At 39.9% G+C, this 72,089-nt stretch overlaps 1 protein-coding gene and 3 long non-coding RNA genes across 4 annotated transcripts in view; 2 read left to right on the top strand and 2 right to left on the bottom strand.

Moving 5' to 3' along the window:
- Positions 1-29,497: 29,497 nt before the first annotated feature.
- Positions 29,498-31,080, bottom strand: LOC309488538. The gene is made up of 4 exons (XR_014202156.1): positions 30,989-31,080; positions 30,689-30,886; positions 30,472-30,583; positions 29,498-29,827 (listed from the first exon to the last, which is right to left on the bottom strand). It is a non-coding gene; the product is annotated as an uncharacterized lncRNA (long non-coding RNA).
- Positions 31,081-31,407: 327 nt separating this feature from the next.
- Positions 31,408-46,228, top strand: LOC309488545. Its single transcript, XR_014202165.1, has 2 exons — positions 31,408-32,140; positions 45,368-46,228. It is a non-coding gene; the product is annotated as an uncharacterized lncRNA (long non-coding RNA).
- A 16,724-nt stretch (positions 46,229-62,952) lies between these two features.
- LOC309488537 lies at positions 62,953-64,906 on the top strand. The gene is made up of 3 exons (XR_014202155.1): positions 62,953-63,036; positions 64,348-64,832; positions 64,892-64,906. It is a non-coding gene; the product is annotated as an uncharacterized lncRNA (long non-coding RNA).
- A 4,479-nt stretch (positions 64,907-69,385) lies between these two features.
- LOC309488510 (uncharacterized protein) overlaps positions 69,386-72,089 on the bottom strand; it is a 7,156-nt gene continuing 4,452 nt past the window's right edge. Inside the window, exon 2 of the mRNA XM_082156787.1 lies at positions 69,386-69,948. Within this exon, the coding sequence (XP_082012913.1) occupies positions 69,892-69,948 (57 nt within the window). The 3' untranslated portion in view covers positions 69,386-69,891. The remainder of the gene's footprint in view (positions 69,949-72,089) is intronic.

Genomic DNA, 72,089 nt, shown 5'->3' with positions numbered 1-72,089 from the left:
TAGTTATCATCTCTGCCTCCCTTTTTCTCCCTTCAGTTGTTGTTTAGTTTAAACTGTTGAAGCCTGCATATTGAAGGATGTCTCGAAAGATGTTCTATCTGTTGAACAAGTGTTGAACAGCGTCTTAAACCCAGGATGATGAGCGCTGACTAAAAGTGAAAGGCCTCGGCACCAGTTTTTTTTAGAAACTCTACGTGTACTGACAAGTCAAGATGATAAAATGATCAAATTAGAAAACAAAATAGCTTTTTTTTCAGAATTGTGTTAGTTTTATTGTGTTTGGGTACAACTGTATATATTCAAAATGTCTTTATTCATATGAAGTGTCTTGGTCCTTTTTGAATTTTTAAATTATAGGGATTAAATCCTGCCCTTATTCTGCCCTACTTGACTCTTTTTAGACATCTGCTCATGGACAAACCTGTCGTCGTTGTCAATGCACTCCACACTCCACTACTCTGCAAAGAAAGTCCAGGTTCCCAGGCTGATTTGTCTGAACGCCGGTGTACTGCAGCTGACTTTCCTCAATGCTCGCTATTGCTGTCTAAAGAGCCGTAACTATATTTTATTACAACACAGTGTGAGTGTGTGTGCCCTCTGTTATCTGTGGTACCGGTCTTCATTTTAGTTGCTCTCTTCTAGCCTCTGATATACCCACTCTGTGGTCCCAGTGTCTGGCGCTGTCCTGAAGACTGTGTGGCTACCCTCAAACCTTCCTCAACGCTCGCTATTGTTGCCTGAAGGGCTGTAACTATATTTTATTGTATTACAGTGTGCGTGTGTCCTCCTTATCTGTGGTGCTGGTGGTCATTCTTGGTGCTCTTTTCTAGCCTCTGGCTTATCCATCTTGGGGTCCCTGAGCTCAGTGCTGCCGCAAAGACTGCATTGGTGACTGCATTGGTTACACCGGAATCTCCCTCAACGCTTCACTGTTTGCTGCCTAGAGTGCCGTAACTATCTCCTGTGGGTCTGACGACTGCCGTGACCCTCTGGACGTGTCCGCTTGACCGCTTTGGGGGAGGACAGTTGGAGCGAACTACCGAGAAGCCACGCAACCACTGAACCTTAACTTCTGGCTAAAGGATTTCTTGAATTTAGACCAGGGGTTTTCAAACTGGGGGCCGCCAGGGGGCGCCAGGGGGGCCGCAGCAAGTTGGAAAAAAATGTTGTGTTAATATGAGTATTGTTATAAAATAACATTTTAATAATATGTTGCATAGCCTATCTGAACATTATACTTTTAATGCTAATCTTTTAGAGATTAACTGATTGATCGGCTGGTGACCAGAATTGGCCGATTTTCACGTGATTTTCAGTCTGACATTCAAATGCACTCGGGCGCCGCATGATTAACATCGCGCAACATCAGCATCACAAGTGCACACAGAACGCACATGTAGGAAACCTTGTGAATTACGGCCGTTTCAGGCCGCGAGCGGCGTGTGAGTAGCGCAAATTTTTTTCGCCGTGCATGTTCAGTGAGTGCATTCACACCGCGAGCAGGAGCAGCGCGTGAGCGTCAAGCAGGAGCGTCGCGGCGTGCTGTGAGCAGTAGTGAAGCGGAGGGTTTCGGCGCCGAGTCTATTTTTGCTGCGCTGCTCACGCTCAATTAAAGTGAAAGCACACTTTTGATGGACAAAATAAATATGATTTCACACAAAAAGTACCAAAAATGCACATCATTTGCATGTATAATGTGATTTAACAAGAACTTCAGTAGGCTTCAAGAAAATGAAGACTCAAAAATATTTATAGAAAATGTACCCATTTAAACTTGTTTTTATTAATCAGTTTGGATAAAAGTGGTGTTTTATAAAAAATATATATATAGAAAATAAATATTTGTGTGTGCTGTAAAGTGGTTAGAAAAAAATAAATCAGAATCGGCTAAAATCTGTATTGGCAGGTCAAACTCAATGACAAATCAGAATTGGCCTTGAAAATTGTAATAGGTTCATCTCTATAATCTTTCTGATTGGCTGGTATCAAACACCATCACATAATCTGATGTTCACCTAGATGTTTTATTTATTTATTTCTAAATTTGCCATAGTATTGTCAATGGGTTCAATAACACATCCTGCAAAAGGGGGGCCTTGGCCAGAACCTAGTGGTATTTGGGGGGCCTTGTCATGGAAAAGTTTGGGAACCCCTGATTTAGACTTGAATTTAGTGAACTATTTTAATTTCCCCTACGTATCGGTATTTCCTATTTAGTGTTTGTCGGCCCTTAATAAAGTGTATTTTTGTATTCAACTTTGACTGTCTGTTGCGTTTCTGCGGCTGGGACCTGGGTCATTGATTATTCAAACGTTGGCCACTAGGTGACATAAGTAACTGCTTTCCCATTACCCTTCAATTTTCTGAAATTATAATTGTGAATTGAAAATACACCCAATGGAAACACGTCAATTTCACAAAAACTCCCATATATATATCGCAAAAAAAATTATATTTGAGCTCACATGACGTGGAAAAACTAAATCCTTCTATAAAGAAGGCATCGTATGTTTGGACAAAATATTAATATTCTTTATTAAACTCATAAAAGACAAAAGAATTACAGGAATACTGGATTATAAACAACAAAATAATGCCACAATTTATCAAGACCTTGAAGCAGATAGGAGGGAGAAACACACCTCATGCGTGGCTGCTCTCAAAGTATAAGGGGAATTCCTTGCCATTAATGCTTGGATAATACACCTAAGTCTCCTCTGGTTAAAAATAACGGCAAGTGCAGTGGCTTACGATATACTTAAACCTACTAACATCTGTTGCCATGATTTTTGGAATGATTTATTGCGAGAAGAAAAAATTTCGTTCTAGTCGCATAAAATCGGTTAATGGAAACGGCATCATTTCGCAATCGTTTTTTTATTGACATTTGGAAAATATCACAAAAGTTTTGCGCAAATCTGTGATGAAAACCCAGATATAGGGCCCTATCTTGCACCCAGCGCAATTGACTTTGTACACCGACGCATGTATCATTCCTATTTTGCACCCGCGCACAGCGGACTTTTCCCTCCACAGACGCACGTCGGTAAACTAGGAAAAACACTTGCGCTCCCCGGGGCGGTTCAGCGCAAAGAGGAGGCGTGTTCCGGCGCAAACGTTCCCTCATGCTATTTTGCAGGTTTAGAAAACAATTCCGCCACTGACCGAAAAAACCTAGTTTAAAGTCAGTGGCGCATTGCGCATGTTATTCATATGCTATTTTAAGGGCGCATGCTTGGCCATAATCAATGTAGCGTGTGCACAACGGGCATACACTTTGATTCTCTAATCTACACCGAAGCAGCTGTTTTCATTTTTGCAAATCATACATTATTACGATAGATAGATAGATAGATAGATAGATAGATAGATAGACAGACAATTTATTTATTATAAAAGCATACATCTTACACATTTACCCAAACTATCATACGCCTGTTTAACCGAAGTTCATTTGGGTGGGTTTCTCCATCCTCAATGTCACTTCTCTGTGTTTTACGGCCGTGACGAGAGCGTTGCTCTCCTCGGCTGTGAACCGCTGCTGGCGTGCGCCTGGCAAATCCGCCGTTACAATAGCAATCCGCCACGGAAAAAGCGCGTCTGCTCTTAAAGGAAATGTGAGATGTCGCTCTGATTGGTTTATTTCACGTTACGCCCAAACCACACCTATGAATAATGAAGCTACTTCAGACCAACCCATTTTAGATTTGCGTCGGGCACAAGAGTCATTTATCCCGCCGGTATAATAGCAACAACGCCCAAGACCCGCCCACAGAGTTACTTGCGTTTCACGCTTGATACTTGTGTTTCAGATCGTTAAAATAGGGCCCATGGTCTTTAATAAATCCAGAGGAAAAATGTAGGACAAAATCGACCTAACATAAATGACACCAGGGCCCGTATTTATCAAGCTTCTCAAAGTGCCATTTTAGTCTTAAGTGCTGAGAATTCATGAAATGTACTCCTACTTCCAAACTTAAGTATAAAGGCAAGTTATCAGATTTCTTGAAGCTAAGAATCACTCTTACTCTCCCAGTTATTTAGGACAGCTCGAGAGTTCTCTCAAGTGGTTAGGAGTTGCCAATATAGGGGCCGTTCAACCGGGAGGGCTCTCGCGACATCCAACGGGAACTTGGATGCTCACAGCATCGGACGGGTAAGCCTCGCCAGTGGTTGAACGGGGGGCGCCCGCTGTACTCGGTCGGGAGGGCTCGACCGACGCTTCGAAGGGGGCTGAGACACGGGAATAGACCCCTCGCGGCCCGACGAACGGGGAGCCCGCACGGCGACATGAGCGCGGCCGTCCGACGACAATTAAGACAGGCAGGCTCTTACTGCAATTCGAACGGGAGGGCTCAACCAGCGCTTCGGAAGGGGGACAGAGCCCGGCCCACGAACGGGGAGCCATCACTGCGTGCGAACGGGGGAGCCTGTAATTTTAAAAAATACACTGTATTTTAGATATACTTATTGTAGCGGGCGTAAATACGGCGAGCCAAAATGGTTTTGAAAAGTGGTTTGGAGAGTGACAATGAATGGAGCGCAGCAGGTGATGGAAATTAACGATTTAATTAGTTAGGGCTTGGTGAGCGTTTCTGATGTGGAAGCGGCTGGATCTAATGTAGGTTTTGAAAGCTTCAGATGACCAGCGACCGAGGGTTTGAATCTGTTGTTGGGAAAGACCTTTTTGTGCGGCTGTGGTTGCTGCTCCGATGCAAAAAGAATGGCTTGAAAATTTGTTTGCTGTGATGCCGGATTTGATGAGGACTGCTTTGAGATGTTTTTGGAACCAGAATCTCGTGGCTGGATGATTGGAGTCGTCTGCGAAGAGTGGATCGAGAGGGGATTTGAGCGTAGAACGTTTATACTGCAGGTAATTTAGCAGAGAATGGTACGGTTGAATGGGAGTTGGCAGATTGAAAATGTAAACAAAGTGACCTTTTTTTAGCTCGATCTGTTTTACTTTGTTTGATGAAAAAAGATATAGTTTCGTTATCTACGATCTGTAAATCTGAAATTGTAGGGTGAATACTTGAGTCGAAATTAGATGTGAGGGTCAATTCGGAGCAGCGGAAAAAACTGAAGAAAGCTAGGATGAACATTGCTTCTAGTGTGCGGGCGGTGTTGGTGGAGTGGTATCCGAGACGGAGTGAAGAAATACATTTGGTGAGTATGTCAATTGTAATGGGTTGTCTGGTATCCGGGCGAGTGGGATGAGTTATTTGAATTCCTTTAATGAGAAGGGACGTTTGAGAGTTAATTATGGCAGGGGCGGGCCTACCGTAAACTAATTTGTGAAAGAATTGAATGCCGCTTAAATAGCTTTTTATGGATCCGGCTTGGAGACCTTTAACTCTATTGAGGTGAGATATGAATGAAGTAACGGTTAGAAGAGGGAATTCGGGAAACGGCAGGTTGTGAGAGAGGTGAAATGATTTGAAAGATTTCCACGCGTTGTAATGTGTTTGGAGGGTTCTGGGTGAAACTGCTTGGAGGATGGAATCGATGGACGTGTCCAGAAGGGATTTTAGCGGATGGTTTATGGGAAGATTAGTTGAGAATAATGAGGTACTGGGGTTGGAATGGGGTCCGCTTCTGGTGCCAGCATCCTGAATTTCTGAAAAGAGAAACGGGAGAGAGAGTCAGCGATTTGGTTTTGAGCACCTGGGACATGTTTTGCATTTATTATGAACTGATTCGCAGGAGGAGATCCAGATGAGGCGTCTGAGGAGTGGCATTAACGCAGGTGAGCGAGAACGACCTTTGTTAATGCAGTGTACGGTTGCTTCGTTGTCGCAATGGACTTGAATGCTTTTGGATGACCACTCTTTCCCCCATAGGGAAGCTGCGACGACGATCGGGTAGAGCTCGAAAAGGGCAGAGGAGGCTGAAGACTGGGGAGTGTCTAGTAGCTGGGGGGGCCAGGGAGACGCAAACCAGCGTTCCTGGGTAATAACCCCCGAAGCCGATCGAGGGGGCTGCATCTGTGAACAGTTTGATATCGAGGGGGAGAGAGATGAAGTCGTCGTAAAAAAAAGTTAAGCCATTCCACTGGTTGAGGAAAGTTATCCATAATTTTAGCTCATTTTTGCACTCGCAAGATAGGATAATTCGGTCTTCCAGCGCGTGAACGGATGACGAGAGGGCGAGGAGATGCGCGATGAAAGGGCAGCCTTGCGAAATAATGCGCATTGCATAGTTTAGGTGGCCAAGCAGCGAGAGGAGTTCGCGTTCGGAACAATTTGGGCAGTCTGTAAGATTGGACGCGATTAAAATTATTCGAACGTTTTTTTCCTTAGGCCTTAGTTTCAGTAGTCATGTCAAAGCAATAACTAAATCAGCATACTATCATCTCAAAAATATTGCAAGAATTAGATGCTTTGTTTCCAGACAAGACTTAGAGAAACTTGTGCATGCTTTCATCACCAGCAGGTTTATTGTAATGGACTCCTCACTGGCCTTCCCAAAAAGACCATAAGACAGTTACAGCTCATACAGAACGCTGCCGCTAGGATTCTGAGCAGAACCAGGAAATATGAACATATCACACCAGTCCTCAGGTCTTTACACTGGCTCCCAGTTAGATTTAGGATTGATTTTAAAGTATTATTACTGGTATATAAATCATTCAATGGCCTAGGACCTCAATACATTGCAGATATGCTCACTGAATATAAACCCAACAGATCACTCAGATCATTAGGATCATATCAGCTAGAAATACCAAGGGTTCACTCTAAGCATGGCGAGTCCGCTTTTAGCTATTATGCCAGCCGCAGCTGGAACCAGCTTCCAGAGGAGATCAGATGTGCTCCTACAGTAGTCACATTCAAATCCAGACTCAAAACACTTCTGTTTAGCTATGCATTTACTGAATGAGCACTGTGCCGCTGTTCGTCCGACTTTTTGTACTGTACTGTATTGTATTTTGTTTTATTTTTCTAAACTGTTTTAATTATTCTCATTTCTTTTTATTATTTTAGTTTCTTCTATGTAAAGCACTTTGAAATGCCATTGTGTATGAAATGTGCTATATAAACAAACTTGCCTTGCCTTGCCTAGGCAGTGAAGCCTGGAAATTGACTGAGTCCAGATTGATGCCCAAGAACTCGATGGATGTAGTTGGCCCCGTTGTTTTCTCCTGGGCTAATGGAAACCCTAGCTCGGCGAAAACTTTTTGCACCGTGAGGAGCTGTGCCGCAGGGATGGCGTCGTGAGGTGAAATGATTAAGAAATCATCGAGCAGATGGAGAAGGTAAGGAATTGCGTAATTGTTGGAAAGGATCCAACATATGGCTTCTGATAGAGTGTGGAAGATTTTGGGGCTGCTTTTGCAACCGAATGTTAAACGCACAGCAAAATAAAACTTTTTCTGCCAGTTCACGCCGAATAAATGCCACGAATCTGGGTGGATTGGCATTACTTTAAAAGCGGAAGTGATGTCTACTTTTGCCAACCATGCGCCGCGACCAGCTATTTTGATCATAGCTATGGCTTGTTCGATATCATGATAATTAAAGGGATAGTTCACTTTGAAATTACATTTTGGTATGTTTTAGCTTACCTCAAGGGCATCCAAGATGTAGGTGTCTTTTTTTCTGCAGTAGTTTCAATTTTGATATTTTTAGGTCAAACCGTTCTTGTCTGTCAGTCATATAATGCAGGTCTATGGTCATCACCTCAAAGAGCATGCACAGAGTCCAAATTAAAACAATTCCCCGTCGTCCAAATTAAACAATTCCCCATCGTAAGTACACATTGATGGCCTAAGACACGAAACGAGCGGTTTGTGTGAGAAAACGAACAGTATTTATATCGTTTTTACCTCTTGTACACCGCCACGTCGAAGTGATCTGATCTGACGTGTACGCAGACTGGTGCATAGATATATACACTAGATGTCGCCTTAAAGACATTCGTTCCAATAAACTGCCGTAGACAAGGCGACATCTAGTGTGTATATATCTATGCACCAGTCTGCGTACACGTCAGATCAGATCACTTCGACGTGGCGGTGTACAAGAGGTAAAAACGATATAAATACTGTTCGTTTTCTCACACAAACCGCTTGTTTCGTGTCTTAGGCCATCAATGTGTACTTACGATGGGGGAATTCTTTAATTTGGACGACGGTGAATTGTTTTAATTTGGACTCTGTGCATGCTCTTTGAGGTGGTGACCATAGACCTGCATTATATGACTGACAGACAAGAACGGTTTGACCTAAAAATATCAAAATTGAAACTACTGCGGAAAAAAAGACACCTACATCTTGGATGCCCTTGAGGTAAGCTAAAACATACCAAAAATTAATTTCAAAGTGAACTATCCCTTTAAGAGAAAACGCTTCGAGGGGGATAAGACTGTTAATGCTTGGATATGGAGAGTTATGAGGGGCTGAGAGATCTATTATCATACGTTTTTTCCCTGAAAATGTTCTAGTAGCCACGCCCAGAGCCATAGAGAGAGAGAGTTGCAACACTCCCATAGACCTCCGTTGTAAATAATGGCGGCGCTTTTAACCGCCTACTTCCGGGATATGAAGATCGGAATAGTTCCAAACACTGTCATTTGGACACCATTCACTTACATTGCTGCGCGTCGAGTTGTTCCAGAGTTAAGTTGCCGAAATATCGACCTCTTTTGAATTGTCAACTGTCTATATTGTATCAGAGGCCCTTTGCGATGCTTATACTGGTCTTCATTTGTACATGCACAGCGTAATTATTTATATTTTATGTTGGTTGTTTCAACCAATTTTCAAGCACTGCCTGCTAGCTAACGTTAGTTAGCTAGCGCGACTTCGTCAGCTAAGAGTTCGGTAATGAATCGCTACCACCTTTATAGCAACTTTTATTTAATTAAATTTTTTGGGATATACTAACTTTTCATTATGTTATTATTGTCTTGAGTGAAGCGGCTTGTGAGAACAATGCTGGACCTTTAGGATTGTTATGGCCATCACCAGTCCTGTCTGTTTCATGGATCACCTGCCCCTGGTTTTTGTTTTTCTTGTTCACACACACAAGCACACATTTTCGTTGTCTGTCATTGTTTAATAAAAAATATTTTATTTGAAAACCTTCATTTGTATCAGCCATGCTTAAATTCGTTTTTAATCTGTTATAGTTTTGATAATGTGTATGGCCTTAATCTTAAAATAATATTCTTAGTCTTAACATGATCATGTTTCACGTTATGGTCCTGGGGGTGGCCACTTTCATCAGAAGAAGTGAGCTAGCTCCTAAGCGAATTCTGAACGGACCGCCACGGCAGACCTCTTTGCGTGATCACGAAGGTAGGCTAATGGCTGAATCAAAATTTATAAGCAAAATCACGGGAATCAATAGCCTAATACAGCCCAGTTGTGCTAAAATAAATATCATGAGACATCCATCATCAGATGAATGATATGGAAAAGTTAGAGCCGCTAAAGCCAGTGCTACTACCCATGCGAACATGAACACTAAGCTTTTCCCTCCAAAAATATAGCTTAAAACTTATCTCCAAATGCAAAACTGACATTAACAAAATGCAATAATGCAATAACAGCTGAAAAAGTACTTGGGTGTGTGTTTTATTTTATATTTACAGTTCAATAATGCAATCGCTGCTGTCTGTCCCATAGAAGAACATGACAGCCAGCGTACGTTTTGGAACTATTGGGGCTTACATGAACCACGTGACAGCCATAGCGGCGACATCAAAGAGTGTCGCAACTCTTTCTCTCTATGGCTCTGGTGTATGGGGCTAATGCGAAATTTGTCGAACGGGGGGGCCTCGAACGGGCCGATCATGAAACCTGATTCGATTTCTTTTTTAATTAGATCGTCTACTACTTCAGGCTCTGCTAGGGAGGACTGAAGATTATCGCAGATTATGTTTTGCGTGGGCTGACATTCTACGCCGGGTTTAAAACCTTGGTTGAGACCAGACAGCAGATCATTTGTAAAGTTGACATCGGAGTGATGGGATAATTCCTCAGCCTGACGGGAAACATTCACAGCAGTCGAGAGATAATTTTTCTCACTTTTATTTACAGCCTTTTGTACTGGACATACCACACGGGCGTGGGCACCGCCACAATAATTGCAGACGTGGAGATAGCGACAGCGTTGTCTCAGGCATTTCCCCTCATTGAAATTATTGCAAACTTGCCTGTTGGAAGCGACGTATGGTGCTCTGTTCGAAAAATCTTTACCGGAAGAGTGATCCTCTCTTGCAGGTCGCGGAACATAACCTGTGGATTTGATGGGGTTCTGCTCTGGGCCGGGAGGAATCGAGGGATTAATTTGAGGGCATGCTGTGGTGGCATGGTTTACGGATCTGCAAATTGCGCAAGAGATGTTTCGGCACCCGAGAAAACTCGGTTATGGAGATCAGAGTCCAACGCTCCCCAATAAGGACACTGATTCCATTGGGAAATACGGACGGCGCATTTAGCAGAAAACAACTTGTGGTAAGTGTAAAAATGACTACCCCCATAAGACAGCGCGAGCTCCGCTATGATAGAAAGGTAATCGTTCAGCTCGCGCCGTCTATGGGGAAAAGCAGAGCATATAATTTCGGTATAACGGTTGAAAGCAAAACAAAATTCAGCCAACGACAGTGTGCGTGATGAAACCTGCGTATTATTTTTTAAAGTAACGGATATGTCGCCGCAGTCCACCTGGCGATTTGATTCTGACAGGGGGAACAGTGACAGGAGAGAGCCCAAGTCCACATCCGCACCTGCAAGGATTTGAGCTCTGATGTTGTTCGTCACTGGCGGAGGTTCTGCGGCGACAGCGTTTGGAGGGGCTGGTTGAGGAGTAGCTGAATAGAGAGAGAAGGGAGATCGAGCAAGGAGAGGGTTGATAGGAGGGAGGGCCGGGGCTGTGGCCGTTTGCGGAGGCATCCTCACGCAAATGTCAGCCCCCGGTACAGGTGGAGGAGGAAAGAAATGAGCATTGTGAGGAAGGGGAAGGAATTGCGTCGGCGCTTGTCCGGCTAACGGAGGCATCCTCACGCTAGGGTGAACACCTGGCGCTTGAAAATAGGGAAAATTGAAAGAGGTAATGTTAGGAGGGAGAGGGAATGTTTGAGGAGCTGATATGTAGTTGGTGTTGCAGGGATCTGGAGCTTGCGGTGCCGTGGTGGGAGGGGCTGAGGAGAAGAGTTGACCTGGAGGAGATTGAAGCCCTTCCGCGACTGGCTCTGGGGCGCGGCCCAGGCTGGCGGAAGGTCTGCGGCAGCGTGGCGCGTGGGCGGGGCCCGGCACTGCGTGTGAGGAAGGTGAAGATGCTACGGGGCGAGCGATCGGGGCCCGGCGGGCCTTGCTCGTTCGAGCCGATGAAATCGGAGCTGAAACAGAAGGGTGAGTAGATTGTAAAGAGACATATAGATTAAATAATTCTGCTTTATTCAATCTGCGAGAAAATTGACATCGGAGTTAATTAGGACTTGTCTCAGCCCTTTAACAGTCCACTTCCCTATGGGAGGGATGTTTGGGTGGGCCGGAGAGTATGAAGACGCGGAGGAAGATGGTGGATTCCTCGCCGGCAGTGGTGAGGGGAGTCCTCGGCGTCTTGGCGTGCGTGGAGGGGATCGAGGGAGCTGGCGTCCCCGGTTTGAGGATGGAGGCTCGATGATGTTGGTGGCTGCTGGAGATGGAATGATCCTTGGATCTGCGGATTGCGATGGAGGCTTGTCCGTGACGAGAGAATCATCGTCGGAGGGGAAGAGCTCTAACTCAGACATGACGGCACAAGGGCGGAGTCAAATGCTGAGAAACTTTTCGTGAGACAGAAGGTAAGGAAAGGCTTTATTTATACTGGCTTCCTCTTGTGCTGATTGGTTGATTACCTGAACGTGCTCATCCCGAACTTTGTTACATGAAACTTTGTTACATGAAACTAGTGTTTCCTGTGTCAGTGTCGGCTGCAATAGTGACTGCAGCAGTGAACGCACCTATAGAGAGAAATGCACATTTTATACGGATTACATTTACATTTAGGAGACGCTTTTATCCAAAGCGACTTAAAAATGAGAACAATAGATGCAGTTAAACTAACAGTGGGACAACAATATGCAAGTGCTATGACTCTTTTCAGTTTAATCTAACACAGTACATGTAAAACATTTTATTATTATATGTTATATATATATATATATATATATATATATAGAATAGAAGAGAAAGTATTACTGGATCAAGTGCTGCTGAAAAAGATGCGTCTTCAGCCGTTTCTTGAAAACGGCTACGGACTCAGCAGCTCTGGTTAATTAGGCAGATCATTCCACCAGCAGGGAACAGTCAAGGTAAAGGTCAGAGAAAGAGATTTTGTGCCTCTGAGATGGCACCACAAGATGATGTTCGCTTGCAGAGCGCAAGTTTCTGGATGGCACATAAGTCTGAAGTAATGAGTTTAGGTAAAAGGGAGCAGAGCCAGCGATTGTTCTGAAGGCAGACGTCAGTGACTTGAATTTGATGCGAGTGGCATCTGGCAACCAGTGCAATTTTGTGAGGAGTGATGTGTGCCCTCTTCGGCTCGTTAAAGACCACTCTAGCGGATGCATTTTGGATCAGTTGCAGAGGTTTGACAGTGCAAGCTGGAAGACCAGCCAGGAGAGCATTACAATAGTCCATTCTGGATAGAACAAGCACTTGGACAAGGAGTTGTGTAGCATGCTCTGATAGGAAGGGCCTGATCCTCCTAATGTTGTACAAGGCAAATCTGCAGGACCGGGCAGTTCTAGCAATATGATCTGTAAAGTTCAATTGATCATCAATTACAACTCCAAGGTTCCTGGTTGACCTTGATGGAGTTATGGATGACGAGCCTAGCTTGAATGGTGAAGTTGTGGTGAAGTTGTAATGAAGTGTTGGGTTGGCCGGGACCACAAGCAGCTCTGTCTTCGCAAGGTTTAGTTGAAGGTGGTGGTCCTTCATCCAGCCAGAAATGTCTGTCAGGCAGGCTGAGATGCGAGCAGCTACCGTCAGATCATCAGGCTGGAATGAGAGGTAGAGTTGTGTGTCATCAGCATAGAAGTGATAGTAAAAGACATTTTTCTGAATCACAGATCCTAGTAATGTCATGTAGATGGAGAAGAGAAGTGGCCCAAGCACTGAGCCCTGGGGCACTCCAGTAGCTAGATGTTGGGTCTCAGACACCTCATCCCTCCACGACACCCTAAAGGACATACCTGAGAGGTAAGACTTGAACCACTGGAGTGCGGTTCCCGAGATGCTCTTCTTCTTTAGGATTGATAGGAGGATCTGGTGGTTAACTGTGTCAAAGGCATCAGACAGATCCAGCAGGATGAGAACTGAGGATTTGGAAGCTGCTCTTGCCAATCTCAGAGCTTCAATTACTGAGAGCAGGGCAGTCTCAGTTGAGTGTCCGCTTTTGGAACCAGACTGATTGTTGTCCAGGAGGTTGTTCTGTGTAAGAAAGGAAGAGATCTGGTTGAAAACAACTCGTTCAAGTGTTTTCGCGATGAATGGAAGAAGGGATACCAGTCTGTAATTTTCCAGATGTGCTGGATTTAGAGTGAGTTTCTTAAGCAGTGGGGTTACCCGAGCCTGCTTAAATGCTGTGGGAAAGGTACCAGTGTGAAGAGAGGTGTTGATGATGTGCGTGAGTGCGGGTACAACTGAGGAAGAAATGGCTTGAAGTAGATTAGTGGGAATAGGATCAAGCGGACAGGTAGTAGGGCGATTGGAAAGGAGGAGTTTAGAGACTTCTGCCTCTGAAAGCAGAAAGAAGTAGTTTCATCCTGAATGAATTTTGTTCAAATAAAGAGTCTTTTTACTTGCAATAACTTCCGCCTGTACTTTACGTAACAGTTTTCCTTCCCTGACACAATACTGCAGCTGCTGTAATCAACATCACTTGATTTGGTCCTTGCCACTTAGGCTCTAATGGCTTGTTTCTGAATGACTTTATCATGACCCATTGACCTGGGATGATTGTGTGTCCACCTTCTGGTGGAGTCTGCCAACAAGACTCAACTCTCTCTTTGGCACTCTGTACTGCCTTTGTGAGGTTTTCACAGTAAGCACTCAGGGCATCTTAGGCAATGTGTACATCATCATTTCTAAGATCAATCACACCTGGCATCTGCATCGGGTGTCCAGTAATAATCTCATGAGGGCTCAGTCCTACTGATCTGTTAGGTGACACTCTCATACTAAACAGTACTGCTGGCAGTGCTTCGACCCAAGGTACTCCTTCCTGATGCATTTGGCTTAGCCTGGTTTTGATTGTTCTGTTCGACCGTTCAACCTGTCGCAGTGAAGATTCCACTTAATCTTCAACATTCTAGACACTTCCTTGACTACCTGTCCTGTGAAGTGTGTACCTTGATCTGAGTCAATGCAATCTGGTAATCCCCATCTGGGAATGACATCAGTGACAAGCCATTTAGCAGTATGTGCAGCTGTAGCACGCCCTGTTGGATAAGCTTCTATCCATCTTGAGAACTTTTCTATTACTACCAAAACGTCAGTTTTTCCCTTACAATGAGGCAACGATATGTAATCAACTTGCAGGTGACGAAATGGTCCTGGTGGAGCTGGGGTATGTGTTGCTGCTGTAGTTGCTGCTGGCACATCATTATTTTTCTGACATGTAATGCATCTCTTGACTGTTTCGGTGGCTACCTTTCAGAATTTTGGATTCCACCATTGATTTGAGAACCTGTGATTCATCGTTGCTGGACCACTGTGACCCAAATTGTGTATTTGTTGAGCCAAATATGGCAGCAGTGATTCGGGAGCAACATACTTTCCCCCTTTGGTCCAGCAGCCGGATGAATCCACAGTGGCTCCTTTGTCTAACCATGTCCATGCTTCATATAGAGGAACGTCTTTGTACAGATCAATGATTGATTCAGGAGGCAGAATTGTCTCCTGTGCTGTACTACCTGAACACACTTGTACAGTTGCATAGGAACAAGCCTGTTTAGCCGCTACATCAGCAAGAGCAATACCTTTAGCTTCCGTAGTATTAGTTGTGAGATGTGCTTTCCCTTTGATCACCGCTAATTTCTTTGGAAGTTTCTTGGCAAACATTAGATCTTTCACTAATCCAGCATGCTTAATGGGGGATCCAGCAGAAGTTAAAAACTGTCTGCTTTGCCAAATGACACAAAAATCATGAATTACCCCAAAAGCATACCTGGAATCTGTGTAGATATTTGCAACTGATCCTGAAGCTAGCAAAGAGACATACATAACTACTTGTATAGGTAGTTAATTTAAGTTTAAACATATTTGACAATGTATTACCAACACAAAACCAAGTAAATAAACTAATGGCCAAGACCGCAGACCTCACTCTCGCTCACTCGCAGGCACTCTCTCTCGCGCGCTCACGCTCTCTCTGCGCATAACGGTTTAAATGAACAACAATAAGCACATGTTGAGTGCTGATCAAGAGTTTTGTGCAAGCAATTCAAGGTCGCGACTCTTGTCCCAAATATAGCAGGCTTCATTCAGTGATTGAAACAAATTTATTAACATTAATTGAAGTTTTACAGTATAGAACCGACATTGAAAGCTCCGAGCGAGCTGTGCTGTGGTAAACATGGAACTTTTCTGTTTAACGTTAAATAAAATGAGGCACACAATTTCGAGAAATGTGACAACAAAGAACTTTTACCCTGAGGTTCATCAAAAATAAAGTGCTATTAAAAAAGAAAAAGGCTACTTACATTATTGGTGCTTGTATTAAAAAAGGAGTGCACTGTCAACTTTCAGCAGTGACGCTGTGCTAGACAGTGTGACTCGTGTGACCTGTCCCTCAGGCAGCGCGCCCGCCCACTCGCAAAGCAGACAGCCGCGCCTCTGCTTCCGCGGGCGTATTTTTCCATATTCGAAATTCACATTCGAATATTTATTTTCACGTTCGAATTTCTGTTTTTTAAAACTATTCGAATATATATTCAAATTTAGAATATTCGTTGACAGCCCTAGCATGCTCTAGTTAAGGCTACTAGTTCTGTAGCTTGAGCTGAAAAATGATCTGGAAGACGACCTGAAGCTACAACTTCAGTGGTGGAAGTTACTGCATAACCTGCTCGTCTGTTACCTTCAATGACTTGAGTTGAACCACCAACAAACAACTCAAATTCTGAATTCTCTAAGGGAGTTTCTTTTACTTCACTCGTAGGTGTGTATGTAAGCATAACACAATCGTGAGTCATTTCTCCTTCATCCTCTAACACAACTTCAGTCATTGCAGACATCATACATGAGGATGGGTTCGTGACTGGCGCACGCTGTAAAACAATGTTCGGGGCTGTGAGGGTAGTTAACCAATTTCCCCAACGGGAGGAGGTGACAGAAGTGACTTTTGCTTGATTCATTAGTGCGGACACTGCATGAGGACATTTTACGTTTACAGTCTGTCCTAACACCATTACTGATGAAGCCTGTGCTGTAGCATGACATTTAAGGCTGTGAGTCTACTTAACCAGTGTCCCCCAAAGGAAGGCTGAGAAAGTGACTTTCCTTTTGTTCTATTAAACAAAAATAAGTATTTCATCTTTGTTGTAAGTTACTGGGGAGATTAACCCCCTGAGGTCGGCTATCGCGCCGGCGCGATAGGCTCGTTTTTTTCCAGATCAGTGCAAAAGAGACTCAAAATACTCTGTTGATTTTGATCTTACATGCTTGTGTTGTACATCATTCAAAACTGTCAAATGTCTTCTTTTATTTGTGTACACTCATGATAAAAACAAAACGTTGTGTTTTTCGTAAAACAAAGAAAACAAACATGATGCGCGTTCTGCTGTCTCTCTCAACGTGAAACTCATTCTGAAACGCATGTCTATACAACGCTTGGAGTCTCTTTTTAAAGTATGTAAATTATTTAAAAAACGAATATTCTCTGTTTAAGTAATCCGTATGAAAGCAGCAGCATGTACAGTTTCTCAAACGCGTCCTAATTAACTCTAATGTGACCACGCCCACGTGCGCATGAGCGATTGACATGCAAATGATCCACGCGGACGAACGCAGACCTGTAAACGCCCTCATTACCTCAAAACAAAGAATCAGAGACTTCGGTAACTTACTCCTCTGCTTTTCATTGAGTTTGGAAGACTATGTTTGTGCTGTGCTGTTTCACTTGGATTTACCTCAAAAGAATTAGAAGAATGCGGTTTGAAGATGAGACGATTTTTAAGGTAAGAACTGGTGGTGCCAGATTAAAATGTATGTTATGAAATGAGATTGTAATATCGTACATGTATATGTATCTATATATAGTCAGAAACATGTTGAAATGTGAACTAGACTGGTAGGCAATCTTTCAGTGCTAAATGTATATACATGTTCGACACAAGGATGTTTTTATATTCTATAATAAAACACAGCATGGTAAAAGTAGGCTAGTATGAGTGTATATAATGGTGAATATTATGTTTCATATTATGAATAATATGTTTGTGGATTGAGCGGCTTGATCCCTTCAGTAAATGTTCTCTGCACGCGTTTGAAAAGCAAAATGCGCCAAACAATAGGCTTCATTTTTTTTATGTTTATTTTCGTTATGACATTATGAAACGAGATTGAAGTAACATGATAATCAATATATTTTTCTCTAGTGCAGTGATACTGAAGTGTTCCTTTTTAACGATTTATAGGCTATTGTTATTATAATTTTATGCAGCACATATAGCTTATGCCTACAAGGCACAAAGCTATGTGCTGTGCTGCAATATATATATATATATATATATATAATGTATGTGTGTGTGTGTGTGTGTGTGTGTGTATTCTGTACATTTTAAAAAGCAATTTTAACCTGAAAAATCTAAAATGTATTCCCCAAATCGTGCAGCCCTATAGTTTCTCTTGATATCAGTATGTTCACAGCATTTTTTTATTTATTTTTTTAGGGACCAGATGCTCCACTGAGGAGTCTTCAGCATCCTTCAAAATTCACATAAGTCTCCGTACATGAACATGGTAAAGTGAAAAATCAAACACCATGGAAATGAAAGGTATGTACTATGTTTCAGGAATGGCACAAATGTGTGTGACTGGTAAAGTCTCTGTCTTTAGTTCAGTGTGTTAAATAATGTGGTTTTTTTTGTCATTTGTTGTGTATGGAAGAAAAATAATGTCAAATGTTTTTGAAATAAAAAGCCTGTTGAATTGCACTACTTGGAAAAAAATAGGCATTACATTAACCATGCTTGCATTTTAATGCATTGTATTTTTAGGGCTTGCATTTTTATGGGCCGAAATTCAACATGGTTGAATATTTAAGCTGTGAATATTTCAATTAAAAACATTTCAAACACATTTACATTATTAAAAATTCAATAATCCATATTCACCTTTCATATTTCACTTCCAAAATATTCAAACTGTTTAAAAATACAACCTATAATATTCAACAGGCATTTTTCGGTCCATTTTATTTCGCTTTGCAAATTCGCTTCCACAAATTCAGTGGTTCAAATTCGACAGTAAATTCAACATAGACATCCAGGAACTGCAGGAAAAGCAGTAGATTGCCGAGCATACTCTCCATCTGCTGTTAGTCGACCTCACCAGCAGGGGGTGCAAGCGCGTGTTGTTGACGAAGACCAGCAACAGTTAGAACAAGCCATTCATTCATAAAACTCATTTGCAGCAATGTAAGTGTATTTGTGATTATTATGAAGGCGGTTTTATGTTAAATTCAGTGTCTTCACGGTTACTTTTCGTGTGTAGCCTACATGCATCTTTCTCTACCGTGAACGAGATTATAATGTTATTCCCCGATGCGGATATACAGATCCAATGTTACATTTTTGAGGTTGACATATATTTCTCTTGGTTGTTTAGTTGCCTTAACTTTATATTGTGGTGATGTGCTGCATGCAGGCCATTAGGGTTTCCCTCAATACTTAAAGGGATAGTTCACTTTGAAATTAAATTTTGGTATGTTTTAGCTTACCTCAAGGGCATCCAAGATGTAGGTGTCTTTTTTTCCGCAGTAGTTTCAATTTTGATATTTTTAGGTCAAACCGTTCTTGTCTGTCAGTCATATAATGCAGGTCGATGGTCACTGTCTCAAAGAGCATGCACAGAGTCCAAATAAAAACAATTCCCCATCGTCCAAATTAAACAATTCCCCATCGTACTGCGAAACCGTAGCCAATGCGACATCTAGTGTATATATCTATACCCGCCCGCGCTCTCAGATCACTTGGACGCAGCTGTGTTCAAGAGGTAAAAATGATATAAATACTGTTCGTTTTCTCACACAAACCGCTCGTTTCGTGTCTTGGGCCATCAATGTGTACTTACGATGGGGAATTGTTTAATTTGGACGATGGGGAATTGTTTTAATTTGGACTCTGTGCATGCTCTTTGAGACAGTGACCATCGACCTGCATTATATGACTGACAGACAAGAACGGTTTGACCTAAAAATATCAAAATTGAATCTACTGCGGAAAAAAAGACACCTACATCTTGGATGCCCTTGAGGTAAGCTAAAACATACAAAAATTTTATTTCAAAGTGAACTATCCCTTTAAGGATTCCCCTGCTGGACATACAAAACTCTCAACGTAGCTAATATAACTATCCATCCATCCATCCATCCATCTTCTTCCGCTTATCCGGGGACGGGTCGCGGGGGCAGCAGTCAAAGCAGGGATCAGAAATGCTTCAATAGCATTTGAATAGAACGACTTACAGTCATAAAACCAACTGTAAAGTGTTCATGTAGTGTCAGGCATACTGCGCACCCTTTGGATTTTTAATTCAAACAAATTAACCCTCTGAGGTCTGAGCTGTTTTCTGGGCCATGGAGGTGTTCTGACATGCTCTGACATTTGTGTTTTTTTCTGTTACTAGTGACATTTTCATGGCTAAAGTCTGATTACACTGTATTCAGCACAAACTCTGCTACAATAATATATCAGCAGCATGTATGTAAAAGTTTGTAGTTTTGAGATAATGACATTTATGCGTGGTTTGTGAAAATACAAAAAAAAATTCTCACTGAAATAAGGCCATGAAACCCATACTGATTATTTCTTCACAAGACTTTTGAAAATTGTATGACATAGCCTTGAATATTTGCTCCAAAACTATGTGAAAATCACCCTGACTGCTCATTCAGATAAGACAATATATTGATTTAAAATTTCTAAGACGTGTTTTGTGTGACAAAGCCATATGCGAAAAGGCGTGATCATCTCATGAATATGTAAGGTTTTAACACCTGAGAAAGACAAAGACACTCCCCTAACTGCCCTATTAGGAGCGATCAGGCCCTGTCATTCAGAGCAACCTTGCACAAAGAATGAGGAGATTTTAAAAAGAATGGCTTTTAGATTGTTTGGATTTATTTACAGCACAACACAATCCAAAAATACAAATGACAAAAGAGCACATTGAAAACAATGATCCAAAGACAGAGACCTTTGTGCCATTCCTAAAAACATTGTACATACCTTTAATTTCCAAGGTGTTTGATTTTCACTTTACCATGTTCATGTACAGAGACTCATGTGAATGTTGAAGTCAGCAGGACTCAGTTGCATCTGGTCCCTGAAAGAAAAAAAAAAAGAAAAATCTGTGAACATAATGATATCAAGAGAAACTATAGGGCTGCACGATTTTGGGAATAGATTTTAGATTTTTCTGGTTAAAATTTCTTTTTTAAATTCACAGAATACACACACACACACACACACGTTTCCAACAATATATAATGAACACCAGGTTTGTTGTGCCTTGTAGGCATAGGCTACGCAGTGCTGCATAAAATAATAATAACAATAAATTAAATCTTCCAAAAGATTTCAAGAACAACTACGCTAGAGAAAAATATATTGATTATCATATGTTACTTCAAATGTTTCCATTCGTTATGATGATATGAAATGAGATAATAGTAAAAACATAAAGCCTAATGTTTGGTGCATTTTTCCTTTCAAACGCAATCGCGCTCCAAAATATGATACATTAAAACCCACAGCGCGCTCCAAAATATGATACATTCAAACGCCATCGCGCTCCAAAATATTAAACATTATGGTTATACATATCTATGTTTGAGCAGATATCCACAAACAGTATTTATCAGGAAACACGGGTCTAAATAGTATAATATTCACCATATACAGTATCTAGCAACAGTTCAACTGCAATGTGAAGTTTATGCAACAATACCATAAACTAATAAGTAAGAATTTCTTACCTTACATCTTTCTTGTCTTCAAATCGCGTTCTTCTTCTTCTTAGGTAAATCCAATGTAAGCTCAGACGTGTCTTCCAAACTCAACGGAAAGCAGAGACTTGTGAAGTGTTTTGGTGTTTTGTGTTTGAGGTAACGAGGGCGTTCGCGTTCCATGTGGAGATTTGCATGTGAATCACTTTTGCGCGAGTGGGCGTGTCGAATTAAAAAGTAATTAGCAAGCGTTTGAGATACTGGACATCCTGTTGGTTTTATACAAATTACTTAAACAGAGAATATTTGTTTTCAGTTTGAATCCGATCATTTAAAAGTACACACTTAAATGTGTATAAAGGTGTATGGCTCATAAATGTGTGAGAAGTATTCGCTGAGTTTTGTTTCAGTTTACAGACGTGCTCAAGAAAAAAAAGTTCACCGCGACAGAGAGGCAGAACGCACACCCTGTTTATTTTCTTTATTTTACAAAAGCACAATGTTTTGATTTGATTGTAAGTGGACACATACAAAAGTAGAAATATCACAGATTATTTTTTTATATTTCTTTTTTCTGTATAACCATAAATGACGGAGTAATTTAAGTTTATGTTGCTGCTATGTGAAAAAAATCCAGCAAACGCGTCGGCGCGTTTCTCGACCTCAGAGGGTTAAAGTTTGCTATTGAAGTTAGAAACGTGTATAATGGTGTATGCAACTTTGGAGACGGTCCCTAAATGTGCGAAATGCCAATGTCAAGCCAATTTCACATTTATTAGGCTACATTTAGTCATTTAGCAGATGCTTTTATCCAAAGCGATTTACAGTTCAACTAACAATAGGACAACAATATGCAAGTGCTAAGACTCTTCCCAGTTTAAACTAATGCAATACACGTAGGCATAGCTTACTATACTATATACTAGACTTGTAGTCAAGACCGCCTAAACCGAGACCAAGACACTACCAAGACCAGAGGGTATCGAGTCCAAGACAAGACCAAGACCAAGACAGACCAAGACGAGACCAAGACCGAGACCAAGTCGAGACCGGAGGGGAAAAAAAACAGACTAGTGTTGAAGCTAAGCAACTTGTATGAATTCAAGAACAGCAGCATACTAGGGTTCAGCCGCAGTTTACATTCAATACATATTAGACTGTATTACTTAAACTACACAGGCAGAACAATACAGAGACAGATCATGTCATGTGTGCAGAGCCGATCCTGACCTCCCTGGGGCCCTAAGCAAAATTCTGTTTAGGGGCCCTCATACCTGACCCGTGAGCCATGAACTATTTGCCATTGCCACACAGTCACACCTGACACCCCAGTGTTCCCACTACAATCCCTCCTTTAACTAGTTCTAGTGAAAATATAATTCCTGATATCAGAAGACATTGTTACTAGTAAAAAGTTCATTCTTAAATCAAGAATTCACATTTTAAATAGTACAAATTTAATTATTGATATAAAAAAATGCATATCCTGTGAATGAATAAAAGCTAAAATGGCGCCATAGCATGTCACTGTGTTTTTAAATGATAAAAGTAATTCTTGATACTCTTGATTCTTGATGGTTATTATTTACTGAGGGATGTGCATCCATATTGACCAGAATCTCCAGCCAATCAACATTTTAAATTCAATGGAGCCTATCAATAGTCAATGTCAATACATTGCTTTCCATAATGCATTAGTGCAGAGTTGTAACTAGACCTTGACTTAGCAACTAGATAATCATCGTCTTGTTTTAAAACTATAATGAGGAGTGCCATCACGCCCATATTGTACTGGTCCCAACTCACAACAGATGTTTCTGCTGGAAAGTGCGCGTTTCATTTCATGCACGTGCATATTATCGCATGTTAACGCGCGACGCGGTTATCTTTTCCGAGCTGCAGTTTATAAACAAACACCGTTGTCCTTTGTCGTTTATTAAACATAATAAATCAACTCACATTACCTTAACTTTAGCCTACTGTTCTTTGCTGACATCAAACTTTGAGAGGAGAGCACACAAGTCTACCTGATAACTGTTGCCGCAATTAACTCTCATGGTGTTTTTTTCTCTCTCTTTTCGTGACCAGAAAGACAGTTCCGCTTCATTTTCTCATCGATATTGTAAACATTGATTGACGCGCTTTGACACGAGGGGAGGCGGGGCCTTGAGTAATTTGCGGGGCCCTACGCACCTTGCGTAGTGTGCGTATAGGGCTGATCGGCTCTGCATGTGTGTGACTGTGAGCTCACTGTAAATGTTTTTGCAGACTGGGTGAGATCAACTATGTGTAGCAATTGCATGACGGCTGTTACTGCACTATTAGAGGATTGAGACTCCGTTAACTTTTGTGTACTGTTGAGGACTGACATGACTGGTACTGACTGGTTCATCTGACAAAACATCAAACACCTCCAACACCATCTTGCTCCTCCAACAACTGTCTAAAGAATGAGAAATATGTAACCAATTGAAATTATACTTAATGTGTAGATGAAATCGTAACATCAAATTAAAGATACAAAATTATAAACTTGGATTAGGCCTAATGTTTAGTCAACACAACGGAGATATGCAGATGATATTTAAAAGACCATTTATTTAGTCTAACACCATCTTAAATACAATACTGTAATCAAACAACACACACACACACACACACACACACACACACACACACACACACACAGATATCAAAGTCACAAATTCATCTAAGCAAATGCCTGCCTATCTCTGCCGATTTCGGAGTCTCCAAATGAATCCATTCTGCAACTTTTAAATACATAATTCAATTTTTAAAAACGAAATTATAGGCTTAAGTGGTCGTTTTGTCGCTATATGGTTTACACACACACACACACACACACACACACACACACACACCGTTGGCGGTGCGCTCAAAGTCATTTGTCAGTTGTGAACTTACCCAAAATCTCCTGAATGAAGTTAAAACCCATCATGTCACTGATATGTGTTTTTTAATTCAAGTGATCAAAGTGCTCGTTGCCGCTGCGATCAGTGGCGCGGATAAAGTGTTTTCTGGTGTGGCTCGCGCACACGCCGAACTTTCACTCGGACGCACGCTTCAATCCGTTCCGTTGCGGATAATAATGTTGCATTATCGAACGTTGTGTCATCGTGGATATGGTAGTATTGTATTGCTAAATTCCCCGACCACTATGTCGGTCTGAGACAGCGAGACCTAGACAAGACCGAGAGGTCCGAGACCAAGACAAGACCAAGACCAAAGACCGTCAAGGCCGTGACAAGACCGAGACCACGTAAAAGTGGTCTCGAGACCGGTCTCGAGACCAAGACCGGTCTCGAGACATACATCACTACTATATACTATACTATATATATATATTAGGGGTGGGCGGTATGACCAAAATTCGGTTTCACGGTATGGCTAATTTTATTTCACGGTAACGATATATTTCACGATATAGTTATTAGGGGTTCAAGCACGAAGTGCTGAAACCCTATTGTAATTGTCCTGATTTTTATTATTATTATTTTTCCGCCATAAAACGCATCGTGCAGCCCAAACCGTAAGACCTAGAGACTTGAAACTTTGCCAGATGGTAGTACTATTGCTCGCTACTCAGATACACGGACTCAGCCCAATCGGCCCATAGGTGGCGCTATAGCAATCAATAGCGCGAAACTGCTCAGAACTCCCAGACCGTAAGGCGTAGCTTCAAGTGTCTTATATCATTGAAATCCAGAGCTCCTGAAGAAAAAAACGTATATCTCCGATTTCATTTCCGCCATGATAGATTTTTCGCCATTTTGAATTTTGTCATAAACCTACTTTTGCGAACTAGTCCCTGGTTTTTCGCCCGATCGGAACCAAACTAGTGCAGAATTGTTCTCTGGAGTCTGTAGATCAATAATTATCGAAAAAAAGTTGAAATTTCGATTCATGGTCGCTAGGGGGTGCAAAATTAACGTTGTGGGAGGAGCCTATTTTACTAAAATGGCTATAACTCAAGAAGTAATTAAGTAAACTTCACCAAACTTGGTACACATGTGTAAGATGTCAATCTAAGGTCAGAGTAAAAAAATTGCGTAGATTGGCCACATGGTGGCGCTATAAAATAAAAAAAACGTATAGACACCTGACCGTTTTTCCGAATGACTTGAAACTTGGTATGCAGTGTCTTGGCCCAAGGGGCCACGTACGTCTAAAAGGATATTGGCGTATCTCGAAAAACATGGCCGCCATTGGCCAATGAGGTTTGAGCACCGTTAACGAAGTCTGATCGGAGCGAAACTCGGTGGGCATGTTCGGCTCAAGCCCCTAGAGGTCTGTAAGAATTTTGAAAGAAATCGGCCACTAGTTGGCGCTAACGAGGTTTATGGCTCTGTAATCACGTGGTGTTACACTTATCATCACAAAATGCATATCATTTGATAGATCTGCTCATGCTGAACAACTTTGCCTCAAGAACCATTGCTGTCAATCAAACCGTTCATTAAATATTCATGAATATGTTAAAAACCTACTTTTGCGAACTAGTCCCTGGTTTTTCGCCCGATCGGAACCAGACCAGTCTAGGACAATTCTCTGGACTCTCTAGATCAATAATTATCGAAAAAAAGTTGAACTTTTGCATTTGGGTGGCTTTAATAGGGTAATTTATTAAAAGGGGCGTGGCAAAATACACTAAAATGCCTATAAATCATAAATGAAAACTCAGAACTTAACAAAAATTGGTGAGCATATGTGACATAACATCATTAACAAGCATGCCAAATTTTATGGAGATCGGACAAAAGGTGGCGCTATAACTGTTAAAAAGCTTTAAAACCATATATTTCCCATGGTTAACTGCCTGTATTGGCTGTAAATGGTCTTTTCCGTCTATTATGTCAGTTGTTAAATGCTTGCTAAATAAAACTTAATGTCTTTTGATGCTTGTGTGCTTAAAGGCCTTAAAGGCCTTAACTGCTTGAACCCCGATAAATGCTGCTTGCAGCTTTAATTTATAGTTGTAGTTGTTCTCGAAAAATCGACAAAAAAGGCTTTGTATAATAAATAAACCCAAATACTTTAGAAATGAAAAGTACTTCACTTTGTTTGAATTTTCTTTTTCTTTTATTGGGTAAATTATTTCTTTGGTAAACTATTTTTAATAGCTAAATATAGCAAACAAAACACTCTCATCAACTTTTAGATGAACTGCCCCCAACTTATTGATATTAAATACAACTCATAGGTGCAATTCAACTTTAAATAAAGTGTTGCTGAATAATTTTTCAATCTCATGTTATTGCTTTACTTCATCAAGCAGTTTATAATATCTGAATATTTTATATTGAACTGAATAGATAAATACTAGTTATGTTTAAATGGTTTCCCGGTACATTTTTGCCATGTCTGCTTTTAGAGGGCTTGTTTTCTTCTTTTTGTGATATCTGGCAACCCGTCACCTAAGCTTTAACCAAGAGATGTTCAGAAGCGTCAAGTTCATAAGTAGCCCCGTTTACATGTAGCATTGTATTCCGATTATAACCAGTTTAAAAGTCCAATCAGAATGAAAATGCTCCATGTCAACACCTCAATCGGAATAAAAATGCTCAAACCGATTGAAATTTCAGTCGGATTGAAGGGGGTGGAATAAACCTTTTCATGAACCGATCAAATTAAAGATTACACCATGTAAACTGTAACGTCACCAGCCGGAGTGCCCTTGAGAGCCACCAGAGGGCACTCCACACTGGACCATCATATTCACTCACAGACTACAATTCCCATCCTGCATCTTCCTGGACTGATTATTTCATACACCTGCACTGCACTGATTACACGCACACCTGCACCTCATTCACACACACATAAAAGCCACTTCCACACTCCACTTCTCTGCGAAGTACTGCATTGCCCCGGCGTACAATTTCTGAGTGTTTTCTGAACTGTTACTGACATTGGATTGTTTACACCGACTTCTGATTCTTCTGCTGCCTGTCTTGACCCGGATTGTTCATTGGACTGTGATTCCTGCCGCCTGCCTCGACCCTTGCCTGTTATCTGTTTCTGCTCTGAGATTATCTCCATTGTTCTGTCTGCCCCTGATTTACATAGTAAACATGGTAAATATGAACGCTTAGAAATCAGCGAAATCAGACAAATCAAGAAATTAGACAAATCATATAGGTTATCATAATCCTGATTTATTTTATCTGTCAGTAGCCTACGTCTCGTCTCTTTATACCGGACTATCCTCTTTATCTCTGACTGAAAATATAACTGTATCCTTCTGGGAGAGAGTGCTAAAGCTCCTCAGGTAATATTTTTGGTGGCATATTTGTAGAAATTATCATTCTTTCTAAATGTGATGTAAATATGTCCTGTAACTAGGCTACCAAATAAACAGAAACAGATGCGACTGAATAAGTTGCGTGTCCTCTTTCTTTTGTGAAATAGACGTTCACAAACGTCATAAACGGTAAACCACTTTATTTCTGTGTGACTAATGTGCAATTTTGACACAAATAAATTCATTATGATCAATGTGTCGCTTTTTATTGTAAACCTGTGGTAAAACATCGATGCTTGGGTTTTAAATAATCAATTAAACAACAGAAATGCCAGCAAACGGCTTGTTTTGCGATCACGCTGTTTCCAGTGATTTCTTTCCGATTAGTTTTCTGATAAAACTTCCATTTTGTTGGTGAAATGATGGGTTTGTGTGACGTTGTTCCAGAGAGGCACAGTGGAAACGCAGCAGATTTTGGGCACAGTGCTATACTGGCCCGAGGCTATTAGCCTGGCACGGCCGTTTAAAGCCCTGGCTCGCACTGGCCCGATAGTGGAAACGCGGCTAATGCCTACAACTAACGCAACGATTAAGTGATGCACCATCTTGACAGGATTGAAAACGTGGGAAATAATGAGCTTCCAGATCCGGCAGACAAGTGTGCGCATGTCACAAAATGATTTCGATTGAAAGCGTCGATGTAAACACCAGATCGGTTTAGATAACATCCCATGTAAACAGTCAACCGGAATCCGTCAATCAGAACGATCTTAATCAGAATAGCAAAAAAGTGTGCATGTAAACGGGGCTACTGACTAGGAGAACAGCAGTATGAAAACTTAACAGCAGCTACTGTTAGTGTTGACTAAGTATTGTAAATTATACACATACCTTGTAACTGCGTCATTATTTTACATAGCTCGGTGAACACCGACACACGTGCTCCCTCTCAGTGCGTGTGCACGCGCGCGTCTTTTGCATCAGTAAAATGCGATCGGTTAATTTGAGTGACAAGTTGTAATCACGCATTGAATCGAAGCAAGATTTTATCAGCTGTTTCAGTGGCCAATTGTTTGGAGTTAGAAATATATAACTCGCGCTGCATATTTAGTAATTTTGCCTCAGATACAGGATTACACATTCGCAGGTTGTTCATTACCACGGCAACTGCTCTCGTGTCATACTGAATGCGAGTTTCATGTTTAAAAAGTAACTATACATAAGAGACAGAAAGATGATAACTATACATTATTTAAGGTTATTTCTATTCGTTACGATATTGATATATGAACTGTTCTGTTGTTGTCAAGCTTCATGCTTTCCCCGCTGCAATTGTGTACTCCTCTAAACTGTAGCCTACGGGTGCCGCACCTTTGTGGATCCTCTTGATCTGCTTTCTCCATGTTTCTTTGACAAATCTCAGTGTCTCAGTCTCTCGCACGCTGCATGTGAGTTAACCACGCCCACTTATTTACATGTCGCGGTATCACGGAATGAAAAAATCTGTTATGGTTGACATTTTCTACCGCGGTAACGATATATACCGTCATACCGCCCAGCCCTAATATATATATATATACATATATATATATATATATATATATATATATATATATATATATATAGAGAGAGAGAGAGAGAGAGAGAGAGAGAGAGAGAGAGAGAGAGAGAGAGAGAGAGAGAGAGAGAGAGATAGATAAGAGAAAATAAAGTGTTAACTTAACCCAGCTAGCAAAAATTGTGCGGGCCGAAAGCGGCCCGATTAAGGCTAAAACAATCGGCCAATCCTCGGCATGAATCTAGGTCCGATTGCTCTGCGAGCGCTCGGTTTTAACGCGGCCCGATTAAGGCTAAAGACACTCGGCCGAGCGCTCGGTTTTAACGCGGCCCGATTGCGGAAACCCGAGTGAGAGGACGTATAGCTCGCCTCCAATCCCGTTCCTTATTTGGACTTATTTGAACTTTGATTTCCATTCATATCAGGTTAATACTAAAATTGCTTAGCAGCCGTTATTTATGCAGCCGTTATTTATGCAAGATAAACAAAGTAAAACAGCACAAGGAAGACAGGTTTCATGTTTAATGCATTTTTTATTGGACCACACTACAAAAATAGGATAAACACACTTTTTAATAACAGATTTGAATAGAATAGAAATAATATCACAGCATTAATGTAGAATCAAGGAGTTCAAATACCATTTTCCAATATCAACATTTTTAACTTTGAAACATTTAATTCTGGCCCACCGCGATATTTGAGTTGTCTACGTTTTCTGCCTGTTCGCCCTCTGACTTCGGCCACCATCCCTATCAGAGGCTAACCACAGACACCTGGTGATGAGCAGCTCTGTTTCCTCTTCTGTAGAATCTTTGGTCAGGGCATTGCGGCGGACTGCATCTGAGAAAAACACAAGATAGAAGAGGGCAGCATGACCACGTGATGTTACTCAGCAACCACCAAAACTTAATTTGGATGCAGGGCTCTACACTTACATTTCTTTTTAATTTAAAAAGTTTAGGAGCAGTCAAAAATTTAGGAGCACCTTCTGATCAATGACAAATTAACCTACCCATTAAAAGGCGGTATTTGATAAAATGACTTGCCGGGGCATTTTTTTTTTAAAAAGCGCATATTCTTAACTAAATCACAGCCTTTGTGATTTCATGATAGCACTATGCTATATTATGATTGTAAATGGTTTTAAATAGATCGCGTAGCCTTAGAAAACGGTGTAATAATGTTATTCATGGATTCTCGTCTGTGGAATGCGCCACTTCCGGTATTTTGCCGGTTACTCAACACGGGTAAATTGCTATTGAGGATTTTTTTTAATCGAGTGCTCGACTTTAATCGAGGAATCGTTGCAGCTCTAGTTTCAATGGAGGGTGCACCCATAGAACCTGATCAGGTCAGTCGCACTGGTGCTCCTAAATACTTTGTCACCGTCACAGCCAGTAAATAAATAAATAAATAAATAAATAGGTTGCACTGTAGAGCCCTGGGATGTCACCACAGTGCAGTTATCCAGCACTGACACTCACCCAGAACCACACTTTTAATGAGTCTCGCCAGCGAAGTGTTCATTGCTCTTTTCAGGACCTGCCCCACAGTGTCTTTAAGAGTCATGCCTCCGACCATTCCAAGGAGAACAGTCTGAAACAAAGACATGTAACTCGTTAGTTATTTAAGGAATATAGCATGAGTGAGAGTGGGGACTGACTTTTAGGAATGATCTGATTAATGCATAATTTAACTCACCAAATTCTTCTTCTCCTCTGGATTCTTTAACGTCTCCTCCAAACATTGTAGCTCCTCAATAGTTGAAAGTAGGAGCCCAAAATGTGTTGGGTCTGGCGTGAAGTCTGGAACTGCTGGAGATTTGTAGGAGCTGCATCAGGATGAGCAACTGCTGCTCTCTGATAGAATCAAGCTGGATGAGGATCTCCTTAGCAATTGCTGTAAGACACAAGAAAAAGCAGGCATAACAGATTAGTAGCAAAACATTGTACGTAGATATGTCAGAGTAAACCGAGAGAGTTCACTTTGTAGAATTCCTACCTGTAGGCACAGCCTCCTGAGAAGACCTGTCTTTTGTGTCTTCCATGGTGTTGCTTTCCATGTAGGCAGTGGGCCAAGTCCGTCTATCTCGTTTAGTTTTTGATTTGACAGTTACCCAGCAGCTGTGTGGCTCATTTTTTTATTTGTCTGTATGAATAATTCACAAAAAGATTACCGATTGTTTCCAACGCCAATTGTTGCACATTAAAGTATAAAAATAGATTTAATTTCGCTTGCTGATCACAAACGTTGGCCGGAGTGAGATCCAATCAACGCTTGTGTTGTTACCTTGTTGAATTGATTTGGCCAATCACGTTATTCGTTGAACCGGCGTCGCGTCAGTCTGCAGCCAAATCCATGAGTCTACAACCCAATCTGGAGAGACCGGTGTGTCTCGGCAAGACAACGTCAAGGTAAGATTTGTTTTACAATGATTATACACCCCTATATCTTAATGCTTTTCATATAAGTTGTATTTAAGACTGCAAGCTATAGTTCGCCGTGAATATATTTACATTTACATTTATTCATTTAGCTGACGCTTATATCCGAAGCGACTTACAATTGCTATATATGTCAGAGGTCGCACCCCTCTGGAGCAACTAGGGGTTAAGTGTCTTGCTCAGGGACACATTGGTGTCTCACAGTGGATTCGAACCCGGGTCTCTCACACCAAAGGCATGTGTCTTATCCATTGCGCCACCACCACCCCCAATATATGCGTTGTCGTTGATGAGAACAGTAACGTTAGCCACGAAAGAATGTTGGTAGTGGAGCAGTAAAGCTAACGTGAGGTCTAACATGGTATGTCGCTTAGGCTAATCCAAAATAAGCATTCGGTACATACACAATGAACTAAGCAAAGAGTATACAAATACGGGATAATTACGGGAAAAATATTTAAACGGGAAGACAGCAGGAAATAAGTCTAAGGGAGAATCACGAGGTAAACGGGAGGGTATGTCCAGGTTGGTTACAGCAAGCTACCTAGGCTACAAGTAAGCTAGACTAATTATCAGCTAAAAAGAGTGCAAACCAAAACAAAGAAATTATTTCAAATCAACTTTATAGTGGTAGTCATGGAGTTATTTAAGGATTATGGTTGATTGTCACGATTGATAGTGGTTGGGCTTCACCTACATAACAGAACAGGTAGCAGATGGGAGTTTTACTTACTCAAACATGTTCTGAGGGCAGAAAGGAAAATGATTGGTTTACAGCTTCAACCAATGAAACTGAAGCAAGGGCGGGGTTTAGACGTTTGAATTTGAGATGCGCTGCGGAGGGATTTCTTGAAGAATAGTCGGAATAAAAGACATGTTCGTGGGAGAACGCATTTATTGCAAGGTAAGTGAATTTACAACTATATTGTGTTACAATTCAACATCCTCTAACGTTTACTAAGATAATAAGCGAACATTTAAAAATGCAAAGAACTAATCATCGTCTAAATATCGTATTGTAGCCTATGCATTTTGATTTGACTGTTTCATCAGTCGACCAAAACAAAGCTGCTTATGGGGTAACTGGTGTAAAACATGTTTTTCCAATGCTACCTCGCTGTCTGTTAAATTGATATGCGAGAACAGAACTCGTTCAAATTTTCCGCGATATTTCAACAGTCAAAATGATACATCTCCCGCGATCGCGCTGCTCTCAGGGCAGGAGTACTCGATAGATTCAAATTGCTGTTATTTTTAGTGTATTACGAGCTCTCAGGGCAGGAGTATAGATTCAAATTGCTGTTATTTTTAGTGTATTACGAGCTCTCAGGGCAGGAGTATAGATTCAAATTGCTGTTATTTTAGTGTATTACGCTCTGCTCTCAGGGCAGGACTACTCAATAGATTCAAATCACTTTTATTTTAGTGTATTACGCGCTGCTCTCAGGGCAGGAGTACTCAATAGATTCAAATCACTTTTAGTTTAGTGTGTTACGCGCTGCTCTCAGGGCAGGAGTACTCAATAGATTCAAATCACTTTTATTTTAGTGTATTACATGCTGCTCTCAGGGCAGGAGTACTCAATAGATTCAAATCACTTTTATTTTAGTGTATTACGCGCTGCTCTCAGGGCAGGAGAACTCAATAGATTCAAATCACTTTTATTTTAGTGTATTACGCGCTGCTCTCAGGGCAGGAGTACTCAATAGATTCAAATCACTTTTATTTTAGTGTATTACGCGCTGCTCTCAGGGCAGGAGTAGCCTACTCAATAGATTAAAATCGCTGTTATTTTAGTATATTACGCGCTGCTCTCAGGGCAGGAGTATAGATTCAAATTGCTGTTATTTTAGTGTATTACGAGCTCTCAGGGCAGGAGTATAGATTCAAATTGCTGTTATTTTAGTGTATTACGCGCTGCTCTCAGGGCAGGAGTAGCCTACTCAATAGATTAAAATCGCTGTTATTTTAGTATATTACGCGCTGCTCTCAGGGCAGGAGTATAGATTCAAATTGCTGTTATTTTAGTGTATTACGAGCTCTCAGGGCAGGAGTATAGATTCAAATTGCTGTTATTTTAGTGTATTACGCACTGCTCTCAGGGCAGGAGTATAGATTCAAATTGCTGTTATTTTTAGTGTATTACGAGCTCTCAGGGCAGGAGTATAGATTCAAATTGCTTTTATTTTAGTGTATTACGTGCTGCTCTCAGGGCAGGAGTACTCAATAGATTCAAATCGCTGTTATTTTTAGTGTATTACGCGCTGCTCTCAGGGCAGGAGTACTCAATAGATTCAAATCACTTTTATTTTAGTGTATTACGCGCTGCTCTCAGGGCAGGATTACTCAATAGATTCAAATCGCTGTTATTTTAGTGTATTACGCGCTGCTCTCAGGGCAGGAGTACTCAATAGATTCAAATCGCTGTTATTTTAGTGTATTATGTGCTGCTCTCAGGGCAGGAGTACTCAATAGATTCAAATCGCTGTTATTTTAGTGTATTACGCGCTGCTCTCAGGGCAGGAGTACTCAATAGATTCAAATCGCTGTTCTTTTGGTGTATTACGCGCTGCTCTCAGGGCAGGAGTACTCAATAGATTCAAATCGCTGTTATTTTAGTGTATTACGCGCTGCTCTCAGGGCAGGAGTACTCAATAGATTCAAATCACTTTTATTTTTGTGTATTACATGCTGCTCTCAGGGCAGGAATACTCAATAGATTCAAATCGCTGTTATTTTAGTGTATTACGCACTGCTCTCAGGGCAGGAGTATAGATTCAAATTGCTGTTATTTTTAGTGTATTACGAGCTCTCAGGGCAGGAGTATAGATTCAAATTGCTTTTATTTTAGTGTATTACGTGCTGCTCTCAGGGCAGGAGTACTCAATAGATTCAAATCGCTGTTATTTTTAGTGTATTACGCGCTGCTCTCAGGGCAGGAGTACTCAATAGATTCAAATCACTTTTATTTTAGTGTATTACGCGCTGCTCTCAGGGCAGGAGTACTCAATAGATTCAAATCGCTGTTATTTTAGTGTATTACGCGCTGCTCTCAGGGCAGGAGTACTCAATAGATTCAAATCACTTTTATTTTTAGTGTATTACGCGCTGCTCTCAGGGCAGGAGTACTCAATAGATTCAAATCACTTTTATTTTAGTGTATTACGCGCTGCTCTCAGGGCAGGAGTACTCAATAGATTCAAATCGCTGTTATTTTAGTGTATTACGCGCTGCTCTCAGGGCAGGAGTACTCAATAGATTCAAATCACAGTTATTTTTAGTGTATTACGAGCTCTCAGGGCAGGAGTATAGATTCAAATTGCTGTTATTTTAGTGTATTACGCGCTGCTCTCAGGGCAGGAGTACTCAATAGATTCAAATCACTTTTATTTTTGTGTATTACGCGCTGCTCTCAGGGCAGGAATACTCAATAGATTCAAATCGCTGTTGTTTTTAGTGCATTACGCGCTGCTCTCAGGGTAGGAGTACTCAATAGATTCAAATCACTTTTATTTTAGTGTATTACGCGCTGCTCTCAGGGCAGGAGTACTCAATAGATTCAAATCGCTGTTATTTTTAGTGTATTACGCGCTGCTCTCAGGGCAGGAGTACTCAATAGATTCAAATTGCTGTTATTTTTAGTGTATTACGCGCTGCTCTCAGGGCAGGAGTACTCAGATTCAAATCGCTGTTATTTTAGTGTATTACGAGCTGCTCTCAGGGCAGGAGTACTCAATAGATTCAAATCGCTGTTATTTTTACTGTATTACGCGCTGCTCTCAGGGCAGGAGTACTCAATAGATTCAAATCGCTGTTATTTTTAGTGTATTACGCGCTGCTCTCAGGGCAGGAGTACTCAATAGATTAATTCGCTTTTATTTTAGTGTATTACGCGCTGCTCTCAGGGCAGGAGTACTCAATAGATTCAAATCGCTGTTATTTTAGTGTATTACGAGCTGCTCTTGGGGCAGGAGTACTCAATAGATTCAAATCGCTGTTATTTTAGTGTATTACGAGCTGCTCTCAGGGCAGGAGTACTCAATAGATTCAAATCGCTGTTATTTTAGTGTATTACGAGCTGCTCTCAGGGCAGGAGTACTCAATAGATTCAAATCGCTGTTATTTTAGTGTATTACGCGCTGCTTTCAGGGCAGGAGTACTCAATAGATTAATTCGCTTTTATTTTAGTGTATTACGCGCTGCTCTCAGGGCAGGAGTACTCAATAGATTCAAATCGCTGTTATTTTAGTGTATTATGTGCTGCTCTCAGGGCAGGAGTACTCAATAGATTCAAATCGCTGTTCTTTTAGTGTATTACGCGCTGCTCTCAGGGCAGGAGTACTCTACAATCCCTTTTATTTTAGTGTATTACGCGCTGCTCTCAGGGCAGGAGTACTCAATAGATTCAAATCGCTGTTATTTTAGTGTATTACGAGCTGCTCTCAGGGCAGGAATACTCAATAGATTCAAATCGCTGTTATTTTAGTGTATTACGAGCTGCTCTCAGGGCAGGAGTACTCAATAGATTCAAATCGCTGTTATTTTAGTGTATTACGCGCTGCTTTCAGGGCAGGAGTACTCAATAGATTCATTCGCTTTTATTTTAGTGTATTACGTGCTGCTCTCAGGGCAGGAGTACTCAATAGATTCAAATCGCTGTTATTTTAGTGTATTATGTGCTGCTCTCAGGGCAGGAGTACTCAATAGATTCAAATCGCTGTTCTTTTAGTGTATTACGCGCTGCTCTCAGGGCAGGAGTACTCTCAAATCCCTTTTATTTTAGTGTATTTCGCGCTGCTCTCAGGGCAGGAATACTCAATAGATTCAAATCGCTGTTATTTTAGTGTATTACGCGCTGCTCTCAGGGGCAGGAGTACTCAATAGATTCAAATCGCTGTTATTTTAGTGTATTACGCACTGCTCTCAGGGCAGGAGTATAGATTCAAATCGCTGTTATTTTTAGTGTATTACACGCTGCTCTCAGGGCAGGAGTACTCAATAGATTCAAATTGCTGTTATTTTTAGTGTATTACGCGCTGCTCTCAGGGCAGGAGTACTCAATAGATTCAAATCGCTGTTATTTTTAGTGTATTACGCGCTGCTCTCAGGGCAGGAGTACTCAATAGATTCAAATTGCTGTTATTTTTAGTGTATTACGCGCTGCTCTCAGGGCAGGAGTACTCAATAGATTCAAATCGCTGTTATTTTTACTGTATTACGCGCTGCTCTCAGGGCAGGAGTACTCAATAGATTCAAATCGCTGTTATTTTTAGTGTATTACGCGCTGCTCTCAGGGCAGGAGTACTTAATAGATTCAAATCGCTTTTATTTTTGTGTATTACGTGCTGCTCTCAGGGCAGGAGTACTCAATAGATTCATTCACTTTTATTTTAGTGTATTACGCGCTGCTCTCAGGGCAGGAGTACTCAATAGATTCAAATCGCTGTTATTTTAGTGTATTACGCGCTGCTCTCAGGGGCAGGAGTACTCAATAGATTCAAATCGCTGTTATTTTAGTGTATTACGCACTGCTCTCAGGGCAGGAGTATAGATTCAAATCGCTGTTATTTTTTGTGTATTACACGCTGCTCTCAGGGCAGGAGTACTCAATAGATTCAAATTGCTGTTATTTTTAGTGTATTACGCGCTGCTCTCAGGGCAGGAGTACTCAATAGATTCAAATCGCTGTTATTTTAGTGTATTACGCGCTGCTCTCAGGGCATGAGTATAGATTCAAATCGCTGTTATTTTTAGTGTATTACGCGCTGCTCTCAGGGCAGGAGTACTCAATAGATTCAAATCGCTGTTATTTTTGTGTATTATGCGCTGCTCTCAGGGCAGGAGTACTCAATAGATTCAAATCGCTGTTATTTTAGTGTATTATGTGCTGCTCTCAGGGCAGGAGTACTCAATAGATTCAAATCTCTGTTATTTTTAGTGTATTACGCGCTGCTCTCAGGGCAGGAGTACTCAATAGATTCAAATTGCTGTTATTTTTAGTGTATTACACGCTGCTCTCAGGGCAGGAGTACTCAATAGATTCAAATCGCTGTTATTTTAGTGTATTACGCGCTGCTCTCAGGGCAGGAGTATAGATTCAAATCGCTGTTATTTTTAGTGTATTACGCGCTGCTCTCAGGGCAGGAGTACTCAATAGATTCAAATCGCTGTTATTTTAGTGTATTATGCGCTGCTCTCAGGGCAGGAGTACTCAATAGATTCAAATCGCTGTTATTTTAGTGTATTACGCGCTGCTCTCAGGGCAGGAGTACTCAATAGATTCAAATCGCTGTTCTTTTAGCGCAATACTCCAAGCTGTCAGGGAAGGAAAACTTTGCATTTTCCTAGAAATGAAGTCCTGTAATATTCCTGTATTGCAGGAATATACAGTAGTAATGATACTATGTGCTCTAATAATTTGATACACTAAGGTCAGTTCTAGAATAATTATATTTTTCTCTATAACTAATCATTGTTAATTCTTAAAAAAAAACTAAAAAAACATAACTCATAAAAATATTCAGTAAAAATGGCTGTCAGCTCCCAGGGCATTCTTTAGGGCATCACTTTTGTAAAACTAAAGCAAAGTTGTCCCACAATACCAAAATATAGGCTACAGTACAAAATACTCTTTTTTTCCTTTTTATATTTTTGCTGGTTTTATAGTCTAGTAAATCTATAGCCCTACACATTTTTAAGGGTATATTTGATTATTTTGAATCATTTTGTTGTTACATAAGTAGACCATTTCTTTTTGGTCTATTATTAACTTGGGTAACACTTTACTTGAAGGGGTGTGCATAAGACTGACATGAAACCTTCATAATCATGACATGGCAGAGGTCATAAATGAAGCAATAGATATGCTTGTTTATGACAACTGTCATTAAGTGTCATTCGCTCAATTATGACATTTTTAATGCAAATATGACATTGTTTGTGATGTCTTTGTTATGACAACTTGACATAAACCAATACATCAAAACCTGTCAATGTCTTTGTCATGACAACTTGACATTACCAAGACAACATAAATTGTCATAAACATGACATAGCCTAGCAGATTAACTATTAAACTTAAGAAACCACTTAGCTTTATGGGTTAACATTTCATTAAACTTTCAGGTGGTTGGTTTTGACATTGGCTGTCATGAGGCCATTATAACTGTGTCATGAATGTTTTTCTTGACCTCAACTACAGTGGTACAAATTTAATTTGTCATTAAAATGTTATAATGGCTTCATGACAGCCAATGTCAAAACCAACCACATGAAATGTTAACCCATAAAGCGAAGTGGTTTCTTAAGTTTGATAATTAATCTGCTATGTCATGTTTATGACATATTCATGACAGGTTTTGTTGTCTTAGTAAAGTTTAGTAAGTTGCCATAACAAAGACATCTCACACAATGTCATATTTGCATTAAAAATGTCATAATTGAGCGAATGACACTTAATGACATTTGTCATAAACATGCATAAAACCTCCTTCATATTCATGACATGTGTCATGTCATGATTATGACGTTGTCATGTCAGTCTTATGCACACCCCTTCAAGTAAAGTGTTACCTTAACTTGTTCTTGTATCTCATTCTTCAGTTACCTGAAAGAGCTGGCAGAAACTGGATGAATAAAATGAGCCAACACTGAAGATGCCTGATGCTACCCAGTCTATGATTAAGGCCTGGATGCAAAGATGGAGAGCGTTTGGTTCCACCTGATACAAGCACACAATCTCAGTGTTGACTTTGTGATGCATAAATGTGATTGCAAAATGTGGATCTATGTTCAAATACTTAATTTTCCACTGAGTATTGCAGAGAAACAAAGACACTTAATTTCAGGGTTCCTAGGCAATTTGGAAAAGTTTGGCATTTGATTAGAGTAATTTCCAAGTATGGAAAAATATTTTTGTTTCCATACTTTTCCCACCATTCTGTTTTCCAAAATAAAAAATTAAGATTTTCTAAAAATACATTTATCAAAAGCCGATTGAATTCATGGCAAAAGTTTAGTGATCATTTAGAGATTGTTTGTCTTTATCATAAGCGAGTCTCTTTTGAATGTCACTAAATTAATGTGCATTTACCCCTCTACCAGCAACAGATAAAGGATCAGACTACCATTTAACTCATGCAACATCAAACCACACCTGTTATAAAGCATTTTAGGTTTCTTCTCATCCTGTTAGTGCTTATCACTTCCAGAAAACTTTTGTACTGATTGTACTGTATACCAAAAATGTAATGTTTTATGAATCATTAATGTTTAATATGGTTAGAAAAATCTAGAGAGAGGATTGCAATTTTAAGTCTGTGTGGAAAAGTGTAAGATTGAAAATAATTAAAGATATTTGAAAATGAACAAAAACATTTTCTTTTACTGTTTCAATTCCCCTTTCTTACCCCAGGGTACCATTTGGAATTCCTAAAGGCAGAGGTGCTGATAGTGCTCAAGGCCTGTAGGTCAAAATGTGTGTACGTCGGGGGTCTACGAATTGACACACCTTTTACAATGGGGGAAATTCTAATTATCTAATTAGTCGATTTGAACGTCTCACATTTGGGTTACAGACACATGGTCAAGGAAGGCATCAAAGATTATAACAGTTTCTCTGTCCCGTTTATTCTCTGGCTCTATTTGTCTCTTTCTACACTCTCTCCCTCTCTTTATATCTCTCAGGAAACACTTTACATATATGGGGGGTACAATTAATGGTATTTTGGGATGGGATAAGTTTTTATCATCACATCTATTTTGTAACTTTAAGTGTAACCATATATAGTGTCATTAGACCCTTTCAATTACATATAATGTGCCAACTAGTTTTGATTAGTTATTGACTTTGAAGTGCTACCTATTGCAAAACAATATTGTCACTCTATAGCAGCAATCTGCCACATATTTAGCTGTTGTTACAACTTGTAACTACTACTTGTAACAACTTATTTCCGTTGTTGATATAAGTAGCTGTGGGTGGTAATGGACAAGAAATCTACAGTTTTCCACCATCTTACTGATAACGTTTCTTTAGTTATTCGGCAGTCTAGCAGCCTGAACCCCTGTAGGAAATCAATCCTTACAAAATTATGGAATTTTGATTTCATTTAATGACTGAACAAAAATTGATTGTAAATAACTAGATTACTAATTATATTTTTATTGAACTGTCTTTTGGTCCAATTGTGCAAAATAACCAATTCAAGCATAATTATGACTTTCCTTTTTTATAGTATTACAAAACATTTCCAGTGAATTAAATGTATAAAACAGAAACATATCACAAAAAAATGCAGAGCAAAGATGTAGCCTATCATTAAACTGTTGTACTTTTAACTAGCTCATATCATTATTCTTAGAGGTTTTTAATTGCTTTATTATTTTTATTTTAGACAGGTGTCATTGAACTTGAATGGGCTTCCTGTTAAACCAGGCCCAACGCTACGGGTCGCCTGGTCAAATGTCTGTCAGTTCCTCCTTAAATTCTCCAGATCTGTAGGTCTTCCTGCAAATGAATTACAAGATGTTGGTTTCAATGTAAGCTGATAGTCATAAAAAAACTAAATGTAAAATGTATTTCACCTGAAAGCTTCAGTTTCATCCTCATTTTAAAATAGTTCCTGGACTATTTCTTTTGTAGAGTAAACTTGGTGCAAGGGACATTAATGAAACCTTATTGTAACGTGGAACCAATGTAAACAAATCAAATTACTTGTAAAAATCTTAAGATCTTTAAGCTAAATTACATTTATAATGCCCTCAAAACAGCACTAAAGACACAGTTATATTGTGCTTATCACAGTTAGTGCATGTTGAAGTCAAATTGAATCGGAGTACTCCTGCCCTGAGAGCAGCGCGTAATACACTAAAATAACAGCGATTTGAATCTATTGAGTACTCCTGCCCTGAGAGCAGCGCGTAATACACTAAAATAAAAGTGATTTGAATCTATTGAGTTCTCCTGCCCTGAGAGCAGCGCGTAATACACTAAAAATAACAGCGATTTGAATCTATTGAGTTCTCCTGCCCTGAGAGCAGCGCGTAATACACTAAAAATAACAGCGATTTGAATCTATTGAGTTCTCCTGCCCTGAGACCAGCGCGTAATACACTAACATAACAGCAATTTGAATCTATACTCCTGCCCTGAGAGCAGCGCGTAATACACTAACATAACAGCAATTTGAATCTATTGAGTACTCCTGCCCTGAGAGCAGTGCGTAATACACTAAAAATAACAGCGATTTGAATCTATTGAGTACTCCTGCCCTGAGAGCAGCGCGTAATACACTAAAAATAACAGCGATTTGAATCTATTGAGTACTCCTGCCCTGAGAGCAGCGCGTAATACACTAAAAATAACAGCGATTTGAATCTATTGAGTACTCCTGCCCTGAGAGCAGCGCGTAATACACTAAAAATAACAGCGATTTGAATCTATTGAGTTCTCCTGCCCTGAGAGCAGCGCGTAATACACTAACATAACAGCAATTTGAATCTATACTCCTGCCCTGAGAGCAGCGGGTAATACACTAACATAACAGCAATTTGAATCTATACTCCTGCCCTGAGAGCAGCGCGTAATACACTAACATAACAGCAATTTGAATCTATTGAGTACTCCTGCCCTGAGAGCAGCGCGTAATACACTAAAAATAACAGCGATTTGAATCTATTGAGTACTCCTGCCCTGAGAGCAGCGCGTAATACACTAACATAACAGCAATTTGAATCTATACTCCTGCCCTGAGAGCAGCGCGTAATACACTAACATAACAGCAATTTGAATCTATACTCCTGCCCTGAGCTCGTAATACACTAAAAATAACAGCAATTTGAATCTATACTCCTGCCCTGAGAGCAGCGCGTAATACACTAAAAATAACTGTGATTTGAATCTATTGAGTACTCCTGCCCTGAGAGCAGCGCGTAATACACTAAAATAACAGCGATTTGAATCTATTGAGTACTCCTGCCCTGAGAGCAGCGCGTAATACACTAAAAATAAAAGTGATTTGAATCTATTGAGTACTCCTGCCCTGAGAGCAGCGCGTAATACACTAAAATAACAGCGATTTGAATCTATTGAGTACTCCTGCCCTGAGAGCAGCGCGTAATACACTAAAAATAACAGCGATTTGAATCTATTGAGTAGTCCTGCCCTGAGAGCAGCGCGTAATACACTAACATAACAGCAATTTGAATCTATACTCCTGCCCTGAGAGCAGCGCGTAATACACTAACATAACAGCAATTTGAATCTATACTCCTGCCCTGAGAGCTCGTAATACACTAAAAATAACAGCAATTTGAATCTATACTCCTGCCCTGAGAGCAGCGCATAATACACTAAAAATAACTGTGATTTGAATCTATTGAGTACTCCTGCCCTGAGAGCAGCGCGTAATACACTAAAATAACAGCGATTTGAATCTATTGAGTACTCCTGCCCTGAGAGCAGCGCGTAATACACTAAAAATAAAAGTGATTTGAATCTATTGAGTACTCCTGCCCTGAGAGCAGCGCGTAATACACTAAAAATAACAGCGATTTGAATCTATTGAGTACTCCTGCCCTGAGAGCAGCGCGTAATACACTAAAATAAAAGTGAATGAATCTATTGAGTACTCCTGCCCTGAGAGCAGCACGTAATACACAAAAATAAAAGCGATTTGAATCTATTAAGTACTCCTGCCCTGAGAGCAGCGCGTAATACACTAAAAATAACAGCGATTTGAATCTATTGAGTACTCCTGCCCTGAGAGCAGCGTGTAATACACTAAAAATAACAGCGATTTGAATCTATTGAGTACTCCTGCCCTGAGAGCAGCGCATAATACACTAAAAATAAAAGTGATTTGAATCTATTGAGTACTCCTGCCTTGAGAGCAGCGCGTAATACACTAAAATAACAGCGATTTGAATCTATTGAGTACTCCTGCCCTGAGAGCAGCGCGTAATACACTAAAATAAAAGTGATTTGAATCTATTGAGTACTCCTGCCCTGAGAGCAGCGCGTAATACACTAAAAATAACAGCGATTTGAATCTATTGAGTACTCCTGCCCTGAGAGCAGCGCGTAATACACTAAAAATAACAGCGATTTGAATCTATTGAGTACTCCTGCCCTGAGAGCAGCACGTAATACACTAAAATAAAAGCAATTTGAATCTATACTCCTGCCCTGAGAGCTCGTAATACACTAAAAATAACAGCAATTTGAATCTATACTCCTGCCCTGAGAGCAGCGCGTAATACACTAAAAATAACTGTGATTTGAATCTATTGAGTACTCCTGCCCTGAGAGCAGCGCGTAATACACTAAAATAACAGCGATTTGAATCTATTGAGTAATCCTGCCCTGAGAGCAGCGCGTAATACACTAAAATAACAGCGATTTGAATCTATTGAGTACTCCTGCCCTGAGAGCAGCACATAATACACTAAAATAACAGCGATTTGAATCTATTGAGTATTCCTGCCCTGAGAGCAGCGCGTAATACACTAAAATAACAGCAATTTGAATCTATACTCCTGCCCTGAGAGCTCGTAATACACTAAAAATAACAGCAATTTGAATCTATACTCCTGCCCTGAGAGCAGCGCGTAATACACTAAAAATAACTGTGATTTGAATCTATTGAGTACTCCTGCCCTGAGAGCAGAGCGTAATACACTAAAATAACAGCAATTTGAATCTATACTCCTGCCCTGAGAGCTCGTAATACACTAAAATAACAGCAATTTGAATCTATTGAGTACTCCTGCCCTGAGAGCAGAGCGTAATACACTAAAATAACAGCAATTTGAATCTATACTCCTGCCCTGAGAGCAGCGCGTAATACACTAAAATAACAGCGATTTTAATCTATTGAGTACTCCTGCCCTGAGAGCAGCTCGTAATACACTAAAATAAAAGTGATTTGAATCTATTGAGTACTCCTGCCCTGAGAGCAGCGCGTAATACACTAAAATAAAAGTGATTTGAATCTATTGAGTACTCCTGCCCTGAGAGCAGCGCGTAATACACTAAAATAAAAGTGATTTGAATCTATTGAGTACTCCTGCCCTGAGAGCAGCATGTAATACACTAAAATAAAAGTGATTTGAATCTATTGAGTACTCCTGCCCTTAGAGCAGCGCGTAATACACTAAAATAAAAGTGATTTGAATCTATTGAGTACTCCTGCCCTGAGAGCAGCACGTAATACACTAAAATAAAAGTGATTTGAATCTATTGAGTAGTCCTGCCCTGAGAGCAGCGCGTAATACACTAAAATAACAGCAATTTGAATCTATACTCCTGCCCTGAGAGCTCGTAATACACTAAAAATAACAGCAATTTGAATCTATACTCCTGCCCTGAGAGCTCGTAATACACTAAAAATAACAGCAATTTGAATCTATCGAGTAACGTTACTCCTGCCCTGAGAGCAGCGCGATCGCGGGAGATGTATCATTTTGACCGTTGAAATATCGCGGAAAATTTGAACGAGTTCTGTTCTCGCACATCAATTTAACAGACAGCGAGGTAGCATTGGAAAAGCATGTTTTACACCAGTTACCCCATAAGCAGCTTTGTTTTGGTCGACTGGTGAAACAGTCAAATCAAAATGCATACAATACGATATTTAGACGATGATTAGTTCTTTGCATTTTTAAATGTTCGCTTATTATCTTAGTAAACGTTAGAGGATGTTGAATTGTAACACAATATAGTTGTAAATTCACTTACCTTGCAATAAATGCGTTCTCCCACGAACATGTCTTTTATTCCGACTATTCTTCAAGAAATCCCTCCGCAGCGCATCTCAAATTCAAACGTCTAAACCCCGCCCTTGCTTCAGTTTCATTGGTTGAAGCTGTAAACCAATCATTTTCCTTTCTGCCCTCAGAACATGTTTGAGTAAGTAAAACTCCCATCTGCGAACAGGTATGGTGGAAAAATATTTTAGTTAAAGATGACTGTTTTTGAGCTATTTAACAAAATTATTTGTGGTCAGAACTGCAGTAGTCTTGTCAAGCTCAAGATGGTTAGCATCTTAATACAAATGTCAAGATGAAAAGTGTGATTTAAAATTATTTAGTAATGTGCGCTTTCTGTGTTTATTTATCTGAATTAAATTCAGTTGTTTATCTAACACACAGACATGGACAGGACAACATCATATCTCTCCACACCCAAATGACTACAGAGGTGATCGTTGACAATCATCACATCAACAGCACCATGATGGAGCAGGTCAAGATCACGGAGTTGCTTAGAATCCACATCACAGATGACCCATCTTGATCTATCGACACCACCAACAGAACCTGGCCAAGAAAGCCCAAAAACCTCTGCACTTCCTCCCACAGTTGAGGAAGGCTCATCTCCCAAAAATCCATCCTCTTAACTTTCTATAGGGGAATCATAGTGAGCCTCTTCCTTCCACCCCCACCCTCCAATAACCTAAGGGCAGCTGATTGACTCTTGCACAAATACACTGGTAGTTTACACTATGATGCTGCTACATTGGTTTATTTTTAAATTTGCTATTAACATTTGACCCCACTTACACACAAATTGCACTGCCTTTTGCTGCTTGTCATGTCATCCACTTACACAATAATACTATATTAATTAGGGATGAGTCACGATTTTCGAATATTCGATTAGCTGATTTTATTATAGAATAGGATGTGCGGGATGATTGTCTTTAAAAAATCCCCATGTTTTAGTTGTGGTTATAAGTTGCAATCCTAAATTCACATACATTTTTTTATTCATTTAATAAATATATTCTTAATATTTGTTGTTTTTGTTTCTATGTTTGAGCTTGTATATCTCAATATTAATAACAGTCTGGTTAATTTTGAGTCTTGAATTGTAAACTCTCAAGGGTTGGATTTCTAAATATATGTTGGTTATGTGTCAATTCAGAATAACTTCTGAGCAGCAACCTTTTTATTTTGGGTATGTCATGTATGCATCACTTGCCAAAATTGGGGCTGACTAGTAAGGGGTTAAACGTATATAAAATAACACATATAACGTATGTTTAAGTTTTTTAACTTATATTAAGCGTCACACCGCTCCGCTTTATTCATATGCTCTCATTTTATTAATAAAAATAATTTAGTAGCCTATTCTTGCCTTGTTTTTGAATGAATAAATCAAATAGTGTAAAAAACATTTCAGAGAATTCTTTTCTCAATCTTTTCCACTGGCCAAATAGTATTTTTAATTGATTTATATTTTAAATGGAAACAGATAGACCTTGTTGTGTATTATTGGCACGAAACCATTTTCTCAGACAATCTGCTATTATCATGATAAGCAATTAGTTAAAACATTAAAACACAGCATGCCAGAGGAGAAGTGTTCTAAAGCATAGCATCCACAACAAAAAATAAAAAAAATTGAATATAAAAATGTTGTAACTTCTCAGTAATTATTTCATGTAGTTAAAGTGTTTAACAACACCATTAATGAGAATGGCATATTTAATCTAAATGTTTATATCAGAAGTAAAACATATAGTTTAAATCAGTGGTTCTTAACTCCAAACTCAGTGTGTCAGATAAGGGAGACATACACAATATGCAGAGCAGTGGGTCCCGAGGACTGGAGTTGAGAACCACTGGTTTAAATCATTCTTTTATTTATTTAAACTGTTATTGTGAACATGCACTGTATTTATGATTAGGGCTCATAATAAAGATTTACGGTTTTACTTCATCTGCCGTTAGATAAGCTATATGCGTCAGTTTCACTATATGGCCCAGCTTTCTGGTCACTGACAAAGATTACATGCCTCCGCTGTAGAATCTGTGTTCATTATTTACATTGGTTGTCAAGGAAACGGGAGGTTTTCTAGCGTTATGATTAGTACTCCTGCTTCTTTGCCGGTTGTTGTGAGATCTGATATTATCTCATCTCCTGATTAGCTTCATAGTAACCAAAGTTATCTAGAATAGCCTTGTGCTGTCAGGTCAGGTTTACAAAGATAGTCTCCCTCGGCTTGTCTAACATATATCAGCAAATCTAGGAATATAATAACCTTACTGTGAAACAATACATTTCTACAAGTACGAGCCTATGGACCAAAAGTTATGCTTACCTTCCAGCAGTATCTTGTCCAAGGGCTTCTTGAAGAATAATCAATAGTGTAAACTCTAATTATAATGCTCTGTTGCTATAATTATAGAACTGTCTTGTGATGAGCTGAAATACGAATAAACGGTACTTGTCTTTATAAAATAAAATTTATTTATACAAAGGATTAAAATACTGGTTATACAATAAAAAGATGTGTAGCAAATCAACAAAAGATTACAGGTTATAATACTTTCAGCTCTATCCAATTCCAGGGCAGTCCTGTGAATGGATTCACAAAGGCTAAATACCTTATATGCAGTTCAAGCAATATATGAATAACTTGTTCTCGTCCGAGTATGTCAAGTTATGGATTTCAGCAGAGCAATATCAACGAAGAGTCTAAATAATCTGAAGATATATTGATTCTCTCCAGGGCTGCATCGACATCAAAATCAAAAAGCACTCACTCATACAAAAGCACCCATATATATAGGAACGTTTTGGTTACATCAGTTCCTCTGCCTACGCTAGGGTTTTTCCCATAAGAAGTAAAACCATGTGACTTAGTAAATCATATGACAATGTGAACATGTGACATATATAACTCATGAAACAATGTGACATATTTAGTACTACATTGTATTACCTCTTGGAAGCTGTGTTTACATTGTGTTCACCATAAGTGTGCATTCATTTCAGCATTCTTTCTACCTTTCCTTCCTTTCCCTCTTGGAAATCTATGTGTATGTGTTCTGGAGTATAGGTCTGGAAATGGAGATGTATTTGATAGTGCATTAACCATTCCAGCATCGATCCGTACACGGTTTAAAAAAGTAAGAGTTTGTAAGAACATTTTGCGTCAAATGTGCATACAACAAAGTTGGAAACAATGTCTGTAGTACTTATACGATTTTATTACATGACCTCAGCAAAAAAAAAACGTACACAGCTGTGAGGTAAGTATTAAATTCGTAATTTCGAGGTCGGCCCACCGCCTAATGGTTGTGTTGACATTTCTGCCTTTATAACTGAGGGGATTATAATCAGAGGAAGGTTAAGTTTAAAATAAAAATGTTGAATGTAATATATTTTTCTCCTGGTCCTTATTTTAAATAGGTCATAAAAAATATCAATATTATCGACTGATATGAAACGCTTACATCATGATACAGTTTTCAGTCATATCGCCCAGCCCTAGGGTAGCTAATAAACTTTTCAAACCTGTCTGTACAGACCGCATTTAGCCAAAGGTAATGTTGATGTTAGCTATAAAGTGCGATTTCAGTTTGCGCCATAAAAGTACAACTAGAGGCCAATTCACACCGCAGACAAACGCCAGCAAACACCAACAAAAAAAAGTCACCAACAAAAGTTGGTCGTTGTATTCAGAATGTTATGAAAAATAAGTGTCATGTTCACACTGCCCCAACAGAAACCGACAAACTCAAGCACCCACGGAAAAACACGAGATATTCATTCATTTTAACCAAAACAAGTAAAAGATTGCAGCTTTCAGACACAACTTTCTTCTCGTTTTATATTGTCAAATGTCGAGAGTGCATCTGTTACAGGCCCCTGTGCAAAAGGCCATTAAATGCACTTCACGACGTCATACACAGCGTTCACAAAATGGCGGACGGTCTGCACATAGATCTTCAAAACACAGAACATTAATACACAAAATATTTGCAGCATGAATATATGTTGTATCATACCTGTAAAACCAGGAGCAAACGTGTCAGCGTAATCATAATCCCCAGCAACTGTGAGGTCGCCGGCGCAGGCGCAGCTGCTCCTCTACCGTTATAAGAGTCCTCAGTTCATTTTCATAATAAGAGTCCCGATCTCACTCAGCAACAGACATGACCCAGCTTTCAGCAGACCAAAGTCCCACATCATTCCTCTATTTACATAAGTAAAATAAATATTTTCTTACAGGATCAAAATGTGCACATACTTTAGGAGAAAACGTGTTTGTTGGCGTTTGTCTGTGCGGTATGAATTGGCCTTAAGCCAGCTAACATTTGTTCCACTTTATTTTCTTCCACAGATCAAAGACTGTGCTCATAAATATTATTCACGTAAATTGCATTCAATAAAAATGGTGTCTAGCCTAGCAACTAATTCTTTGCCAACTAGCAGAACGAAAATATGAGCTGCTAGCGCAAAAACAGCGCAGCTAACGTTAGTCAATGTTAGCTTCGTTAACTTCGCGCCATAAAAGCTTTCATATTACCCCCATTCGCACTACTTTACGCAGACAAAAATGTTATATTGTTGTCCTAATTAATAGAATTCGAGTTCTGAATTCTTTCTTTTCGTTTCATCTAGGGAAGCACTGTCAAATGAACATGAACAAAGTTTAAACGGATCGATAATAATCAACATTTAATCAGCAACAGTTCGAAATATGTAGGTCGACGTAACTCGATTGAAACTATGCTCGGCGTGAAATGTTGATGCTTTTTAAGGAAATTGAACACAACTTACCTCAAGTTCACTGTTATGACGCAGGATCGAAAAGGGATGATTTTAAGTCAGGCGTTGAGTTTTATCTCACCGAAAGTTGTGCACACGTCTTGCGTGCTGACGCTCGCTGCAGCAACTGTTGAAATCGGCTTCATACCGGTAAACGCATCTGAGCCGAGCGCCCAGAGTTTAACCGTCACTGCTGGTGACGGTTAAATAGCCAGTAAATAGCCAGTAAAATGAATTTTAGACTCAGTGTTAATTTTAGACTACCCAACTACTCAGCCGATGCGCGACTGCAATCACCGTGACTGTGCGAGTGATGTCGAGCGCCCATGCATTTTTAAAATACACGTAAAGAATCTTCATGACAACTAAATATTTTTGCTATGGTTATAAATATTAAAAATTGCTCTGTGCAAAATGACTCTATTATTATTATTATTTACCGCATATATTTTGTTTTGGACAACGACATTCGACGAGTATAACATAAGATACAGTCAGGAATTTACGTCAATTTTAAAATAATTTTTATGTTAATTATTGCTACATTAAAACCATCCTTGATTTAACCTAAGCCGAGTCATTTCCAGAAGTGGTCCAGATCATACAGCAGAGCCGACCAGTTACGGTGAACATGAATCGGCCCAGTGCTTTACAGCCGTAACAAAAATGCATGTGCCAGAGCGAGCTGCGGGCCACAATCGGCCCGGTTAACACACGCCGATGCCGAGTCTGAGCCGCAGGCGCCGCGGGGCAGCCGAGCTCGGGCCGATTATACATGCTATCTGGGAATTGATCAAGTGTTGATTTTGTGCCAGTATATCACGAAACGCTCTGCATGAAACTTTGCGCGTTAAGTTCATATTCTTAGTCCATCTGCTTGCCTGTAGCCTACAGCCTACATCTCCAATAAGGTGCGAGTTTGGTCTTTTATATCACTGTATTAGTCCATAAAGCTACGTTAAGCGTTTTGTCCCGACGGAAGGGGAATCCTTGAGTATGAGGTATTGAGGGAAACCGATTATAGTCCTGTTCATTGTAGAGAAAGCTGATGACATGTAGGCTACACAGGGACAGTAACAATGAAGTTATTGAATGAAACATAAACACACCTTTTGTGTCTTTATCATCTTTTCCGTATATATATACTGACACAGATAATCATTTTAATTTTATGAATGAATGGCTTGTTCTAACCTTTGCTGGTCTTCGTCAACAACACGCGCTTGCACCCCCTGCTGGTGAGAATGACTAACAGCAGATGGAGAGTATGCTCGGTAATCTACTGCTTTTCCTGCAGTTCCTGGATGTCTATGTTGAATTTACTGTCGAATTTGAACCACTGAATTTGTGGAAGCGAATTTGCAAAGAGAAATAAAATGGACCGAAAAATGCCTGTTGAATATTATTGGTTGTATTTTTAAACAGTTTGAATATTTTGGAAGTGAAATATGAAAGGTGAATATGGATTATTGAATTTTTAATAATGTAAATGTGTTTGAAATGTTTTTAATTGAAATATTCACAGCTTAAATATTCAACCATGTTGAATTTCAGCCCATAAAAAAGCAAGCCCTAAAAATACAATGCATTAAAATGCAAGCATGGTTAATGTAATGCCTATTTTTTTTTCAAGTAGTGCAATTCAACAGGCTTTTTATTTCAAAAACATTTGACATTATTTTTCTTCCATAGTTGTGTATCTTTGGATTATGTTGTGTTGTAAATAAATCCAAACAATCTAAAAGCCATTCTTTCTTAAATCTCCTCATTCTTTGTGCAAGGTTGCTCAGAATGATAGGGCCTGATAGCTCCTAACCGGGCCATTATGGGAGGGTCTTTGTCTTTCTCAGGTGTGAAAGATAATATTCATGATGTCCACGCCTCTTCGCATAAAGCTTTCTCACACAAAACATGTCTTGCAAATTTTAAATCAATGTATTGTCTTATCTGAATGAGTATGCAGGATGATTTTCACATAGTTTTGGAGCAAATATTCTAGGCTACGTCATACAATTTTCAAAAGTCTTATGAAGAAATAATCAGTATGGGTTTCATGACCTTATTTCAGTGACAATTATTATTATTATTATTATTTTTTTATTTTATTTTTTTTACAAACCACGCATAAATGTCATTATCTCAAAACGACAAACTTTTACATACATGCTGCTGACATATTATTGTAGCAGAGTTTGTGCTAAATACAGTGTAATCAGACTTTAGCCATGACAATGTCACAAGTAACAGAAATAAGCACAAATGTCAGAGCATGTCAGAACACCTCCAGGGCCCAGAAAACACCTCAGACCCCAGAGGGTTAATGTGATCATAAATGTCATAAATAAGATAGTGTACCAACAAAATAACGGCAATAAAACACTCTTTCTAGTTGTCCTATAAGTTGGATGCGCATGCAGTGCCTAGTGTAGTCAGCTTCATTTACAAATGGCTCCTATGAACTGGTTCTTGTAGAATCGAAAACACACAGTGCAACCAGTGTAGCAAATTCACAAGCAAATGGACAAATAGACACGTTTTGTTCATGAATTGGAAAATGAATGCATCTCTGTTAACTCAGAGGTCCTCTAAATCTAATCCTTTACGGGTAAAATATGTAAGTGATTGTGTATTGTTTGCTACGAAAGCCCAAAGAGGCCATGGATTATAAAACATTGTTTTCTTGTTTTCTTGTGATCACGATTTCTTTTTTTCTTGTGATCTTGACATAAGTTGTTTTCTCTTTATCAAGACTTCATTTTCTCATGATCTTGAAATAACAAAAGTTGTTTCCTCATTATCACAACTTAATATTTTCTTGTGATCTCGACATAGCAAAAGTTGTTTTCTCGTTTACACGACTCGTTAAGTCATGTGAAACATATGTACTGCTGCTGCTCCGAAGAGCCACAAGAACCGTGTGTATTCTAGCTATGTGTGCCTGGCTTTTAGTTTTGACTATGAGAAATGTGAGCTGCCATGAGATGCATGTAAGGCACGTGAAGCATCTCACAGTGTAGCCCTATGTGTACTAGTTGTTGTATTACAAATGTATTAAATGTTTAATTTAGGTTCCAATACAATAGTATATAAACTGAGAAAGTTTAGTATACTGAACTTAGCATTTGAGGTATAAATGATGATTACTGAGTTTCCAGCAAGAGATTCCTGCCAGACCTGTTTTCTCTATTGTAAGTTAAATGAGTCAGATTATTGAGACTCTCTCCTTTTGTCTTTAAAGGGGTCATGACATGAGAAACCAAATTTGCCTTGATCTTTTGGTATATAAGAGGTCTTTGTAGCATTAAAACGTCCTGCAAGTTTCATAGCTTAAGACGTCCTCCCCATTATAAAATAATCATTTATTTAATCAAGCTCTAAATACAGCTCGTTCTGGATCCATGGTATGAAGTGACGTCACGGTACGAAGTGACGTACCAGTCGTTTGCATATGACCGCCTCCAGCGTAGACAACTACGCTTCAAGCGCAAGATAACTATGCCTCATTTCATCATCGCATCTGTCACGCGCTTCACAGGTGTTCAGTCGACGTGCAGCGAGTGGGTCTGTTTACAATAAGATTGCGATGTCACAGATGTGCTGTTCCTGGCTGTGGACAAACAACATGTTTGAATAATATACGCTGCTGAAAGTTCCAGACGTCAGGGGAAGATGGATGCAGTTTATTTTTTGCGGACGTCCCAGTCACGGCAGTGTTAATTTAAGCGTGTGTTCTCCACATTTCAAGGATGAGTGACAGTTGAGAACAATCGCAGTATGATGCTGGCTTTGGCAGAAAACTTTTGTATAAGATAAGGCCGTGTGGACAATTCTGGGCTCAACAACGACGACGCAAACTGTAAGCAATGTAGGCTATTTAAAACTTAAAACTTTTTTAAAACGTTAATTGCAGTTTAATTCATTATGAATAATCACCGTGTTTTTACTTAGTTTAGTTTACTTATTGTTTTCATGACCGTCATGTTCATGCCCCGTAGGCTATTAAAAGATGTAGGCTGTCAAACTGACAAAATAGTTTCACTTTCTATGTGGACGGGCTGATGCATTCTTAGTTGTGTTGATGGATAATTTCCTCTGATTCCGACTCAAACATCATTGCAATCGCCATTGCCTCGCACGCATCACCCGTTACTATGGTAACGGTAAACACAGCTCCGCAAAATCTGCACGTTTGACAAGGGGGCGTTAACAATTGATGCATAGGCACTGACGCTAGCCAATCATAACAGTGGGCGTTAACACTGAACTCTTAAAGGGGAAACACCCCTAAAACAGACTGTTTGAATCAGAGGATGAGAAACAGGGTGGGAAAAGGTCATAAATCACTCCATTTTAAACGTTTTTTTGTCCAAAAAACTATAGTAATACTATAATTGCACCTAAGGGAACATAATAAAATAAAATAAAAAACCATGTCATGACCCCTTTAATGGCTCTTGAAGCCAAGCCCCAGTCGTTGAATAGTTAGGCTGATTGGATTAGTATCTATGCATTTGAATAGTTATGCTGATTGGATTAGGATTGGTAACACTCTAGAGTCTAGGGCGGGTTCCTAAACCTGTATACTTCATTTACATGCTTTGTTCCGAGTGTATCCACCTCAATGTAAATCCCTCCCCCTTGAAATGTATATAACTACAATGTCTACTGCCCTAGTTTAGACTTGATGACTACAGCAATGCACAGCGAGTTCTCAATAAAGAGTAACTTCTGTTGAAAGATATCCCAACGTCTCCTGGTCTCTGCTTTGACGAAGGAAAAGTTTCCAACAGTTTTGGCGCCGTGACCCGGATAGAGCTACTCACCTGAATCCAGATTGAAACTTCAAGCTCAACAAACATCTGACTGCATTCCAGACTGAATCTTCTGAATCCAGATTGAAACTTCAAGCTCAACAAAGATCTGACTGCATTCCAGACTGAATCTTCTGAATCCAGATTGAAACTTCAAGCTCAACAAACATCTGACTGCATTCCAGACTGAATCTTCTGAATCCAGATTGAAACTTCAAGCTCAACAAAGATCTGACTGTGTTCCAGACTGAATCTTTCTTTACAACCAAGGGTTAGTGAGTGCCACTCTATCCAAAAGAACCTTTAAGACCAGTACAAAATTGTTATCCTCTGCGCCGTCAGAGTTAACAGACAGCTGTAGGGTTTGGTTAACTAAGTTATCCTCTAAAGTTTGCTTTTAGAGATGAAAGTTATCCTCTGTCCAGACAGGGAAGATTAGCATTACATGTTAATATTCATTTATCCTCTGTGTAGTCAAAGAAGATTCATCCTCTGTTCAACCAGGGAAGATTAGCATCATGTGCTAATATATTGTATCCTCTGTTTCAGGCTGGGAAGATTAGCGTAAAGTGCTAGTAATTTGTGTTATCCTTTGCTCTGGCAAGGAAGGTTAACAATAGTTGATCTGTGTTAACAAGTGTACCCTCTGTTGATCAGAGAAGTTTTAGTGTTTTTGATTGTGTTGTAACAAAGAAACTCACAAAACGTTTAGAAAAAATGCTAGACTGATGCCCACAACTGAAAAGGGTGGTCTTGCGACTCCTTTGTGGTCAGATAGCGAATTCAAATCACTGTAAGGAGTACAAATTAACCTAATAGTCACTGAAAAAGTTAGACAAGAACTAACACAGAAATATGAGATTCATCCAGACAAGACTTGGTCGGTAGATGAGTGTAAAAAGGTACTAGGAGCAAGTATTCGCAAGAACAATGTGAAAGGCATTATCTGCAGCCACAGAGAATTTGGTTTAGCACTAGCTACACAACAGTCTCAGTGTAACTCAGAGCTAGAGAAACAGAACAAAGAGCTGTGTGCTAAAGTATCCTCTTTGACTAAGAAATTAAACCGCAACAAAGTTGCAGAAAAAAACTGATGTAGAAGTTAGTCAGCCTGATAACACTTATCCTGACTTACAAGCTTTCGTTGAAACAGATGTAGCCATCCAATCAGTAACTGATGAGCCTGTAGATTCAGTAAATAAATGTGGCGCTAGGAGAAGATCTCAGGGAATTGAGGGAACTGAAGGTGTTCCTCCCAACTCTTCTGTTGTCCAAATACAAACTGGTGCCAAAGCACTAGGACCTAAAGATATAGAGAGACTATCCCAGAGTTTACCCTCAGCACGTACACATTTTTCTGAATTTAGAAAAGCATTGATCAGCAAAATGCGTCTCTATGACATGTCGTTGGCAGAAGTCACACAGCTGATGTCACAAATTCTAACTGAATCTGAATTCAACAGTTTTGAGTCTGCTGTTACTTCTGAACTACAACATGCCAGTAAAGGCGATTTGAGAGAAGGTGTTTTGAAAATTCTAAAGAATATCATGGGACCCAAAATAGACTGGTCCAGAAGAATCACTAGTTGTGTACAGAAGAAGGATGAAACTGTCAGTGAGTACACTGAAAGATTTTGTAAGTCAGCTGCAGCATACAGTGGGATAGCTGACACTTCAGAGAAGGTGCTAGATGATAATGGCCCCTTAGTTCGCACATGGTTTGATGGTCTTTTGTCAGAACATAGAAAGGCATTGCCTTTCTTAGACTTAACATGGTCCAATAGAACCTTGCAAAACAACTTGGACAGTTTAGCTACTTGGGAAGAGTAAAAGAGCAAGAGTAAAAATTGCAGCAGCATCCTTTAAGGTCAACACAGAGAATCAACAGAAATGCAAATGTCCTAAGAAAGAGGGCAGTTGTTATTACTGTGGTAGGCATGGACATTGGAGAAAAGAGTGTAGGAAAAACAAAAAGAACTTTAGAGAAGTTAACAATGTTACTCAGCTTCTACTCAGTCTGCTTGCTACTCTGAAGCAGCCCCTCCCCTCGTCATTAAACTCGTGGGGCAGCTTGATGAGGTGTTAACCATTTGGGCTGTGAGTGCTTAAAGCGACACTGCAAAAAAAAAAAAAAAAAAAAAAAGTTTATATTTTAATTTTATACTGGGAGAAATCTGAGATGGAACAAACTTTCCATCAATTCACAAAGTCTGAGCTCAGGTCAAACTAACACTCCTCAATAATTCTTAACATTTTTCATTCACTTCCACCCTTCTCTATCATTCACAGTAAAAATGGATAAATAGTTTTTTAGTAAATTTAATAATTTAAAAATTACTTTTTTAAAACCTTGAGCAGCTATTTATATTTGTTTTACAAATATTCAGTTGTGTTTTTATAGACTTTTAGTTTGTATTCATTATTTTCCCGTGTTACTTTGTTCTTTTCGGCTTCTTTTGTGTTGTCATGGTTACTCAAGTCAAGTCAAGTCATCTTCATTTATATAGCGCTTTTAACAATGTAGATTGTTCCAAAGCGGCTTTACATTGATAATAAGAAAATCAAGTAACAGAGATTGTTTTGGCCTTATAGCAGCTCTAGAATAAAGTTATTGTCCAGCTAAAGTTAGTTTTGATTGATTCACTTCCGTCGCAACGTTCATTAGTTATTAACTTAACACAACGCTAACACGACACCGTTTTAACAGAAAACTCTTAAGTTCTTTCTGTGCAAACTTTCAAAAACGCGAACCCGTGAGAACACTGATATTTAGTCTATAGGTATGCTTGTTTGAATATATGTGCGCAGGCGTGTAGTCCTTCCCTACAAACCAACCCTCAACAAACTTCTTGTCTGGCCTTAAAATTTATAATACAGAATTTGTATCGTTTCCGCATAGCCACGCGAAACGGAATTATCCCGACAACGCTTTATCTGTAGAGAGGTAAAGGGAGGGGAGGGAGGCCTTCACAGGGGAGAGATTAGTTGACACTTCAGGACTGCACTGTTGTCGCGTCCAGGCACAGATCCTTCATCAGATCTGGATACGCCCTGGATCCGGCAGACTGCGGTAAACCTCGGGTTACAATGTCATTAGTTTGTTTAGTTCAGCTGTGTTACATTGACTGAATCTGAAATCGCCCCCTACACCCTCATTCATTGTTCCCAACATTAGTCCACTAATACTGTTCACTTGAAGGAGTGAATGAAAACAAGTGAGCGAATTTGGACAGCCGTTGAGCGTACAACGGTTGTACACTTGTTATGTCGGTGCAATGTGGGATTGAATGATTGCACTCAATAACGTCCACTATGGTTTCGGAGACCACTACAAATGGCTGTCCCCTTAAAAATCGCCCTATTTGAGGGTATAGGGGGCGATTTCGGATTCAGCCATTAATTACCTCGTTTGTCATACTTAAATTCAGCCTTTTCCTGTCTGGTCTCGTTTGCATTAGCGTTTGGGTATGCAACTTCCTTTTGTTATTTTTTTATGCTGTGGATAACTATTAAAGACTTGTGTTTGAACTTTATCCTTCTCCTCTGTCTGTGCAAAACTTGCTGACAGTTTGCTTCTGAATACAGTATATAAATGATACAAATAATTTTATGAAATAATTTTATGAAGTATAGTTTTTTTTTTTTTTTTTACCAATTAAAACCTGGATTTCACTTTTGAAAGCTTTGAAAAAGATAGGATGAATTGCATTCATTTTTAATTGAATAAATATGTGCATTTGTCATCGGACAGTCCTTCTGCTTTCAGAGAGGACACAAAAATATTGACACATCTAGATTCTTTGTTGGCTATACTGTGCTGAAAATAAGCCAATAGGCTGCCTTTGTTTTAACATTACCATTAACATTAGCACTACACACAAATCCTAGGAGACAGGAAGCGACCTGTAGGGCAAAACAGACAGATGATTGACAGCTTGAAGTATCTGAGAGCAAAAGGGCCCTACCAGCTGTCAATCAAATTTGGGGGAGAGACAGTAGTGGAGAACTGCCACATTCCATGGCCTGTTTTAATAGGATCACTTCCCAATGCCTGAGGATCTAATATTCAGCCGGCAGAAGCCAAGCCACTGTATACCTGAACAAGCAGCAAAAGTACTGTTTGAAGGACAGCAGCAGAGAGAGAATTCACCAGCAGTGAGAAGACTTGTATTTAAAAGAAAAAAATCACCAAACACATTTGTGTGCAGTTTACAAACACAAACTCCTTGCTTAACAAGAGAATCATGTGGATACATTGGTAATGTTTGGAATAGCATAGAACTGAATTACTCTTAGTATGCTGTATATTGTGCAATGTATATTCTGCTAATTTTATATTTCTGAATGCGTAGAATACCCAGATGAGCCAGGAGCCAAGCTCCCCCAAACTACATACCTTTCTGGAAGTATGCAACCTGCATGCAAATGTTTATCTCATGGGCACTCTGTTTATAATACCTGGAGAAAGGTACACATATGCATTAGCATTCCCATCTGTGTCAATAGTGATAAAAAAAAAAATAATAAAAAAAAAATTGCAAATAATATTGCAAATTGTGTTACCATTCAGTTGTTTAGTAAAATAAAATAGTGTAGGCTTGCCGAATAAGGTGATCAGTATGTTTTTTTAAACTATACCATGTATTCATTTAAAATTTTACTATATTATATTATTTAATGTTTATGTTATTTTTCTTTTAAATTTTGACATCAATGGAAATTTCTTTCACTAAAAATGTGGTGTCTGACAGTACAGTACTTAGGTTTGTCTAGGACACAAGAGTGTAGCGATTTGTAAAGTCTGATCAAACAAAATCTAGCATTTATTATTTGTGTTAGTGAAAGGAAAAACAAAGCCAATTCAATTGAACCAATTGCTTCGCATAATGATTCACAGTATCTTTCAAAGCGTTTAAAGTCTGGCGCCACCTTCTGATACAGCTAGTGTGTATACATAGACACTTCCGGTTGCACCTGACGCCTGGGGCTCGTTCTTCGTACGTCGCTAACTCACTTAGCTGGATTTGATTGTTGACGATTTGGCATGATCTTGGATTGTTTGGTTCTTCGAAGCTCATCCTTTACTTGCTGTCATAGCAACAGGTCCGTAAGCTTAAACCTGCTCGGGAGCAGGCTTATTTCATGTAAATAATTATAATAATAATAATTCGTTACATTTATATAGCGCTTTTTCTGAGACCTCAAAGCGCTTTACATAGATGGGGGAATCTCCTCAACCACCACCAATGTGCAGCATCCACTTGGATGATGCGACGGCAGCCATATTGCGCCAGAACGCCCACCACACACCAGCTTACTGGTGGAGAGGAGACAGTGATGAAGCCAATCAGTATATGGGGATGATCAGGAGGCCATGATGGACAGAGGCCAAGGGGCAAATTTGGCCAGGATGCCGGGGTTACACCCCTACTCTTTTTCGAAGGACATCCTGGGATTTTTAATGACCACAGAGAGTCAGGACCTCGGTTTAACGTCTCATCCGAAGGACGGTGCTCTTTTGGCAGTATAGTGTCCCCGTCACTATACTGGGGCATTAGGACCCACACAGACCACAGGGTGAGCACCCCCTGCTGGCCCTAACACCTCTTCCAGCAGCAACCTGGATTAGATTGCGGCTTTTTAAGCAGAGCTGATACGGGAAGTCCAGCGCAGCGCGATAGTGCACTTTCTGAGATGTATATTTTTTCTCGTGACTCGTGAGATTATCGTTTACATTATTAATTTGTTGGAAACGCACATTTATTTTCGGGCTTTAACTACAGTACAAACTGTTTGCATTGCCCTAAGATTATTTGCGAGTGGCTCTTTCCTTTACACTATTGGAGATGCGGAGAACTTGATGGAAAGTGCTGTCTGTCGTGTCATTCGGAGTTTACCTGGCGCTTTTAGGTTTAAAAAACAGTTTTAGGTTTTTTTGTGGCATTTCCAAGCCACTTAAGACCCAACGTTGTAAAGCAGTTTTTTTTTAAAGCAATTTTTTTTTTTGGCTATTATAATTTTTTATGAAGATCATGCAATCATGACCATGCCGATTACAGTATATGTCACTCAGGCTTCACTAACGTGATTGGTACCATAGACTATACACGAATCCGGCGAAACTACCGGAAGTAAGCGGCCGCCATAACTGAGCTGTTGCTGGGTAGCGTTGCGCCAGTGCCTCCTATTGGTTTGGTTGCATCCACTGGAATAAAGAGCCCGCGATTTACGACTGTCACTAACGTTACAACTTTTATAATGTCGAGTGGGAAAACATGTTGCGTTATAAATTGTTTCAATGGCGGCAGTAAAATTTCAATTTGGAAGAGAAAACATTGTGAGCTACATAAAATATCCCGGGTCGACTGCCCCTGTCTGGTGCCATACGGTTTACACAGATTTCCTGGGCGAGCACAAGACGCGGACATTCGCCAGAAGTGGGTGAAAAATATCAACAGGCAGGGATGGGTTCCTAATAACAACAGCAGGGTAAGTTTTGGCTTGTATTGAATCCCATTTCCCTTTCAAATTGTGACAATGTGAATGTGGGTAACCCACCTACCTAGCTGGTCAACGTCAGCTTGCTAGCTAGCTGTCTGTTAGCTAACTTTAACTTGGCTCAGATGTTGTTGGAAAGCTAGTCTGTCTTGTCAGTGACACGAAACACTGTTATTTGTGTAAAATATGGACAGTACTGTTAGATAGTAGCCTATTGTTGTGTACTGTTGTATTCAATATGCGTTACTGTCCAACTAGGCATGCCTGCTTATTATTTTTATTTGTCATGTTTATGTTTAAGGTGTATGGCATATAGCAGCTATGTGTGTGTTTCTACTAATGTGTGTGTGTGTGTGTGTGTGTGTGTGTGTGTGTGTGTGTGTGTGTGTGTGTGTGTGTGTGATCGTGTGTGTGTGTACTAAGACCCGAAATTCTCCTTTGGGGATCCTTAAAGTATCTATCTATCTATCTATCTATCTATCTATCTATCTATCTATCTATCTATCTATCTATCTATCTATGTTATTTACTATTCAAGGTCTGTGGGATACACTTCCCTGATGGCAGACCAACTAAAGAGCACCCATACCCAGTATTGCACATGGGATATGAAACTCATGCTGTAAGTTGATTTCTTTACCATATTCCTATCTGAGGGCAAGGGACATTTGTGAGATGGGGGTATTGTAGCTGTATCTTGCAGGGAAGAGGGTGGGAATACTATGGGGTTATCTATGCTGGTAAGAACTATTGCTTCCTGATATTTTATCCTTGGTTTTCATTTATTCTGTGATAATGTTTTGCAGAATAGATCCTAATTAAAATTATTTTCTTATTACCTCTCTGTGTCTAACCATTTCCAATAATACAGTGTATTATATGTTACATAATAATGTGAGCAAATTTTTGTTGTTTTCCTGTCCTTCCACTGGGACTTCTGCCATCTGGTCGTTTTTCACAGGCATACATATCGCCAGTTTTTGGCAGCTTTTGTTTGCCCTCATAGATTTTTTTACCGCAGCCAAGGACCATTAAGTTGGCAGTGCATCACCAATTGTTGCTTGTTGTGATGAGGCTCCGCCTTGGTTTGATGTTCACGGATCTAGGAAAGCGGTTTGGAATAAGTAGGACTACAACTTGTGAGATCTTTGCGGTCTGGAGACCTATGCTCGCAAGGTTTATGAAAGAAAAAATAATAGCTTGGTTGCCTAGAGATACTCTGGAGAGAATAAGGCCTCAGAGCTTCAGCGTACATTATCCCAAAGCAACATGCATTATAGACTGTACAGAGATATTTGTACAAAGGCCAAAGAACTTAAGGAAACGACCCCAAACATAAAGCAATTACAAGCACCATAACACATACAAAGCCCTATATTGCATAGCTCCCAATGGCTTTGTGATGTTTGTGTCCAAATTGTTTGGTAGGAGGGCTAGTGATACTTTTATCACACGGAACAGTGGTCTTATTAGTCATCTGATTCCTGGTGATCAAGTTTTGGCAGACCGTGGATTCACCATCACAGATGTTTTGCCTCCAGGAGTACACAGACACGTCACTTGGCAAATGTCAGAATTCACGTAGAGCGTGCTATTAGACGATTGAAAGGTTTTAAAATGTTGAGTAATATTATCCCAGGTAGAATACAACTTTGTAACTTGCAACCTCAGTTAATTCGAGAGGAAACTGAGGGAGAAGCATCTGAAATGGATGAAGGTGAGCATATGTGACCCGTCACGGAAACCAGGGACACAAGTCGGCAGCACAACTTTCGAGCAAAATGAGAAAGAATCGTTTTTTTTTTTCACAATTGGTGATTTTCGTTTTTTTGCAGAATCTGTTAGTTGAGATCACGAAGAAGCCTCTTCATGTTTGAGATAGCAGTATTGGTATATTTAAAAGCGTACATTTTGAGTTTGAAATCGGCTTGTTTTTCTGAGATTCTAGTACGCAGTAGGGGCGTGTCATTGTTGGTGTGTATTTCCATACTGAATAAGCCGGCGTGGCTACTTATTATGCAGCGCTCTGGCCGGCTCTATCTGATTTCAAAATTCAATGAACATGGATGCCAATAACATAACGATGTCCAGCAATCGATTTAAATAGTAGCTTACATGGGGTTTAATTTGTCGTCTAATGAGATGTAGCCTAATAAATGTTGTCAGTGCCAATACATAGATCGCCTACACAACCAACGTGTCTCTAAATGGTCCAGTGGTAGAGCTTTCGCCAACCGCGTCAGAGGGTTTGAGTTCGAATCTGCCCTCGTATAGGTTTTTTTTCTCGTATAGTTTTTTTCTCTCATCAAAACGATTATTTTCATCAGTGATTGTATATCAAGCAGGGACACGCAAACGTTTGCATTATGTTTTGTTATTTCAACAGAACGAATATAGAGTATCCGCAACGCAACGGATTGAAGCGCGCGTCGAGTGAAGACAATGCGGTGTGTGCGCGAGCCACACGAGGAAACACTGTATATGCGCCACTGATCGCAGCGGCAACGAGCACTTTGATCACTTGATTAAAAAAAAAAAAACACATTTCAGCGCTAGTATCTCTTTTAAACATAGCACATCCTGTTTTTGATTTGAACATTGAGTTTATCTTATTTTTTATTCAGTGTACACTAGAGTTGCCTATACAGTTTTATCGGTAGATGCTAAGAGATTTATTTATATATTAGCCTACCTGTTTTTTATGGCACATTTTCCTGACCTTTCTGCTCCCCCCTGTGCTTTACAGGGGGAGCTTTACAGGGGGTATGGCTTATCTAAATTAGATGTAAATGAGCCTCTATTGTCACTCCCAGCAGGAGAGAGAGGTGAGAACTGAACAATCTTCAGAGGCTGTTTTCTCCACTTTGAGCTTTTTTGAGTGCCTACCTTCAAATGGCCATAACTTCTCCAAATATTATCAGATCTCCATGTGTTACACATCGTTGGAAAGCTTGGAGACTACACTTTCAGAATCTGTGAATAACTCAAAATGCCCCAGAACCGACTTGTGTCCCTACTTTCCGTGATCGGTCACATATTGACGAGCAAGAATAAGGTGATGAATACTCATGGGACATGGCAGAGGACATTGAGGGAAACCACTTGTTTTAGTATTATTGTGTACTGTATAGTTACATATGTGATGTGAAGAGCTGCCTGCCACACACACAGACACACAGAGAGAGATATACACATGGACTCTCCTACAGTTCTATTTTAATCTTAATCTTTCATTGCTCTGAAAATCATTAATTTCATGTTCATTTCATTTTGTTGTGGCCTCATTTAACAACTTAACAAGAGGCGGTTTTAATCACATACAGTATGTACTATGAATAAATGTATGTACTATGAAAAAAAATCTTACCAACATGTGTTGACTTTAGTTTGATTCAGTTGACTATTATTAAAATCAAGAGCTACATCACTTGAGTCCACGCACTGTCATTACACCATGCGCAATTCTGGTAGCTATTGCTGGTAACAGATGCTCGAAGTAAACCTTCTTCAGGTGGGAGATGTGTTTTTCAGTCCACTCTTGGTTGTATGGTACATCTAGGATAATCTGTTCATTTGGGGTCCATACAAGGAACATGCATTTTTATTTTTTTTTGCACAATACATTGCTACCTGAATCTGGTAGTAGTAGCCTAATCCTGACGCAGTTTCCCTAACGCCGCCTTCACACTGGCAGTTGAAATCAGCTCCGATACGGCTACGAAACGACCGGAAGTCATTCATTTCCTATGGAGATTCGCAGACCGCATGCGAATGGGTCCGAACCGGGTGCGAACCAGTGCGGTGCGGAAAAAATCGTGTCCGTTGGTCATCCGGATGCGTTCAAAAAATTGAACTCTTGCGAAAGGCTACGGACGGTTCCTATCCTACAATTCCAGCGGAAGTTAGTGTTGCTATGGTTAGGGATGGGTACCGAAACCCGGTATTAAACGGGCCCCGGTGCTGAATTGTGAAAGACCGCTGGATCGATAAGCTCGGACGTTATCGGTTCTGCTGTCGGTACTGGAGAAATTAAGAAAGTACACGTGCCATTTATTATTGCTATTAAGAAATTATTATCTTGCTAATTTAATCTCGCCAGCCACTTCTATATATAATAATATTGAACCATTATTGTCTGTGATGCATTTTTGCTAAAGAGAGAGAGTGTGTGAGAGAGAGAGCGATCTTTCACGCGGAGCCACGGCGCGCGCAACACAACAGCCCTGCTTAATGAGTGACGATGAGGACAGAACTAAACTTTCAAACGGTTACACTTTAGATGTTTGATATTAAACTAATTTTATTTTAGATTTAGATTTTGGCTTCCAATGATTATAAAAGCCGCATTCTCTCCAGCGCAACTTCCTTCCCTTCACAGCGGTGCGCTGTCATTTCTCCCTAAAACCCAAACGTAACGTCAGAATCTGCACGATCGTGATTGTTGTAAAATATAGTCTATACTGATGCTAAACTGCGGGACACGTTTGATAATAAAAGGCTATTAAAAGTACCAAAATTGACGCAATAGACGCTGTTCCAAAGGCGGCGCGCGCTCCGAAACACACCGCAACGAGACAAGCAGCAACGTATATTTTGGGCTTCGTGTGCGCATCTAACCGATCAAATTTACACACAAATATGTCAAAATGGCCTTCTTGGAGATTCACGTAAACAGTTTATTCACTTAACTACAGTTTATGTCTTAAATGGGCGTAAATAGTTTTGAGAAAATATGATGCTAATAATGATTAGATCTGCATTTGGTCTTAAAGAGGCAGCAGTCTAATAATCCTGCTGACGATTGCTCCATTAATGTGAATCAAACAACAAAAGGCAAAGAGAAAATCAGCGCAGCTCTTGAATGAATAATTTTGGCTTGTATAAGCTTTAATCCATCTATGATAAACTATGCAGTGTTATTTTACATCTGACTTTATTAGATGTCTTTTTAGCCCATATTACTCCTGAACAGTAATCTCAGTAGACATTACTGAAATTAAAGCACTGGGTATATAATTTGTATATTTGTTTTATTGTATACTTTTTTTATATGTGTTTTATATGTGTTTGTACTTTGTTTTTGGTGTCCTATGTCTTCTGTATATAAAACACAAAACCCTGCACCCTTCTACATAACATACATGTTTTATTTGTTTTGTTAAAGCATTGCTTTTATATATATTTAACATTTCAGAATATAAAGCAATATTAATTATGTTCTAAATAATTTTTCCCCTTTTTTTTTAAATAACGAAAAGAACCGATAAGAATACCGTTAAAGTACCGGATCGATAAGGAGTATCGGTAAGAGTAGTAATACCGTTAAAACCTTAACGATACCCATCCCTAGCTATGGTACTGATAAACAAAACTGAATTCTCAACTTTTAATAAAATAAATAATGATTTTATAACGATAAGTTGATGTCATTTTTTTTTATTTTCATGATTTTATAACGTTATTAGGGCAGTTAATACAATTAAAAGCCCTATATACCACTATATCACATTTAGCCGACCTGACATATCAACGTCCTTAGGAACTTTCCTCCACGCAGCAGCCTTCCGATTAATGTCTCTATAACCCTCATCAGAGAGATCATACAGAATTGTACATTCTGACACTGACAAAATCAACCGTTAATCTCTCCGCCATTTTTGTTCTACTCGCTTCCGAAGCTTTTCAACGGTGTAGTACGACGTCCGCTGGGGGCGTATTGCGTATTACGGAGCTGATTTCAACTGCCAGTGTGAAGGCGGCGTAAGGCCATACATTCTGTTTACATATTTCACATCATATGTGTTTGATTCAATCATTTTTTGCAGACTGCCATCATGTGCCTCAAGTTTCTTTGGTGTAGGACGCTTAATCTCAAGGATGGTATCTTTGTCAACTACTCCATCTAGACTGGCACCAAGCCAGTTTTCCTTCTCGTGTACAATAAGACCTGTGGTCTCAACTGTCTGCCCTGTGATCCCTTCAAACCATTTTCTAGCTAAAGGCTCAGCTGATTGACCATATAGCCATATAGCGTTAGCCATGCAATCACAGTGCACATCTACAACTTTCCCATTCTTCATCTGCAGAGTTATTTGTACAGTATGAATGTTGTTAATGGTCTGTGAAAATCGGACAGGTCCTTTTAGAACTATGTGTTTATCATCTGGTAGAGTGTGCATTATTTGACCAACCCATCCAGAGCTCAGATAATTTTGACCCTCTATCAGTGACCTGTAGTTGGCATTTTGTTGATCATCGGATGCCAGGCGAAGGAGAAAATACTCTTGAATACCTTTAAAACAACAGAAGGGGCGCGTTGGGGCAGTAGTAACATTACTGTTATGTCTGTTGTTAATGTTTGATTTGCTTGACTGTGACTCTCACTCTGAGAACCAACAACGCTAGCAGTTAGCTGTACCTTACCCTTTCCTTTTGAAATGTGAAAATGAGATAAATAATGGTCACAAATGAAAAACATGAATTCGTTTATTTGATATCATTCATTTATTTATTGTTGCCAAATGGAAAGATCTTTTTATAGTTTCCTCTTTAGCTAGCCTAGCTAGCATAGTTATTGCCAAGCTATTTTCATAAATAATCTGTAAGGTCGTTTGTACCTTCATCTGTGACTGGAGGCCACTGTCTAACATCATCAACCCAACAAGTCATACTTCCTGGCTGTAGCTGTCATCGAGGGTGCGTTATCACGGAGGTTTGTTTACATACCAGTAACAGTTCAGTAATGGCGTCGCCACAAGATGGCAGCCTACACAGAACGCTCGTCGGATTCGTGTATAGGCTACCATAGACTGCCATCAAGGCCTCAATGGAGGGGATTATGTGAACAGAAAGGGGGTTCACAATGTAAATGTGCAGCCCAGTTACTATTGGGATTCTTAATGTTCCAGATTAATAATATTATATCAAATAAATAAAAGGCAGTTGACTAAAATCTTCCATATCACAAATGTGAAAGCAAAATGGCCAGGATCTGTGCATGACTTAAGAATTTTCAGAGTTGCATTTATGCACATTATTTGAAAGTGGTAAGGAAAGTTACAGTGTAGGCTACTAAGATCTTTTTTTTTTTTTTTTTAGCCTTTTTCTTGGTTGCTTTTATAAACAGACAACCATTTATTTAACAGTGCCTTTTATAAAAGAGACTATAATATAACTAAAAATTACCATTATGTAGAATATTTTTGTACTTCACTTTTATTTGTTCCCATGTTCTAGTGTGGTGACTCTGACATTACAATGAACAAAGTAATTATGCAATTATTAAAATACAAATATATAGGCTAATAAGTGATAAAAAAAAAAACATCTAACATGGCCACTTCTAACGGATTTAAATTGTCTGCTACTTTTTGCCAGCCCTCTCTCCTGGTTTTTTTAGACTTTGAGGTGTTCCCGTTTTGATTAAACATTAAAATTCCGAATTAACTTCGACTTCTTGCTCTGCTGAGGAGAAAAACTGCGCGCGATCTTTGGCCACGCTGAACAGCCAATAGCAGCATTGCTGATCAATGTTTCTACTATCGATACATATCTTTTCAACCAGCGCATTAACGCGCAATTATCTCAGATAACTCAATCCAGCTATACTAATCATATCCGGCAAGTGTGTTCGAAGAACCGAGTTAGCCAGATCATGATTAGCACGATGATATCATCTTGGATGTGTCATTTGATCTCGGATGTAATAAGCAACGTACGAAGAACAAGCCCCAGTGCAGAGAGCAGGAGAAAGCTGAAAATGAACTTAGTTGTTTATAGAATCTGTCATGTCACTTAAAATACAATCAAGGCCTATTTACATTTACATTTAGTCATTTAGCAGACGCCTTTCTCCAAAGCGACTTACAAATTAGGACAAAATTCAGCGAGTCATCATAAAGAGGCAAAAACAACAACAACACAAGAAGTGCTCAAAGTACGAAGTTCAGGTATTATTCAGAGTAGCATAAGCCTGATAAGTGATGTTACAAAGTGTTCTGTCCTCACTAGACGTATCACTTTCTATCCAGCTAGACAGACAGTGAACAGGCGAGATGTTGGTTCATGGCTTTTAATCTCATGAATCTTTTCTCGTTAATCTTTAACATTGTAAAACTGTAAACACAAAGAAAATACAGCAATTAGAATTGTACATATTATTGAAAGTGCATATCTGACTGAACAGTATTTACTGCCTAATAAAGCACTTTGAAATTGAAACATTAAATCAACATATTGAGCATTACAAGTTATATTTTCATGTGCATTTGATAATTATATTCTTTGTTTTAGATAATTGCTTGAAATCACGGAATCCAAATTAACCTAATTAACATAACAAAAGATCGCTAGCATACGGCGCTAACTACTGCCAATGTATTGCACAATCACTTTTCATCACGGATTACACAAGCACTTTACGTTTCGTTTATAGCACATTTGCATATTTAGATTAATGAATCGACTGTCAAACATGTTAAACCTACTATTCATCATATTAACATGACAAATAATAGTAACTTACAGCCTTATGCGGGCCACGACTTCACCATGCGAGCCGCTCTTCAGCCATGACACTTTACAATGAACTCAACTCACGCAAGTAAAACGGAAGTTTCCAAACACGATCCTCGCCACAAGAGGGCGCTTAAGGGAAGACAAACAAATTAAACTACTGAACCATTACACTCCCCGTCTGGTATAAATGCTTTTATACCATTAGGCCTATTTAACACTTATCAGTCTTTGTATCACTACTTTGGGGGAGCAGGAGAATAAGTTGAGTCACTGGGCGCAAGTAAACACGAGAAGTCCCTTGCTTAACAACTTTGACTTCCACTTTTCTGATCCTCTTGTCCTCACTAGGGATGCATTTAGTAATGAGTCCTATGGGCCATTCATTACGTTTAATTAGATCGTCTTTCAACAAGACTACGTCCCCCACTTGAATGTTATCTTTGTCATGAGTCCATTTCCTCCTTGGCTGAAGTACTGACAGATATTCTTGTCTCCAGCGCTTCCAAAAGGTGTCTGCAAGACCTTGAACATGTTGCCATTGTTTTTTGTACATGTCTTTTATGTCAAATGACCCTTCAGGAGCAGGAGCAGCTCCTGCCTTTGGAGTTAGAAGCATAGAAGGAGTCAAAATAGTTGGTGAATCTGAATCAGTACTTATAGGAACCAGTGGACGAGCATTAATGATTGCCATGACTTCTGCCATTAGTGTTGTGAGGACCTCATGGGTAAGGCGAGTTGGACCTGACTGCAGTAACATGGCGTCTAGAATGCGGCGAGCGATGCCAATCATTCTTTCCCATGAGCCGCCCATATGTGATGAGTGAGGCGTGTTGAATGTCCATGTGCAGCCTTCGTTGCTGAGGTAGTCTTGGATCTCCGGATGATCGGTACTGATTTTTAGCTCCTTACAGGCTCCAATAAAGTTGGTGCCGCGATCGGATCTAAGAACTTTGGAAGGTCCTCTAACTGCGAAAAACCTTCTCAGTGCATTAATAAAGCATGAGGTGGACATAGATTCAATTACTTCTATGTGAACTGCACGAGTCCCTAAACAACTAAATAAAACTGCCCAGCGTTTGCTTTCTGCGGCCCCACCCCTAGTCTTGCGAGTGACTACACTCCAGGGCCCAAAAACATCTAAGCCGACCCTAGTGAATGGGGGCTCCATGGTGAGTCGATCTTCTGGGAGGTTGGCCATTTTTTGTTCAACAGGTTTTCCTCTAAGCCTGCGACAAGTGACACACTGATAGATTACACTTGAGACTAGTTTCCTGCCTCCGATTATCCAAACACCAGCGGATCGTAATGCTCCCTCAGTGAGGTGACGACCTTGGTGAGCGACGCCTTGGTGATAATGTCTCACAAGCAGGGTTGACACATGATGTTTTTTAGGGAGTACCAGCGGGTGCTTTTCGTCATATGGAAGGTTGGCTAGAGACGTCCGACCCCCCACCCTTAACAGCCCATCTGCGTCTATGAAGGGGTTTAGAGTCCACAAGGGACTTGTTTTTGGGATTCGTTCCCCGTTATGCAGTTTCTTGATGTCCTCTTTGAATGCACATTGTTGGACGCTTGAGATGACTGAAAGCTTAGCTTGAGTTTGGGGATTTGTTGAGTTTTGATCTGAGGCTTTGGACTTGTTTCTAGCTAGAGTAATGAGTTTTGCCATACCTCGTATGAGATGTTTCCACGTTGAGAATCGTTCGAACCGATGTGGTCTGAGGGGTTCAACGCTGGCTTTAGTTGCGTAGACATTCACTTCTGGTCGAATCTCTGAATCATGCTCTGGTTCTATTAGCTCAAACTCATTTGCATCAGCTGTAGATGAACACTGGGGCAGCTCCTTCGACAAGAATGGGGGTCCAGTGAACCAGTATGTTTGCGGCAATAGAAGTGTTGCTATTGGGCGAGTAGCAACGTCTGCGGAGTTGTTTTCTGATGAGACATGATGCCACTGTGTTGGTACTGAAGATTTTCTGATTCTAGAAACTCTGTTCGATACATAGACATAAAATCTTCTTGAGGTATTGTAGATGTAACCTAGTACAATCTTACTATCAGTGTAGTACTTTACAGCATGAAGCTCCAGGTCGATTTCTTGGCATATAAGCTCTGCCATTTCTGTAGCAAGGACAGCGGCGCATAGCTCCATTCGTGGAATTGTGTGAGCTGGTTTTGGTGCTAATTTAGCTTTGCCCATGACAAATCCGGTGAGGTGCTGTCCCTGCTCATTGACAACTCGCAAGTAGGCAACAGTTGCTATTGCTGTG

The sequence above is a fragment of the Leuciscus leuciscus genome (genome assembly GCF_965113295.1).
Source record: "Leuciscus leuciscus genome assembly, chromosome: 23".
In the NCBI taxonomy this organism is placed as follows: domain Eukaryota; kingdom Metazoa; phylum Chordata; class Actinopteri; order Cypriniformes; family Leuciscidae; genus Leuciscus; species Leuciscus leuciscus.
The sequence above is the reverse complement of the archived record's forward strand: the minus strand, read 5'-3'. Positions and strand labels throughout refer to the sequence as shown.